The 72,089-nt window shown below is 42.4% G+C and overlaps 1 protein-coding gene, 1 long non-coding RNA gene and 1 pseudogene across 5 annotated transcripts; 1 reads left to right on the forward strand and 2 right to left on the reverse strand.

Annotated features, from left to right (window-relative positions):
- Positions 1-716: 716 nt before the first annotated feature.
- On the reverse strand, positions 717-13,029 carry LOC118668644. Its single transcript, XR_004971690.1, has 4 exons — positions 12,904-13,029; positions 2,634-2,708; positions 1,481-1,563; positions 717-805 (listed from the first exon to the last, which is right to left on the reverse strand). It is a non-coding gene; the product is annotated as an uncharacterized LOC118668644 (long non-coding RNA).
- Positions 13,030-19,720: 6,691 nt separating this feature from the next.
- On the forward strand, positions 19,721-20,136 carry LOC118667908 (annotated as a pseudogene).
- A 3,473-nt stretch (positions 20,137-23,609) lies between these two features.
- Positions 23,610-35,403, reverse strand: KBTBD8 (kelch repeat and BTB domain containing 8). 4 transcript variants are annotated; one of them, XR_004971448.1, is made up of 6 exons: positions 35,315-35,403; positions 34,503-34,713; positions 29,775-30,931; positions 26,700-26,938; positions 24,578-24,673; positions 23,610-23,895 (listed from the first exon to the last, which is right to left on the reverse strand). XR_004971448.1 is itself a non-coding variant. In XM_036331616.1 (5 exons), the coding sequence occupies exons 1-5, from the start codon at positions 35,328-35,330 to the stop codon at positions 24,632-24,634; spliced, it is 1,665 nt and encodes a 554-aa protein (XP_036187509.1). In that variant the 5' UTR covers positions 35,331-35,403; the 3' UTR covers positions 23,610-24,631. The 4 variants fall into 4 exon arrangements, 3 of the variants coding, with proteins under 3 accessions (XP_036187509.1, XP_036187508.1, XP_036187507.1); XM_036331616.1 differs by having other exon boundaries at positions 23,610-24,673; XM_036331615.1 differs by having other exon boundaries at positions 23,610-26,938; positions 29,817-30,931.
- Between the last annotated feature and the right edge of the window lie 36,686 nt (positions 35,404-72,089).

Here is a 72,089-nt window from a genome sequence, read left to right on the forward strand (position 1 = left end):
AGAGTTAGGAAATGTGAAAAGTGATGGGCATAGTGATAATCAAGACATGGAAATGCATTGAGCTCATGGTAATGGTGTCAATAGAGATAGAAACATAAACATGTGTTTTCTCCTCAAAGGAACTGAGGAGGGGTGTGTGTGACCCAGGCACAGGTCAATTCACCTTTTCTTCCCATTTACAAGACACTGGGCCTATAATCAATCACTATTTTTAGGAGAAGTGATTAAATGGATGGGAATCTGCAAAAAGCACATGGTTTACAGGATTGTTCATCACAGAGGTTATTGTAACCAGAGAAACATATTGTCTTCATTATGGATCATAAGAAAACTTGCTCATTTCCATTGAATTTTTTGGCTGTGATGCAATATTACTTATGTTTTTGCAAGATGACACAAATGGTATCTTGGTGAACATTTTTGGAAAGGGTTCCTCACTGGTGAAAAAAGGCAAAGCTTTTCTCTGGGTGACTCTAAATCATGCTAGATTTCCTTCCACAAATTTTTGTTGCTATCAATTTGGCCTGTAGATATTTCTGGGAACATCAGCATCACATAAGAAATCACTGTATTTCTGTAGGGCATGTGAAAGCCTGGGGGGATAAGTCATATTTCTGAAAAGAGAGGTCGTAAGTGTCATGGGATGTTGCAAAGGGACTGCAACCTTTAACAACTTCAGAAGCCCTGCGTTGGAGCCTTAAATGACACCTCTTCGCTCAGGATGTGCTAGCCTTTTATTTCCAGTTGAAATGGCAGCATGGCCAGTGCTTCATGGTCCTGAGAGTGGATGGTCACGCTTGGCCTTCTGTGGCAGGAGAGAGTTAATAAAATAAACACATACACTTTGTAAAAATGATATTGTGACTGGTGAAGACCAATGAAATAAGCCATCCTTTCTTTTCTCTCTTAAACTTTTTAACAAACTTTCCACAATGATGCTCCTTTGACCTTAGTAAGACAGGTAGGTGTAATTCACAGTAAGTGGGTAAGCACAATTTTCTGATCATGTGAGACTCAGTATAAAGAAACAAGTACATAATTTCAGCCATAATTACCGAATGGTCATGGGGCTGACAAACAACACATGCTTAAATCTTTTAGTGGCACCCCGTGACTCCCAGAATAAATCCCAAATTCCTTCCAGTAGCTTTGTGATCTAAACGCAGTCTAAGCCTCCAGGTTTAGCTCTAACAGCGTTTCTTAGCCAAGGCACTTCTGACTTTGGGGCCAGATAAATCTTTGTTGTAGGACTGCCCTGTGCATTGTGGGATGTTTAACAGAACCCTAGGCCTCTTCCCCACACTCAGTTGTGGCAACCAGAAGTATCTCTAGGCACTGACAATGTTTCCTGGGGTCCCAACTCCCCCCTGGTTGAGAACCACCAGTTATAGTATTTTACAGCCTTCGACTTGACCCTCCCGCCATAACGAACTCTCAGTTTCAGAGCACACACTGTTCTTTCTCCTCTGTGCTTCCTTACCTGCCATGCCCTGGATGAGAGCAATACTCTCCCCTCCTTTATGCTCAGTGCGCTCCATCCTTCCTCAGGGCTAACTGAAAATTCTGCGGAGATAGGTAAACTTCCGTCATTTCCACTCTCACAGCGTGACCTGTTGTGTAGAAGAGCTGAACATTTGCTTGTCTGCATCTCATTAAGACATAAGTTGCAAAAGGTCAGGGATCATTACTGAGTTCTTCACCAGTGTGTCCCCATTGCCTGGCACGTATTATGTGCACAATAAACAGTTGTTGAAAAAAACTAACATTTGATCCCAAGAAAACATTAGTAAAAACAAATCCAGTGTTACTTTAAAAACAAAAAACAAACAAACAAACAAACAAAACATTTCCTTGTATGGTTACTATGATTTTAAAAAATAACCTTGGAGAAAACCTAGTATAACATGTCAAAACACATCACAGTTTCAACTTAATTCTTCCCATGCTTTTGACCTTTATAAATCTTCTTAGCATAATTCATTTTATATTTAAAACCTATATTTTATCACAGTTTGGCAGATTCTGTTTGCTGCCTATTAGTACAGTAAAGGTCACGTCATGAGATGAAGCCTGGTGGCAGAAAACACAGTAATTTACCAACGGGAAACAGGAAAAGTGGCTTCATTTCTTATGTTGTCCTACAACTTTTTCCTTGGGGTTGATTTTTAAGTTATTATTCAAACTTGAAAAATTATGTTTGGGATGAATTCTGGAAAGTACACAAAAGAGAAAAAATACTTAGAAGTTCAACTCTAAAACCATTGTCATTTTACACAATTAAATAGTAGAGAGGTGCTTAAAATGCCTTGGTGTCAAGGGATTTAAAAAGCTGCAGAGTAAAAGCTACTACTTAAATAGGTACAGACCCCATAGGCTATCTATGTGTTTTTACTTTGTTCCTTAATACTAGCATTTTTTTCTAACGATAAAGGAAAATTATTTCTGACACTATTTTATGTCAGATAAATAATTGTTTGATGTGCAACAAACTGGATACAAGCTACAGTCCATTCTTGATAGTTCTGTGCGGGACCCAGGGCCATGCTTACAGTAATTATCTAGGAGGCACTGGTTCTCATTTCAAGGACTTCTCTATTAGAAACAAAGCAAAGCCACCCATCAAAATGACTTACGAGTGTGCACCTTCTGAACCATCCAAGGAGGGAAGCAATGACTGAAGCACAGCACTGGCTTGGAGAACTACTAATCTGGCAAAGGATAAAAGACATGTACACAAAGAATTATACTTTAGAAAGAGCAACACAGGCATTAAAAATAAGCAAAATGCCACGTGAATTTGAAGACAAGAGACAATATCATTCTGTGTGTCTGAGTCTCATGCTGACTGTGTGTGTGTGTGTGTGTGTGTGTGTGTGTGTGTGTGTGTGTGAGTGTGTGTGTGTGCTTATGTCTGTGCCTCTGGGTATTTATAAGAGGGTTGTTTCAGAAAGCAGGCATTCTAGATTAAATAACGTGTTTAAAGCAATATTTATATCAGGCATATTTTGGTAACAGTGAGCAGAGAATATATTTGGAGGTAAGGACTAGAATATTTGGTGCCATACATGTCACAGTAAAGAATGTGTCTTCACCTTGGTTGACAGTCTTCACCACATTTGAACAATACATTTCTCTATTACACTAGTATTGAGTCATTCAATAATTGGTGGTGGTGAGGTGGGTGTGTGAGGGAGGGGAGAAAAGGAGGAGATGGGGGCATTCACTAATGAGGAGCCACTAGACATGTTTATATCAGAATACTATAACTCCAGCAATATTGAATAAATCACCTGATTCTAAGGAACAACAATATATATTCAAATTTCGGCTCTCAAACGTTTCCCATCTCAAACAATTTGGTTCTTAACTAAGTTGTTCATGGGAAAAAATGTCTGTCTTTGAACAAAACTTTGGTTCTCAACCTGACAACCCTTTCATGCTAATAGGTCGGCATGACAAAAAGCTTCTCTCAGGCCACAAAGAAAAGAAAGAGAGAATGCAGTCAGTTTACCTACCACTAAACCTCGGTTGTTAACATCTCAGGAAATTTTGCTGTGAATATATGTTTAGTGCTTTTTGCTTTTGTTGCTGGTGAAATGGATGATTAGCACAATTTTAAAACATAAAGAGGCCATCACAAGTGCTAATGTTGATAAGGATGTGAAAGAAACAATGATCACAGGCCATTGAAAAGTTAGAAAAACTGCTATTGATTTGGATAAGCAAAAGGCAGTTAACCCGAGACAGCACTTCAGAGGCAGTGATATCTGAAAAAGCCAAGATGCGCATGCCAACTATCTAAAAAGACACCCCTGGAATGAGTGCTGAAAGTGATTCCTTTGGGGTCTGGAACTAATTAATTCATTTTACAGTATTTCTAGTGGAAAAAAATGATTTGTGTGTTGTTTTTTTTAACAAATCACTTCTCAAACAGCCTTGCAGAACGAAGTAAGTTTGAGAACTGAGGTTCCACTATACATGTTAGTGTCTCCAAAGATAGGGACCCCAGTAATCTGTAGTAAGGTCTTTGGCCAAATACTAATTTATGTATATGTAGGTGAAACCTAAGAGGGTGAATAAAGAATTCCTGGAGCTCACACACAGCTGAGAATCTCAACTGCAACCACATGGTCTTCAGCTGAGCTTTCAGATGAGACCACAGCCCTGGTCAACACATGATTGTAGCTTGAGGACAGAGCTGGAAACAGTGGCACCCAGATAAGTCAGACTCCTGACCATCAGAAACTATGAGAATAAATATTTATTGTTTTAAGCTGTTAAGATTGTCACATAGTAGGAGATGACTCCTATTGGCATAGATAAGCTCCTATTACTCCTATACTCACATGGTATTTTAATTACTTGTACAATCATTTCCTTCTCAATATTATTGATTCCCTCAGGCAGGAATCACTGTGTTTCTCAGTGCCTAGCTCATGACTGACATATCACTCACATGATACTGATAGTAGAACTAAACTTAATTGAACTATTTATCAAATGACCATCACAGTGTTATATGAAGTGGAGATAGACTGTCCTGGTTAAAATTTTCCCACTTCATTCACCCACTGTGCGATCTTTAAAAAGAATCTTAATCTTCCTACAAGTCTGTTTCCTTATCTGTAATGAGAATGATAATAGTACCTACCCCATGGGGTTGTTGTAAAGCTTAGATGAATTAATGTTTTAAGGCCTTAGAACAGTACTTACCACACGATTAGTGTTCAATGAATCTTATGTATTATTTCTTATATATTCCTGAGATCAATTGAATGAAGGAACTCAGGATGTGTAATTTGTAATGACATCAAATGTATGTGGATTGCAGTGCTCTAAAAAGCAGTGATATATTTTTAAATTCTAATTCCCTTCCACAGACATTTTAAAACACCCAACTGTGTAACCAGGTACTGCACTAGGGGTTGAGAGAAGAGATATGGGTAGGTCACAGTCACTGCCCATAAAAAGGTCTTGTCATTGTCCTCAAAGAGGTTACAGAGATGAACACAGAACCCAGCAAGTGGTATGTTGGAGCATTCATAGGGCACTTAACTCAAACTGGAGAACGCTCTTAAGTACAGTGACAATTGAGGTTTTCCTTACATTACAAGCAAAAGTACCCAGTAGAGAAGAGGAGGGAGGGTGCACCAATGCTCAGGCATCAAGGCATGAAAATGTATAGTGGGTTCACAGAAATGCAAGCTGTTCGGTCTGACTGTAACGGAGTGCCTGGGTGGGCGTGGTGACAGCACATTTCTCCATTCCCTATACTCTTTCTGATTCATGCGAAGGAATGGGTGCCTTTCCTGATATTTCTAATTTCCAAAATATAGTTAAAATCCTACATGTTTTAGAATGAAGCAAAATCTTGTTATTTACAAAGAAATAAGAATTAAACTAGCATCATACTTCTTATCCATTAGACCAAATGCTAGAAGATAATGAAGACATGCCTACAAAGTCCTAAGAATAAAGATTATGAATTTTCACACTCAAGGGTAAAGATAAAACAAAACCATTTTCTGATACATGAGGACTGAGAAGTATACTACCCATGAACCTTTATGAACATCACTTGAGCATACCCTAATCTACTTATATAAAAGTCCTGGGTGTAACATCATGGCCAGAACCTCAACCAAGTGGGAAGGGAGTCAGTCCTGCAGGGGTTGTCTTAAAAACAGCTGCACCCTCCCCACTAGCTGTTTCCAGGAGCTGTTTCCTGTAAGGGCAGGGTTTGAGTCAGGAACCCGCCCTCGGAGCACGGAGACATATCTTTATGTGTGCCGCGCCAGCACGGCCAAAGGTGAACCTGAGTGGAGGCGGCTGAAAGGCTTAGAAAAGACAGACAAGAGAATGAAATCTGGGTCTCAGTGGGATGCTGCTTCTCTGAGAGACAGCAATCACACCCACAGCCTTGTCTTTATTTTATAGCAGATGCCATGAGGCAAAGTAAGGGCATGACCAAGATGTTTACAACATTCTCCTGGGTTTCAATCCTACTCAACTACATGCACCTGAACTCTATCAAGCCTACGTCACTCAGGCACGTGGGTCCATGTGTTTGGACCATAGGTTCAAGCTTACAACTATAGCTGCTGGCTATAATTGTGCTGGGAGGGCCCTGCCCTGCAAGCTGGGACTTGCACGTGGCAATGAGAGGACTGTGCCCTCACATCAGTCCAAGGCTTGAACCTGTCCAAAACACTGTAGCAGCTCCCCACAATAAAGTTTTAATACATTATATTAGAGGTTATGGTGGTACTGTTTTACCCACGGCGTCTATAGGAATTGCTGCAAATTTACTTCTCAGTGGAAGAACCTTTTATTCTCAATATAAATGACCAATTCCATTAAATGAAACTTCAATTTCTAGACGCGATATAAACAGTGAAGTTGCTAAAACTATTAAAAAGGCCCAACTTCTCATTATTGATGAATGGATCATGGCATCCAGTCATGCTATAAACACCATAGACAGATTACTAAGAGAAATTATGAATTTGAATGTAGTATTTGGTGGGAAAGTTCTTCTTGGAGGGGATTTTCGACAATGTCTCAGTATTGTACCGCATGGTATGCAGTTGGCCATAGTACAAACGAGTTTAAAGTACTATAATGTTTGGGGATGTTTCAATAAATTGTCTCTTAAAACAAATATGAGATCAGAGGATTCTGCTTATAGTGAATAGTTAGTAAAACTTGGAGATGGCAAACTTGATAGCAGTTTTCATTTAGGAATGGATATTATTGAAATCCCCTGTGAAATGATTTGTAATGAATCTATTATTGGAGCTACCTTTAGAAATAGTATATCTATAGATAATATTAAAAATATATCTAAATATGAAATTCTTTGTCCAAAAACATGAGCATATTCAAAAATTAAATGAAGAAATTTTGGATATACTCGGAGATTTTCACACATATTTGAGTGATTGATTCCATTGATTCAACAGATGATGCTGAAAAGGAAAATTTTGCCATTGAATTTCTTAATAGCATTACTCCTTTGGGAATGCTGTGTCATAAATTAAAATTGAAAGTAGGTGCAATTATCATGCTATTGAGAAATCTCAATAGTAAATGGGGTCTTTGTAATGGTACCAGATTTATTATCAGAAGATTACGACCTAACATTATCGAACCTGAAGTATTAACAGGATCTACAGAGAGAGAGGTTGTTCTGATTCCAAGAATTGATTTTTCCCTGTCTGACACTGGCCTCCCATTTAAATTAATTTGACGACAGTTTCCAGTGATGCCAGCATTTGCAATGATTATTAATAAATCACAAGGACAAACTCTACACAGAGTAGGAATATTCCTACCTGAACCCGTTTTCCCACATGGTCAGTTATATGTTGCTTTCTCTCAAGTTTGAAGAGCATGTGACGTTACAGTTAAAGTTCTAAATACTTCATCACAAGGGAAATTAGTCAAGCACTCTGAAAGTATTTTCACTCTTAAAGTAGTGAACAGGGAGATATTAGAATAAGTTTAATCACTTTATCAGTCATTGTTTGCATCACTATTGTTTTCATATCATGTTTTTGTTGTTTTCATATCATGTTTTTGTCGTTTTTATATCATGCCTCTGTTGTTACATCCTTTTGTTACTATTTACTAATAAATTTATATATTATTTTCATATACATTTTACTAATTTCCTTTCATCTCTCACATTTCTATTATAGAGAAAGGGCAAATAGCAATATTAAAATATCTCCGCTAATTAATTCCCTTTTTATTTTTTATTTTTTTTTAAATATATATTTTATTGATTTTTTACAGAGAGGAAGGGAGAGAGATAGAGAGTTAGAAACATCGATGAGAGAGAAACATCGATCAGCTGCCTCCTGCACATCTCCTACTGGGGATGTGCCCGCAACCCAGGTACATGCCCTTGACCGGAATCGAACCTGGGACCTTTCAGTCCGCAGGCCGACGCTCTATCCACTGAGCCAAACCGGTTTCGGCTAATTCCCTTTTTAAAAAAATATATTTTATTGATTTTTTACAGAGAGGAAGGGAGAGGGATAGAGAGTTAGAAACATCAATGAGAGAGAAACATCCATCAGCTGCCTCCTGCACACTCCCCACTGGGGATGTGCCCATAACCAAGGTACATGCCCTTGACCCGACTTGAACCCGGGACCCTTGAGTCCACAGGCCAATGCTCTATCCACTGAGCCAAACTGGTTAGGGCAATTAATTCCCTTTTAATGTGCATGAATTTTGTGCACAGGGCTACTAGTATAACATAAAACAACACAAAAAAAGAGAAAACTTTCTGATAAAAAAACAAAACAGTATATAAACCATGCATACATTTCTCTTGATCATCCTTAGCCATCACCAAAATGATGGTTAAAAGATTTTATTTATACATGCAAACACAGTATATATATGGTATATATATATGCCATAACATATAATAATAAAGAAAATAGGATAGGGAACATAAAGACATCTGACCTATGACTTACCAATGATAGTGATATCATTGTAATTAGCTAGTTATTAATAACTAGAGGCTCAGTGCATGAAATTCGTGCATAGGCGGGGGGGTGTCCCTCAGCCGGCCTGTGCCCTCTCACAATCCGGGACCCCTTGGGTAACCAGTGATCAAGGCCTATCGGGGCTTTCCTTCCCTCGGCTGCCAGCAGCTGGCCTCGCCCCAACCACTGCCACTGCTTGCCATCTGTACGGTGCTGCCTCTTGCTCCCCCACCACTGGTCGCCTCCCTCTGTGGGGGACAGGGGTGTGATCGCTTGGCTGGCCTGGGCCTCCCTCTGCAGGGCAATCACTGGCTGGCCCCACACACCCATCACAGCATCTCTGGCCAGTGGCCTGGGCCTCCCTCTGTGGGGCGATCGATTGTGGGAGGCCCTGCCCACCTGGCCAGGGCTCTGCGATTGATCGCTGCGCGAAGTGAGGCCGTGCCCATCTGCTGCAGGCCACTGGTTGTGTGGCCTGGGTATCCCCCTGTGGGGCGATCGTGGGGCGATGGCGGGGCTCCCTGACGAATCACATCGCACCTGCCTTGGCTGGCCTGGCACCAGTGTGTGTCATTGCGTGGTCGTCCAGAAGGTTGTTCTGCTGTTCCGTCGTTTGGTCAATTTGCATATCATTGCAATTGCAATTTGCATTGCAATTTTATTATTATAGAAAGGAAAAGGAGTAAAGGGAAGGCCAGACATTATAGTCATGTCATTTGGGCAGCTTCACCAGGAAGCTGCAATTTCACACTCCCCAGGGAACACGTGCTCATTCCTTGCAGATCACTAGGGGGGAGGGGGGGGGTTCAGCAAAAGGAAGATGGATGTATGCCCAGTAAATCTGGGATGACATAGGGAAGGTACATGTTTGTCAGCTACACCTGGGAACAGAAATCATTGGCCAGAATGGGCGTGGTCACTGCAAGCATGCCAACATTTGGGAACACATAATCCCCTAAACAAAGGAGTTTGCTCTCTTGTTGCTCTTGGTTCTCTTGTTGCTCTTCGCTTGTGGCTTGCTCTTTGCTTCCTTGCCTTGGTCCCTATGACGTACGGCCATGTGGGCCCCACATGCAGTGGACTGATGGACTGCAGCAGGACACAAGCTAAGCCAGCCTGATCCTGGACTGGACCCGTATCCAACATGGAAAGGAAACTCTGGGCCCTGGCTCTGATTTTAGTTCTACTGAAACCCCAGCTACTCTTCTATGACTGGACTAAGGAAAACCCCGGTGTGTAATTCCATGGAAATAAACCTTTCACCATATCTCATCCTCCCATGGGGCCTCTGTAAATGCTTATTCCAGTGGTACCCCAAGAACCCCACTTCCACAAGCAACCAGGGGAGATAGCCCCTCTCCTATCCTGTGACAACAGCACTGCAAACTAGACATAGCAGTATCTTCAATATGATAAGGAAATTATTTTCAACATAGAATTTTTGTTCTCAGTAAAATTATTGATCAAATGCCAAAGTAAAATGAGGACACCTGCAGATGAACAGGGGTTTAATAAAATTTACATCCAAGTGTTCTTTTTTAAAGAAAACTATTAGAGAATGTGCTCATGTAAAATCAGGCAGAGGTCAAGAAAAATGAAACAGTAAACCCAAAACAGTGGAGTAGAAAAAGAGAACTTTGGGGACAGAATATGGGGAACTCTGGGATGCTGGAGGTCTCCAGGAAAGAAGAGCAGGAGAGGAAGAGAGAGAGAGAGAGAGAGAGAGAGAGAGAGAGAGAGAGAGAGAGAGAGAGAGAGAGAGAGAGAGAAGGGCATTTAGAAAAATAACTTAAGTATGTGTATTTAAATTGGGGTAATATTTTTTCTTTGTTCATTCAGGAATTTTTCCCTAGACCCTTGAATTTAACTGTCTCCTACAGGTGGTTAGAATTTTTTAGAGAATAAATGCAGGAAAAAAATAGTTTATGGCATGCAAATTAGGATTATGCAGCAAGAAAATAATCTTGCAAGTCCAGCTTCTCTCTTAAAGGATAGTCCTCCATTCCTGTACGGGTCACTTCACTCGACCAGGTGCCAGGCTTACCCACCCAGAACAGAAGTCTCTGTTGGACAGGACTCCAGGGGGCGGGAGATGTGACAAGTACAGTGGAAGGAAAGGAACTGAGTGGTCAAGAGGACTGTCAATAGTCTCTTCTGGAAGCGGAGGGGCTGTGATAGCCATGTAGCAGAGGAGCCGGGGCTGCCCCACACCAACGGGGCACAGAGGCCTTGACTGGCAGGACAGCCTGGTCCAGCAGAGATAAACCTGGGTGTGTTCGTCCAAGAAATGAAAGGCTCCTGAAAGGGAATTGTTACACTTATTGGGTCAAACTTCGCTTTAAATGCATGTGGACATTTTATTAATTTCCCCCCACTCCCCAGTGAGTAGGGACCCAGAAGGGTAAGTCCCAAGGCCTGACTGGGTATAAATAAATATTCCCTATATATGTAAGTCACGGTACTAAAATTTTGCTACCTGCTTCATGCTGGATACATGTCCTTTAGTTGCCAAGATGGTTTCCTACCTGTGATTAAAATATATTCCTTTCCTCCCCCTCCCCATCTCCATTCATTTCACCTCCCCCACCACCACGTTAGAAAACAGATGGAGTCAGTGCAAGTGCACCTTGCTTGAGTGAAATGAAAATCTAACTTCTCCAGAGAGGTTTGCTGTTTAGGAGAAGTGTATGAAAACTCAACACTGATAAGTATCCCCCTCTGCACCCCACCCCACTCTACCCACCCCTCCCGTTTCAGGGGGCAATGCTTCCGCCCAGGGCTCAGCTCATGCCCCCAAACAAAAGACAACCTTCAGAAACGCTGGTGCAACAGGCTGCAAGAGTAGCAGATAAGCAATGACCTCATCATGCATATTGCACATGTGTAGGAAAACACCAGCTCTTTCCATCTGTCCATCTTTATCTGCAGCAAATTGATTTCACAACTTGTACACATGTGAAATGCCAAGCCCCATGGAAAAATGTTTGCCAATCCTGCTAAGCCTCAAAGTATCTTTCCAAACAATGGGAAACTGTGGAGTCAGAAAGTCCCAGGGTGGAAAAACAAGCTCGTGGTGAGGAGAGGGGCATCCGTGCCTCCTCGCGATGCAATGAAGGCCTCAGTGGGCCAGGCACCACCCTGCTGGGCAGGCATACCCTCAACAGCAAACGCAGACCCAGGCCCTGCCCTGGGGGCTGCCAGTGCCTGTCAGGGTGGTGGCGAGGAGTTGGGGGGGGGGCGGCGGAGGAGGACCGGGTGCACGCCAGGTGCACAGGTGTAAGCGACTTCAGGCAACATTCATTCACCGACAGAGTGCCTCTGAGCCATCCAGTTGGTTAGAGAATGAGGGGTTCTGATTCCTTAAATCATGCGGCTATTCTATATGAATAAGCAGTTTTTAGAGTCAGAATATAAGATTTCAGTGAAGTAGTGAACAGAAGGTGCTCCCGAGTTCTCAGGAATCATTTCAGGGCCGCGGGTCATTTGAGCACCAGTTTCCCCTCATGACGTGGCCTCGCTCCTTTCTCGGTTCAGTTCCTGGTTCTCCCAGGACCTCTGCTCTTGGCTCCTTAGAAAGGCGCCCCCCTCCCGCGCCTCGCGTGGGCCTCCAGCTTGGCTTCCCCCGCCCTCTCTGCACACTCCCTCGTGAGCACACACACAGGCCTCGGCTCGGAGCTCGGATCGCATCGGGAAGGCTGCCAAGCCCACATCTTGCCTGACCCGTCACCTTCATTGCGTTTCCTGCCCCACGCCCGGCCGGCCGGCTGCTTCTCTGCGTGGCCATCATACCTAGTGATCCCACCGGCTCGGAGCTCAGCTCTTCCAACTGTGAGCTCACTCTCTCTACCTCCCACCGGCTTCCTTCCCATCTGCCTTGTCCTGGCCCCAGCGCGCTCTGCTTCTGCATAAACCACAGGCGTCCTCCTGGGTCCCCACTCGCTCCAGAAGGAATGGAACGCGTCCACTGTCCTTACAGCTACATTGGATCCCAGAAGTTTAACGTCCCCTTTCAGTTTGTTTCCTCGGCATAAAAATGGAGATAGTGACAATTGGCTGCAGGACCGAGACTTGGGTCCAAAAACATAGCATATACAAAAGCATGTTGGAAAGTAGAAAGCCATGCAAAAACAGGATGTTAGCCAGTAGCTCATAAACGTTAATATCTTTTTCATGTGCGAGGTTATTGACATATATACATACAAATATGATAAACAGGATTTTGTCATGCTGAACAGCAAATCGTATTTGTACAGCTGAGTACCCAGGAAAGTATGATAGTATTTACTTTTGGAACAGTGAAATGGAGGGTGAAGAGAAGATTTTAACCATCTCCCAGAAACCTTCAACACACACACACACACACACACACACACACACACACACACACAGATGCACCTACCAGCTGTATGTCACGTTCATGTATGACTGTAAACGTGTACAGCCACATGCCGGAACTGATTCCGGCTATAGTCCTACAAGTGTTTATAAACTGTGGGCTACAATCGTCCCAGGCCTAAATGCCCCAGTCACATACTGCACCACACTTGGGGATGGACCCGGTCCTCCCACCTTGTGTGTGTGCTCTGATTAGTTCAACTGCTCTGCCTGTGGCTCCTGCCGTCACCACACCCACCACATACTTTCGAGAACACGGGATATTCCAGTCTTTATCACAAACCAGATGCTTTGGGTCAGGGGTGGGAACCAGATCTGGCTCTCAACAGAATTTCTTATGGCTTGTGGGGCAAAGTAGCAAGACGTTGCAGAAACTGTTAACATTTGCACTCTTGCAAAAACGTGAGGCCACAAAAAGTGTTCCTATTTCTCTCTGACTCACTGTTTTTCTTTTTTCACTCTGCTCCTGTTTGTAGGGGTGTTTTCCTCAGTCCAGACTCTGCCTGTAGGTTTTTGTGTGTCCATGTCTTTGTGGTTTTCATCACTTTTGGGTGGGATGGGGGTTCTGCAGAATTCTCAGCTGGGAATAGTCTAGAAATGGGACAGGGCCTCTTTGCATGGCTGTTTCTCATTTCCTGTTTTTACTGAGGAGGTATTGAGTGCTCTGAGTTTTAACTCCATGTCTTCAGCACCCCATGCCTTGGAACTTCCCTCCTCGGGCCTCCCTGGACAAGATGCCTGCACTCTCACCCCCCTGTCCCCCCTCCACACAGACACACCTGGGCCTGCACCTTATTCACAGCAATTGGATTCCTGTCCCTAGCCCCCTGCCCTTCCCTGTCCTCGTCCTGTCCCCGCTGCACACCCGCTCTCTGGGTCTCCCTGAAGTTCTCTCCTGGGTGCTGCTCTCCAGGGCTCCCTTCTTCCCAATAACTGCTCCGTTCCCTTCCCTCTGCCCTTCAGCAGGATTTCTCAGATTCTCCTCTTAGCTACTTTTTCTTCTCATTGAGCCCGTGTATCCATTCACTCAAATTCAACCCAAACTCCCAGTTCCGTTGCTAATTTTGACTAAACTCTTTTTTTTATTATATTTTATTGATTTTTTACAGAGAGTAAGGGAGAGAGATAGTTAAAAACATCGATGAGAAACATCGATCAGCTGCCTCCTGCACACCTCCTACTGGGGATGTGCCCGCAACCCAGTGACATGCCCTTGACCGGAATCGAACCTGGGACCTTTCAGTCTGCAGGCTGACGCTCTATCCATTGAGCCAAACCGGTTTCAGCTTGACTAAACTCTTATCAGAGAGCACCATGGGTTTCTTGCCATCTGAGATGCTCTGAGATTCCCAGGAAAAGCTCCGTGCTCCGTGCTCCTCCTGGCTCCTGAGCTTCAAAATGCAGCTGTGGCGCCTGGCTCATGGTAGGTCTTGACACCCTAATCTAAGTGTCGGTATGAGATGTTTTGAACTTATCCTTTTATCCTTAAAGGATCTTTGTAATCACATATTTCAGGAACTGAGTTATGTGACCTAAACTCTATTAGAACTTTATCTCTAAGTAGAGGACAAGATAAACTCTAAGGGCAGACCCTTTTCAGTCCTTAAAAACAAGCCAAGAAACTCCCCCCCAAAACCCTGATATTTATTTTGCACACAGAGGTTAAAAGCTTCATATAATGGCTTTAAGTATAGTTTAATTTCAATCCTCTAGAAACACACAATGCAGAAAGGAAAGTGAGAACCGTGTGACTATAAAACTGTGACAATTGCTTTCATGCATGGATTATGAGCACAGTCTCATTAATGAGAGTTCACATGGTGACTGTCCGCTTCAGCATATAGCTTATATTAGCTATTAAGGAAATATTGTTCCTCTAAGGCTGTTTTCAGTATATCTAAGACAGCAGTATAGTTAGTAATAATACTAACAGTGAATACTTATAGTGTTCATATTATAAGTATTATAGTGTTCATATTATAAGTATTATAGTGTTCATATTATAAGTATCACATTGATAGTTTTTCATGCTTGAGTCTCATGAAAACTCTATAAAGTGGAATATATTAGTAGCCCTACTTTATATATGAGAAACGGAAACTCTGAGAGTTTAAGTAATCTGCTTATAGTCACCAAAAACACTATAATTCCTGTTCATAAGACCTCTATAAAACACTTAGAAAATATATCACACATTTTCTATTAGTTAATATTTATGTCTAGGTTTTTTTTTCACCAAATCATATAGTTGTACACATATTTATAGAAGAGGAAAGAAAGGAAGAAAATTATCTATTAAATCCCATTTCTTTCTAACAAAACAAACAATGGAAAACATTCTGTATATACATGGTAAGGATCATTTTAAATGATTATATCCATCATAATGTTCAATATGGTTTTCATATATATAAAAATATATCTCAAGGTGTTGGATTTCAATTAAATTATATATAATTTTAATTTGGTCCTAGAAAGCTAGGTTATTGGTTCAGTAATCATTGAACTACATGTTAAATAATTCCATGACCATATAAAATTACAAACAAAAAATACTTAAATATGATTAAGGTTTGAACATGTTTTATAAAGTGAGACTCTTTAACTTATTCTTTATTGTGAAATATATCATACATATAAAAGAGGGCAAAAATATTTACTAATAAGTAAAGAATAATTCATTCACTTAGTAAACAAACATATATTTTTGAAACTTCATATAGGGACTTCCAGACTCAGCACTGAAATGTAAAGAACTCAGAAGTTGTCATTCCAAACTGTGTGTCAACACAAGAAACATTCAGACCTGTGAAGAATTTTTGTGAGTTTGTTTGAGCCAAACTCGGTAATTGCCGGGAAGCAAAATATCAATAGATTAAGACAATGGTCCGGAGAATGGCAGTTTTGCACCTTGTTTTATACATTACAATCAAAAGAGAAGACCTAAGTGTGTTACCTGAAATCCATTGGCGATGGATTACGGAGTCAGGAGAAAGCAAAGCAGGGAAGCCTCTGGGATTGGATAAAAAGTAAAATGATAGACACTTACCTCTTTTACACAGGTAGGTATAGGGTAGTTAACAGTCAGCAATTAACTCAATAACAATGAGGGGATGTGTGCTCTCCACAGGGGTGCCTGTGCTTTGAGGGTTCTGATAAAAGGAAATTATTATCCTGACATTCCAAAGGTATGTTATCTTAGTGCACAAAGATGACAGACAGGCTCAGTTAAGGTGAAAATTGACCTTTGTCAGGGAAAATTTCTAGCCTAGAACATGACTACACACCATAAACTGCCTTTAGTGACAAAGTTTTCATTTCAGACCATCCTTTGTGGTTACTTTAGTTGTCTGAGTTTGCAAGGCTGCCACGCACACCTTCCCTGAGCTTGTGAGGTTTAATATGTGGCCTCTTTTCATCCACATTTGCAACAAGGAAATGCTGCTCAGACTGAGTCAGTGACTTTTCTTGGACCATCAGAGAAATTGGGTTGCAGGTCGGTGACCCTGAACTCGAATCCAGGTGAGTCCTGGTGCTGCCAGTGAAAATCTGCTTGCTTGGACCGGAAGTCCCAAGAGCCATAGATTGGTAAGGACACTTAAATGGTAATTGTGATGAATTTCTGAAAGCTGAGCTTGGACAACACGAGAGAGAGAAGCTCCTGGGAGCCACCATCTCGGAGGAACCACTCCCTCTGTATGGGCTTTACCTACAGCAAGCCTACTCGACTCTCATGGTGAAGGGCTGAGAGTGCCTCTGGTGGGGGGGGTGGGGAGTGGTAATAATTGTGAAATATGCCCAGAGCCTGTTGCATCACAAAGGTCTACTGTCCAGGAGAAAATACTTTGACAGAACTTGATAAATGGCTGGAAGAAGAGCTAGCCTTCCTGTCTCACCTAAAAGGAAAAGGAAGAAACAGTCAATAGGGGTCAAGCGTCAAGAAAATGAGTTAGAAATGCTACAGCGAGGAGGGGAGATGGGGCGAAGGGAGAAAAGCTATTCCGCTGGAGCTATGTCTGTGAGTCACAGGCCCTGACACAGGCCCACAGAAACACTGAGACTTAATCAGAACACTGACAGTGCGCTACCTCACTCATACCAACCAGTGTAATGTCAATGTAAAAACACTCAAACCGGTAAAGAACTTTTGTGAGTTTATTTGAGCCAAACTGTGGAGAATTGCTGGAAGCAGAAACTCAATGGACTGGGAGAGTGCTCCGGAGAATGGCGGTTTTTCACCTTGTTTTATACATTACAATCAAAGGAGGAGACATAAGTGGGTCACATGAAATCCATTGGCGATAGATTAGGGAGGCGGGAGAAAGCAAAGTAGGGGGGTGACCTCTGGGATTGAATAAAAAGTAAAATGAGCCAAAGCCGGTTTGGCTCAGCGGATGGAGCGTCGGCCTGCGGACTGAAGGGTCCCAGGTTCGATTCCGGTCAAGGGCATGTACCTGGGTTGCGGGCACTTCCCCAGTGGGGGATGTGCAGGAGGCAGCTGATCGATGTTTCTCTCTCATCGATGTTTCTCTCTCATCGATGTTTCTAGCTCTCTATCTCTCTCCCTTCCTCTCTGTGGAAAATCAATAAAATATATTTAAAAAAAAAAAAAGTAAAATGATAGACACATACTTCTTTTACTTAGTTGGGTGCAGAATAGTTAACAGTCAACGATTAACATGACAACAATAACAATGAAGGAATTTACGGTCTCTGTCCCGGCGCCCAGGTACATATGGTTGCACCCCGAGGGATCCGGAAAAAGGGAAGTTACAAGTTACTCAGACATTTCAGAGGTACTAGTATGTTATCTTAGATGCAAAAAGACAATCGGCTCAGTTAAGGTAAAGATTGACCTTGTCAATGAAGATACGGGCCTAGGACATGACTACCCACCATAACTGCTTTTAGTTAAAGTTTAATTTCAGACCATCCTTTGTAGTTACTTTAAGTCTTTGAATCTGCAAAACTGCCACGCAGGCCTTCCCTGAGCTTGTCAGGTTAGCATGTAGCCCCTTTCGTCCATAATACCAATAGGGCTGACGTAAGGTTACGATAGCTGAAGAAGCTGTAAGACACAGCCTCAGAGTCTCTGAGTACTTAGAGAAGCCCAAAGGAAAGAGGGGAGAAAAAACAAGGGTGCTAGAGGACTCTGACACCTCTGGTACCAAGAAGCACAGCCATCAGTAAATACAGCCCAAACTCCTAGCCATGTTAACATCACTCCTCACATGGAGGGTCTACTCACCTCAGTTCTTAGATGCACCATGTCTGGTGTTCAACAAAAGTTATGGCACTCTAAAAGGCAAGGGAAACATAGTCTGAAGAGAAAAGTCAAGCATCAGAATAAGACTCAGATATGTCAGAGATCTTGGAATTGTCTGAGTGGGAATTTTAAACTAATCCTGATTAACATGTAAGGGCTCTAATGGAAAGGGCAGACAAATGGAAGAACAGATGGGTGATTAAGCAGAGAAATAGAAATTCTAAGAAAGAATCAAAAGGAAATACTAGAAGTCAAAAATACAGTACAAGAAATGAAAAATGTCTTCAATGGACTCATCAGTAGCCTAGACACGCCTGAGGAAAGAATTCATGAATTTTAATATATGTCAGTAGAAACTTTGAAAACTGATATGAAAAGAGAAAAATATAATGAAAACAATGGGACAAAATATCCAAGAACTGTGGAAAATTACAAAAGATTTAACATATACAGGAGAAAAAAAAGAGAGAGAGAAGGAAGCAGAAGAAATATTTGAATAATAGTGACTGATAATTTTTTGAAATTAATGACAGACACCAAACTGCAGACATAGGAAGCTCGGAGAACACCAAGCAGTATAAATAACAACAAACTTTACATAGGCATATCATATTTGAGCTGAAGAAAACCAAAGAGAAAAAGAAAATAAAAAAATAAGCCTTACAAAGGAGCAAGAATTACATCATAATTCTCTGTAGAAGCTATGCAAACAAAAAGAGAGTGGAATAAAATATTTAAAAGGTTTAACTAAAAGCCCCACCAACTTAGAATTCCAGATCCAGTAAAATTATCCTTAAAAATGAAGCAGAAATCTGAAGGAATTCATCACTGCAGACCTACCCTGTAAGCAAGGTTAAACGAAGTTCTCCAGAAACTGGCAAAATGATATAGGTCAGCAACTTAGAGCTACATAAAGAAATAAACAGTGTCAGAAAAGGCAATAGATGACGGCAAAACAAAATATTTTAATTTTTGTATTAATTGATCTAACAGCGGTTCTCAACCTGTGGGTCGCGAACAGTGAAAATACATCCTGCATATCAGATATTTACATGACGATTATTAACAGTAGCAAAATTACAGTTATGAAGTAGCAATAAAAATAATTTTATGGTTGGGGGCCACCACAACATGAGGCACTGTATTGAAGAGTCGCGGCATCAGGAAGGAAAGACTTTAAAAATAGTCAAAATATATTGAGTGGTTAGAGCATAAGGATAAGTGAACTGAGTAATAATGTCATAAAGCAGGGCTCCTCAAACTACGGCCCGCGGGCCACATGCAAATACAAATATTGTATTTGTTCCCGTTTTGGTTTTTTACTTCAAAATAAGATATGTGCAGTGTGCATGGGAATTTGTTCATAGTTTTTTTTTAAACTATAGTCCGGCCCTCCAACGGTCTGAGGGGCAGTGAACTGGCCCCCTGTTTAAAAAGTTTGAGGACCCCTGTCATAAGGGATGAAAAGAAAGGATTGGGAACTCTGTTGTAAGATACCTGCACTGCACATGAAGGTGACCTTAGTTTAAAATATATATATTGTAGGCAGAACAAAATGCCCGAGTTTTATTGTGATGACTACAATACATACCTCACTTGTGACTCTCGATCTATGAGAAAGACACACTGCAGTGGTCGGAAACAAAGAGAATGTAAAAGGCTACTATCAGAAATGGATGGACGAGCAGGCTCAGAGCTTGATTGACGAAACAACTGTAGCAAGGAAAGATACCTTCTACTCCATTCCACTCTCCTCCTGCAGGAGCACTGATCCCACCTCCCCCAGTTTTCTGGGTCGTCCTCACCCTGGTATAATGCCAGCACTCCAGGGGGGTGGGGGGTGGGGCTCCCATGATGCCAATGACTGCCCCTCCTCCTCCTGGAATGAGGCTGCACATGCCAATGATGAAACCTCCCACCCGCCCCATGAAGGTGCCCACTGGCCCTGGAATAACTCGACCAGGCAGATAGGGAGGGGGAAGCCTCTTTCTACAGGTTTTGCTTATGAGGAGAATGTATGGACCAGCCTACTACACACCTTGGCCAATGGTATAGTCTGTTGTTCCTAAGCTACAAGCCTATGCAGCGATGTAACTTAACAAAACAATATCAGGTTAAATCAAGCGTAAGAGAAAATAATAAAACCCAGAGACAAGGTAACCACGAGATTCATGAGGCTGCTGCTGGTATAATGGCATACTGTTTTACAGCAAACCTTTTTTATAAGTAAAAAGAGTACATTCTAAAATAAAAATACTAGTATAGCAAATGTATAAGCCAGTAACATAATCTTTTATCATTATCAAGTATTAAGTACTGTACATTATTGTGTGTACTATACTTTTATATGTCTGGCATCACAGGCTTACACCAGCATCACCACAAACATGTGAGTGATATGTTGTGCTGTGATATTAAATGGCTCTGTCACTAGGTGGTAGGAATTGTTTTCAGCTCCATTATAACCTTACTAGAGGCCCAGCCTGCACTCTCAGCCCGGCCTGCACCCTTTTGCAGTCTGGGAGCCCTCAGGGGATGTCCGACAGTCGAACATCCTTAGCGCGTTCATGGAGGTGGGAGAGGCTGCCACCACCGCTGCTGCACTTGCCAGCCATAAGCCTGGCTTCTGGCTGAGTGGCTCTCCCCGCTGTGGGAGCACACTGACCACCAGGGAGCAGCTCCTGCGTTGAGCATCTGCCCCCTGGTGGTCAGTGCATGTCATAGTGACTCGTCATTCTGCCATTTTGTTGACTTGCATATTAGCCTTTTATTATATAGGATGGGAATACCATTGTATAAACGGCCCATTGTTGACTGAAAAGTTATTATGTGGTGCATGACTACACTCTAGTATTTCACAAGCCTTTTCTTTTTGTTTCTCTTCAACTTATTTGAGGGACAGAACTCATAATTAGCATGATGGTGGGGTGTAAGTGGGTCAACAAAGAGAAAGTATTTTCCTACCTCATCTACTCCCTCATTGAGAATTAATCAGCTAAACTACAGTAGATATCCATATATATAATAGCCCAAGTGTCCCTCCGACCATCCTACCGGTAGCTATGACATGCACTGACCAGGGGGCAGGCGCTCAACGCAGAAGCTGCCATGACACGCACTGGCCATTTAAAAAGAAACAGCACCGCACACCTGGCACCGACAAGCCAACACTCAGCTTCCCCCAAGTGGGACACAGGCCCCGCCACCACCCTAGAGCGACACCCACCAAATCGCAGCCAATGCTGCGAAGACCCCATGGCACAAAATGTGGCCCACAGCTCAGTCCAGCCAGGAAACGGTGGTTGTGAGTGCTGAGTAATGATGTCACATAGCAACGCCCAGCTTCCTCTCCCTAGCTAGCCACTAGCCGCCTTGGAGCTTCTTCAGCCCAGGAACACGACTTGCTTTATAGCCAGGTGCAAACATTTTACACTTTAACCAAATGTCTGTAAAGCATTTTCACGTGCCTCATCTCAGTTGATCCTCACAGAAGTCCTGGAGTAGATAGACTGGTAGAATCCCATTTTCTTTTCATTAGCCCGAAAATGGAGATTTAGAAAGTTTAGAAACTTGACTCAACTGAAAAGAAGTAAAAAATGGTGGAACTTGAAAATGACTTCAGGTTTTCTCACTGTGCAGAATATAGTCAAACACTGCTACAGTTAAGTATTTTACCCTTTGTTCTCCCTGTGTGATCTACATAATAATCTGCTTCATGTTGATATTTACTGCTGTGTTACTGACAATTACCTGAAAGAGAAGTTGAGATGCTTCACTGGGCTAGAAAAAATTTAGCTAAATCAGAAAGCAGGTCTAATTAAACAAGTTTATTCTATATCTATAAAAGGCTATGTTGACTCACACTTGTGCGTTACATATAGAGCTCTCGCTGGCGCCAATAGCATGTGTGTGTTGCCATCTGTCATTGTCAATTATAAATTTATTTGACACTTCTATTATAGAGAAAGGGTGAATAGCGATAAAGTATTTCTTCTAATTAATTTCCTTTCAATGTGCACGAATCCATATACCGGGACACTAGTTTTAAATAATAGTGTAGGAGAAAAGTTGAGACTCAAAAAAAAGTAATCATTAAACACAAGATACAACACATCTACCTTTCCTATCAATTTTGTTTGGAACTAATGTAGCATGTAGGAACTAGGTTAGGGTGGAAGTGAAAACCCTGATTCTTATCCCAGGTGAGCCCCTTTGGCAATTCACTTGGTCTTTGTGTTTCCTGTCCGATAAAATAGATACTACCAATCCTACCATTTTTCAGGTTGCTTTAAGACTTATCTGAAAATTCATTTCTTGTTATAAACATTTGTTGACTGCCTCGTATACAGTAGGCATTGATCGGAGGTACATAATGAATAAAACCAATTCCTAGTCTGCATGGAGCTTCCACCTCCGTGGGGGAAGATATATGAAAAAGAAAGCAATAAAAAACAGGTGGTATGGATGGGGGGTTGAGTCTGAAGAAAGGTGTTTTTTTTTACATAAAGTGGTCAGGGAAGCCTCTATGGAATTTCAATAGGCTTGAATAAAGTAAATGAGTTGGAAAGGCTTGGCATGTTGGAGGAACAGCAGTGTGACCTGGTGGAATGGCAATGAGGTCCAAGAGGTGGGGTTGGAGGTGTAAATCATGTAAGAAAAGAGTCCGGCTCTCATACAAAGGCAGATGGGAAGCCATTGGAGGGGTTTGAGCAGGAGGAACATAACTGATTTACAGTTCAACAGGGTCACTCTGGCTACTGTGTAGAGAACAGAATAGCTTACTGGGGGTCAAAGGTGACAAAGGGCCGAGACCGGTTTGGCTCAGTGGATAGAGTGTCGGCCTGCGGACTGAAGGGTCCCGGGTTCGATTCCGGTCAAGGGCATGTACCTGGGTTGCGGGCATATCCCCAGTGGGGGATGTGCAGGAGGCAGCTGATCGATGTTTCTCTCTCATCGATGTTTCTAACTCTCTATCTCTCTCCCTTCCTCTCTGTAGAAAATCAATAAAATATATTTAAAAAAAAAAAAAAAAAAAAAGGTGACAAAGGGAGACTAGCGAATTTATTCAGGTCGATAAGGCAGGCTAGTTTAGGCTACTGTGACAGTGGTGCAAGTGGTAACTGATCAGAATCTGGGTATATTTTAAAGGAAGAGGCAATAGGCTTTTCTCATGGATTGGATATGAAATATAAGAGAGAGGAGTGGAATAATAAGAGGTTAGGCCAGAACAAATGGAACAAAGCGGTTACCAATATAAGTAAGCTTGCTTTAGAATTTAAAGAGCATTATATAATGTGATATTAACTAGCTCATTTTGCACCAGAAGCCAAATATTTGATAGATTAAAATCTCATTTTAGTCCACCATGACATAAGGTATTTCCTGATTTTCACCAAATATTCATTCTGCAAATTCATTAATCAGAGGTCATTTTACAATGGAAGTTTTCAATCAGAAAAAAAGTTTTATTATAAGAAACAATGCCATCATGTAAAAATGCAAAAAACTGTGCAATTTTGGCAAAATGTTTAAAAATATCTACACATTTGCCCCCAAAGGACTACAGTACTTACTACATACCTGAGCACTGAACATTGAATGACATTTAAACTGCTTCACACAGGGAATCTGATTCCTTGCGGATCACTTCCACTTTTTTTCATGCACCAATGAGATGAGCTTGATCTTATGCATCAACTTTGCAGGATAACAGAAAACAAAGGTGGGAAACTAAAAAATACAATTAAAACTTTCCTATAATATAGTTATACCAAGTCCAGTTTTTAATGTCTAAAAACTATATAGGAAAGTGCTACATACGTTCTTCAAATGTAAAAACAAAGTTAAAGTGGGACGGGCATATTTTAGACCTTTATTTTATTTAATTCTTCGGTCCCATTGTGCATTTTACTTATATTCTTAACATACTATGCAAATGTACCTTCACTATCTAAACATATATTCACACATATTACTCATCTTAGTTTTCTTAGTCATCTTCGTTTCATATCCAAATCATTTAAAAAGTGGCAAAGTATCCTAGTTATATAACTTAAACAAATAGTTATTCATACAAAATTCAACATATATTCTATTTTCGTAGCAAATTCTAAACCTTGGCTTTGACACACTATACTTAGATCACACTCCCAACATAAATTTTTATAGTAAAAGTATCAACTGTTGTGCAGATCAACAGAAAAAAAATCTATTGTGGGACCACAGCATGTTGTATTCCTATTGGTCACACGGCACATGTAAATTACTAACTCAGCGTTCTATGTCATATTTTCAAGTAACGTATTTTTCCTAAATAAATACAGAAGATTGTCAAAAAGCATCAGGAAATCTTAGCTACTCAACAAAGCTTTCAAAATAAATTACATGAACATCTCTTGCAAAAGTTAATTACTTCTGTTTTTTCTTCTCCTTTGCACTGCAACACTTTAAAGATGCTTGAAAAAACTCACAGAAATAGTCCCCAAACAGCATAAAGATGAAGGAAAAACTGGGAAGAAAAAAAGGTTATTGGTTGACAAAGTTTATAAAGAGATTATATATACATTCTCAAGGCCAGTAAGAAAAAGAACCACATATCTAGCTTTACAAGGCTAGATTTTAAAATGTTAATTCTATAAATCCTGTCTACTTTGAATTCTTCTTCAGAAAACATTTCCTACAGTAGAGGTCTAAGTTTGGAAAGTTTCTGAAAAACGAGGTATGTGATGCAAAGAGGCAATGTTTTAAAATTGTTTCACAGTATCACATCACAATTTGTACAAGAGTTTCTAATACAAACCATGCCAATTTGTTTTCTTTAAGAAAATCAAAATATTCTAGTTGATGACAGACTCTGCACTATACCTGTATCCTTTACTGATTATTCTAGGCATAGTAAAAAATAAGTTACTGATCCAAATATCTACCTAAGGTATTATGAATGAGTTGGTTTGTCCTTTATGAGAATATTCCTAACTGATTGTTAGAAATTCATCTGTTAAATATGAAACATGATTTAGTACCTATAATGCTATGGTCCTATTCACTCACTCTTTTCCTTCTGAATCACCTTCAGCTAGAGCAAAGTTTTCAATGTAAAAATATTTATCACTGTTAAGTGCAAAACTTAAAAAGAAAATGAGGTTTTAATTGTCACATGTAACTTAAAAGCCATTAAATTCAACCACTGCAGGAGTTTTGTTTCTGTAAAACAGAATTTTAAAAGTAGGTATAAAACTTCACATTATGCTCTGTGCAGAAATAAGTTACCTTTCATTGTACCGATTAAGACTAGACAAGTAGAGGATGGAAAAGGAGGTCAGGTAACAATGGCCTGTGTTAGTGCAAACTATGTTCAATCTTCTCACTATTCTAAGACTGAGTTAGACCAATAACTGGCCATATCTTGCTATCATGTAAGTAGAGAATCTTGTGAAATCACAAGAATTCAACAGTAAAGTATGATGGCCATAGAACTCGTACCAACTTGAAAGGTAGGCATAGGCTCAGACAATTGAAATCTATCTAGCTAAACACACGAATGAACTTATTATGCTAGCACCAGCCACCTGTGAATGTGAACCCTTCTCAGGATTTTTTAAATAAGACAGTGTTAGCACGTGAAAAAATTATCAACAGAAAACAGCTACTTTAAAACTTCAGCTTAATTTAAAGCTATATGGGAAATAATATGATGAAATAATTAGACTGAAAGTTCTTTCTGAGATGATTTGTTTTTCCCTTCGATTTACTCTAATAACAGAACACATTTAAACCTCAGTACACTTGAAAGCTGTATATATATATATATATATATATATATATATATATATATATATATATATATGTATATTAAAAATGAGAATCTAAGTTTAGTGCTTCTCTGTGTTGGAGAGGTCACAGCTAAAGTCCTAGTGATATTGCCTCAGAGTTTTACCCGTATTTAAAATAAAAGTCACATCACACACTATTTTGGATGACTCTAACCAATAATACCTAATTGCTCTTATAAGACTGCATAGTTATTAATTCATCTGGTATCTCAGAGACTATCACGAAATTCTAGAATGAAAATGATTGTTTTTATACCAGAAAAAGAAAGCTGATAATTGCACTTTGTTACCTTTTGCTACTGAAATGAAAACATCATAAAGATGAAAAGACATCCCTCCCTACACTGTAATCTTTCAGAGCACTCACTCCGTGCACAAACCCTCAGCTTTCTTAAATACTGACAGCACTTCTTATACCATTGAAAGACTAAGTTTCCTCAAGCAGTAGATGTCAGTGAGCTACCTAAGGCCGGCTACTCAAAGTACTTTCTGAAGACACTGAGGATAGAGTTTAGCAACAGCACATTCAAAATGCCGGCCAAGGTCCCAGAGCCGATCTGGGGTCTCATATACTTTCATCCACTGGTCAGTGATATCATCATATTGATAAAGAGAATTTTTTCTGCTGGTTCTGAAGACATGTTCCTCAACGGTCACTTGAGTAGCTCGAACAAATAAATGAAGTTTATTCTGGAAAAGTACCAGTTTAAGGTATGGATTGATGGATTCATCACATGGAAAGTCCTTCTTACGAGTCCATTTATTTAGCTCAATGTCATAGGCTTCTACAGTAAACATGCGTTGATGATTTCCACAGGTTCCAGCTATGTAGTAGATAGAGTCTTTGTATACAGCTGCTAAGCCCTGGATTCTAGGCACAGTCATAGGGGTTAAAAAACCCCAGTAGTCTTTTTGAGGCTCATAGAAGAGGAAAAATTCTCCTAAAAAAAGAAAAAGAAAAAGAGAAAACAAGATTATGTACATTTACCTGTCTCTTTTGGGTTGCATGTTGAAGACTAAAAAACTATTTTTCAAATATTTCACTTTCTAAAATATTGCTTTTATAATCTCCAGAAATACATTATTTATAAAATAGCCTAAAACTTCTTTGTTCCAAGGCACAAGATAACACAGAATATTATAGTCAGCCTGAATTGGGAGTGTTCATAATGGGGAGAGGTGAGGAGTGATTTTGGCTTGATGGCAGAACAATAGTTAAGACCCTGGTTTGGACCTGGCCAAGTAGCAAAGGTTAGAGTGTTGTCCCCATACGCCAAGGTTGTGGGTTCAATCTCTGGTCAGGGCACATACAAGAAGCAAACAATGAATGCAGAAATGAGTGGAACAACAAATCAGTGTTTCTCTCTCTCTCTCTCTTTCTCTCTCTCACCCTCCCTCCCGCTCCCTGCTCCCTTTCCTCTCTTCCTTCCTCTTTCTAAAATCAATAAATAAAAACTTTGAAAGACCAAAATACATGTAAAGATCATCTAAAAAACTAAAAAAAAAAAAAGACCTTGTTTCCATTTATTCTATCCAATTATATATTTCAGAAAATTTATTTTAAGCCAGTTCTACATAAGCATTATTACTAACTCGAGGCCTGTGCAAGAGCAGGCCTTCCTTCCCCGGCTGCCAGCACTGGCTTCCCTCGCAGCCTCGGCTTCCTCCAAAAGGACATCTGGTCTAATTAGCATATTATGCTTTGATTATTATAGATGGTTAGCCGGTGAGGTCAAAGTATATATACAGCTTGATCAAGAATAAGCCACTATAAATTTATTTGCTCCTTATTTATTTAATTAGAAGATAGTACATGAAATTGTTCAGGTTTGTGTCTATGGTGCACTTATGTGTTCCTTTTAATATCGCCATAATGCAAAGACAAATATTCAAGAGGTGAAAACATGCTTTACATGATAGAAAACACACACATAGTTTATAGAGGTGACTTTGAGTCTGTTTCAATTCTATTTTAACAGTAAAAGGGTGTGCTGAGTCAGACTGCTAATATTAAAATGTCTGAAAGAATTCAACTAGTGAAGACTTATAGGAGTTTAGCTAATTATAACATTTCTATAAAATCCTCGATATAAAAATCTGAACCCTTATGAACAGATTAAATACCTACATAAGCTTCTGACTACTCATGTCAAGTTTATTTATATAAAGAGGCTTTTAGATTAGAAATACCTACTTCTAAATTGAGCTTCTCCTTGAAAACTGTTTTGAACTAGGTTTACTCTGATCTACAAATTTAGCTGTCTGCTTAATAGTGATGCTGTAATTTCAATTTTTCTTAAAATAGCTTGTTAAACTCCCTGCCTTCACTTGCACATCACCTGCCCTTAAATAATGAACTTCTAACAGGATTCTTAGTAAAGAATATAGGAATTAAAACTTTCTAACGTGTACTACCCCTCTATAAATTTCTTATGGAAAGCAAAGATGATACATAAAAGGAAGTTGACTTTTACAATCAAAAATCCACTTTAATAAATTAAAAGCAATGATAGGCAGGTAAGAAAATCCTCAGAGCCTCAGATTCCTCTTACATAAAATATAATCTTGGATCAAACAATGTTCATTCCAGCTCTGAAATTCTATTAATTCAATGCTACTTTGCTTTAGTATTTATATTAATATACAACCTTTGCCTTCCAATTGAGTGTCTTACAATTAATTCTATATTCATCAACTAACTGGTTAGCCAGTAAGACCAAAATACATGTAAAGAGAGCTTCATCATATTGGATGCTACAACCTATACAACCACACTCAATAGATTATACATCCATTCTTATATTCCAGTCTTCGGCAAGACCAACAAACCTTAATCATGCCTGTGTTTCTCAACTAAAATAAGGCACTAGAGAGCACTACTCCTGGAGAATTAACTTTTACTGAACTTTAAATATATAAGTTCAAGCTTTGCTAGGAAAATGTAAGTCAAATAAAGGATTAGAGCAAAGAACATAACTTAAAGAAAACAAGAGGATAAGAACTAAAAACTCATGTGTATCTACAAAAAAGTTGCCCCTTTTTCCTTGTTTTATTAAAGTTATAAGTACAGAAAACATTCATATGTAAGCAATTAAGAAACACAGAAGAGAGATAAGGATGATGGTATTATTGACATTGCATTCAACATTCAAACAACTAAAATGTGTAAATCCAAACATAAGGAAAACATTAGTAATCTCAAATCAGAACCTTGGAACAAATGTCTTATTTATTCTCACCTAGTCTCTTTTTCTACTTCTCCTATATCATTTAAAATCTTTTAAAAAGCTACGTATATTGAATATTCCCTCTTATTTATAATGTTAAAGGTAAGAAAAAGGTGACATCTCAACGTTTCCAGTGGAAAAAAAACTGAAAACAACATATCAGGGAAGGTAAAATAAACTGCACTGAAATTAAAATTGGAAGGCTGTAATTTAAAACTTTGTAACCTTTGCAATCATAAAGCTTACACAAAATTCTTGGGTGATTGATTACTATATCCTTAGTGAATGCTTTGTTCTTTCTCTTCTAAACTAATCTTTAAGTTCCATAAGAAAAATAGTTGCTACATCTCCTGATTATATATTATTGAAGAGCAAAAAAAGGTCATGTATCAACCTTGCTTTCTTGTTTCAAGTCTTAAAAACAGCTCTTAGAAATAGTCCTCAAAAATACTACACTACTACTTATTAAAGAATGCTTTCAAAAATACTTATTCCACATGATGTCAAAACACAACAAGAACGTAAGTACAACACAATTTGACAACTTTACCTGCTACCCTTTCGTGGAGAACTAAGCCACTTAGGCACCTACCCTGTAGAACATAGATCTTCTCTCTGTGTTCCACGGCACTATGGAACTCCATTGCAACAGGCATTGCGCAAACAGCTGTCCAACAGTTTTCTCTGCCGTCATAGCACTCCACAGATTTTAGTGAGTTTCTCCCGTCACCTTCATAAACGCGCCCTCCAATGGCGTACATCTTACCACAGCAGTACACCAGCTTGCAGCCTATTCTGGCTCGCAGCAAGGGTGGTTTGGATAGCCACCTATTGGTGGAATGGTCATACATCCAGAAATCATTTTCTGCCTTATGGTCAATGGATACTTCGCTGCTGCTTGGCCGGTATCCTCCTGCGATGTAAATGTCATTATCTGGTGATATAAGAATCCCAACTTCTCTTAGATCATTTGGTGGCTTGCATAATTTAAACACTCTTCCTGTGACTATATCTAGACAAGGCACTGTTTGCTTCTTTCCTGAGTGTTTGTGGGCAGCATCAAAACATATGATCATTTCAGATGCAGTCATTCCAAGTCTTTGTGTACAGCCATTAGTATGGGATGGGCCCTTCTCTACATAGCTTTTGGCTATAGCCTGTGCAAACTGAGGTGGAATTTTCTCTATAAAGGTATCCTCCATTAGAGGAAAACGTATGCATTTGGCAAAAATTTCTGGAAGGTGCACTTCTCTTTCATTCTGTTCATATTCAAACCACCTTACAATGCTTTCATAAACATGCTCTTCTCGGTCCACGTTTAAATCATCACTGTCTAGTATACTTATAAGTTGGTCTTTTGTCAATTGGAGAAACTCCTGTTCTTTGGTGACACACAGAAACTTTTTACGAATGTATTCTTTTGATCGATATCCGAGTTCCTGATGACCATAATGATCAGCAAAGATGAAGACCCCAATAGAATTTTGTGGGTCCAAATGACTGATCATATACTTAGCGCACTGGTCTTGGATGGACGGAATCTGGAAGATGCTAGCTGCAGTAAACAAGGCTTGAACATTGGCCTCTGTCAGAACAACTCTGGAGGTGTAGGCATACTTCAACACTAACTCCATTGATTCAGCTTCAACACCGACTATTCGAACTTCTTTTTGAGAACTTTCTGTAAGGCCACTAGTGAACATGGATCTACGAAGGAAAAAATACTTAATATTATATGTGCTCCATAAATAAAAATTATGGTGGCAAATATTTAGCAGTATAAATTTACCACAGACATAACCCTTGAAACTGAAAAATATTTCCCAATGTGTTTACTGATATTCTGAATGGGGATTAAAGTTGCTCATCTAGCAGAAAAATGTAGTCTGACTAATCTCGAAAAATCTTACCGGGATCAGTCCACTCTATGCCAGCTCTGAGACAAAATATTCCAGGACACCTTCTATTCCTTAGAGCTCTTACCCAGGATTCTGGTCAAGTTGCATTAGGAACTTGAGATCTTAAATCCCCAGGCCAGTCAGAAAGTTTATAGGGTGTTAATGTGATGCATTAGCATATAGAGACTGTCTAGCAAAACTTCTCATGTCCCAGGGGAAATTTACAAGGCAACTCATTCCCAAAATATATCTTTAAAATTTTCATCTTAGAAAAACAAATCACTCTTCATAAGTTCTTATTTTCTACCTACTTGTATTTAAAACTATCTTGTGCATGCTTCCTTATTCATAATAAGGAATATACAGAGCATGACTTACCGTTGGACATTTTGAAAACCTTCTCTTAAAAAAATATAAGTAATATTCTCATAGTTGCCACATTTTACCTATTATATCTGTGTGTGAATAAAGATTATGGTATGCTGATAATAATGTCTACTTCTAAAGGGAATTTAGGAATTAACTGATTCTTGGAGATAATGGTTTTTAAACCCAAAACTTTTGCCTTTGAGGCCAAGCTTTTTTTTTTTTTTTTTTTTTTTTTTTTTTTTTTTTTTTTATATCTGTGCATTTATGGGCCTTTCTTGGCCTAAACATTAAATAGCCAAAGCTTGGCTCTTTAAGTATTAGTTATTTACAAACATTATTTGTATTTCTTTTCTTCCTTTAAGGTTTCTTTCAAAGCTGCTCTTAAAATTAAAATATAAAAATCAAATCCAAAGCTCTTTTAAAAGCCTTTTCAAAAAGGGACTGCGTGCCCTAGAATGCTGACTAGATGTCTATTGAAAAAAACTAACCTAACATTGGTGATCAAGTTAACTATACAGACCCATTCACCTCCCATTTTATTTTCAAGTGTCATGCTAAGGAAAATATTCTTAAATAGGGGGATTTCCAGTCCTTTGGGTCTCCATCAAATGAATTTAAAAATGCAATCTGAGAAATCCTGGAGGTATACAAGGTATCACAAGGACCCAGCTTGCCGCCTGGGTTAACCATCTTTGAGTCCTATTTTTACTTCTACAATGTACATGTTAAGTTTAATATCACACAGGTTTTTTTTGATGACTGAAAACTAGATGTTCCCATGTATGAGCTGGTTTTCAATTCAGGTGCTGAAAAACTCAGCGACACAGTTACCAATTAAAGAGAAAAATAACGCCCTTCATTAGGCACAGATGAGCTCCCAAAGGAGCGCACTGGTCCAAGGCCCTTGATCATGGGAACCACTGCTGACCTGACAGGCGGGTCTCCCAGCAGGAGCGGTGTGACACGTGATGAGCGCTCCTCGGTTCTAACAGGTGCTTTACGTAAACTCTGTGTAAAGCAGAAGCACTTCAGTCACACAAAACCCTGAGCAGCAAAGCCTTTGTAATCATAGAATTTTAATTCTGAGAAGTCACTGGGATCGTGAAACAGCCATGCCAGATTCCAAGCTATTCTAATGCTTCCACCAGTGATGCAAGACTTAGAAACCATTAAGTATGACTTTCCAGATTTCACCGCAACTGCACTGTGCCAAGAAACTTCTGTACAAAAACGACAAGCAAGAGAAAAAAACCTAATCCTTAAGTGTTCTAGCCAAATATCTTCATTTGAATTCAGAGATCTAATTTCTTAGAAATTAAGAAAATGTATTATAGCATACTTCTTTTAAAGTGATTTGTCTAGGTCTTCAAAACTAATTTTAATTAATTATGACATTCAATGATATAGGACAGTATAACATTTCAGTAAGGCACAGACATTTTCACTTTGAAGTTCAATGTTTTGTTTTGTTTTTAACTATTTAAATCTTATGTAATAAAAATTTCTGAAGGGCAACTTTAAAGAGGACCCATACTCTTAAAAGCCATACAGAGACTAAGAAGCCTGGCTCTGGAATCAAATCCAACCTCTGCCACTTCCTAGACGATTTAGACAGGCCACTTAACCTGCACCCTCACCTCAGTTTTATCAAATGTAGATTGGGAATAACAACGATGCAGAGACAGAGTTTTAAACATGATATAAAGCAATATATGCAAAGTAAGCTTAGCCCAGAGCTTGATAAGTATTTAATTATGACATATATTTTAATATTTTTATGCATAAATACCCTAACCATAATCTAATGGATACTCCGGATAAGTGAATCTCACCAGTAATTTCCATTACCAACCCAAACTTCATAATTTTTGTGTGTGTCTTTTTTTTCCCTTTCCAGCTCACTGCCTCGTGACAGTTAATACTTAATAGTCCAATGACCTACCCAAGCAAGTCTAAATAGTTACATCACAAGCATGAGGGGGAAGTGACTATATTTAACTGTGTTCTGAGAAACAGGAACCATAAACTACCATGTGGAACACTACACTGCTATGTGCCCTATAAAGGTAAGCACCTTCAAAAGGAAAGAGTGTGGCTGAGAAAATTACTTCCTGTTCACTCATGCACATTATTGGACATTGAATGGATTTAAAAAAAAAAAAAAAAAGAGCATTTGAAACAAAAGAACTTAAACTCAAGCAGGAAGCTGCCTTTATCACTGATCTTTTCTTAGAATATGAAATTATATTTTAGACTCCAGTTTTAAAATTTAAATTTTCAAAGTTTTATACAAAGATGGATATAAATGAAAATGAGAACTTAGCTTTGAAATGCTTCGAAATCTTAGAAATAATTATTTGGGGCATAAGGTACACAGAAAACTATATTTCACTTATTTTTATTTCACTGCTTTTATCCCCAAGGCAGTAAAACAATCTATTAATAGTAGTTTCTTTTCACAAGAACAGGCTATTATGTTTTAAACTCTAAAAGAGTTACATGCACTAAAGGAATATGCAACATGAATAAATGTTTGGAACGAATTCTAGACGGGCACTGCCCAATACCATTTCCAGGGATGGAAATGCCGGATCGGGGCTGTGCAGGTGGCAGCCACTGCCTCCAGGTGGCTACTGAGCACTATTTAAAGTGGACAGTGTGCCTGAGGAACTGAAGTGTTTAATTGTGTTTGATTTTAAATAAAGTTTCGATGCCACATGTGGCTAATGGCTGCCATACTGGGCAGCACAATTCTAGATTTTCTGGTCATTTACCTGAAACAAACAAACAGAAACATACTAACTTAAAACAAACAAACACCTGCATTCTAGAAGAATCCCACAAGTCAAAAACAAGAAAGAAAAAGAAGAAAATAGGGACTGTTATCCTTTTCCAGGAAACAACCTCCTGGGTGTCATTTCCGTGCAGCGCGTCCATACGGTATCCGCGGCCGGTGCGGGAGGGGGCGGTGGGCGGGGCCGGGCCCCTCGCCGTCCCCGCCGCCTTCATACCTGAAGTAGGGGCTGATGGCAGCGAGGACGTTTCTGTGGCAGGAAAATGCTTTCCCGCGATCCACTTCCACCACAATGTCTGTCAACTGGCCTTCCTCGTACATGGTTCTGAGCTGCTTAAGAACACTGCACGCGTGAGCGGGGTCCACGGCTTCGCCGGCGGCGTCTGCGGACGGCGTCCCGGGCGGAGGCGGGGAAGGCTTATTTCCATCTAGGAGAGAAAGCGGACAACCACGGGAGTTCGCGGCCGCGGGCGGCGGCGTGGGGCGTGGGGTGTGTGTGTGTGTGTGTGTGTGTGTGTGTGTGAGTGACTGTGCGTTCGCCGGCTTGGCGTGTTTTATTCCCGCACGGAAACCCCTGTGTGCACACATGTCCACCACCCAACGGGGCCGCGAGGCTGCCCCCGGGCGAGGCGAGCTGCGAGGCGGGTTCCCGCGCCCGTCCGCGCGCCTCGGAGCCCGGCGAGCCCGCAGCCCGCGCTCGCGGAGGGGCCGCGCGGACCGAACGGCCGGACCGTCCCGGCCGAGCGCCGCGGGCACGCGCCTCCCGAGGGACGCGCGAGGGACGGCGGCCGCCAGGACCGCTTCAACCGCCTCCCGGGAGGTCGGACCGGCGTCGGGTACCCGGCCTCCCCATCCTCGTCCGACCGCACCGCCCACCGCCCTCCTCGCCATCCATCTCCTTCCCTCATCCCTCTTCACCTCTCCATCTTTCTCTCCGGCCCCGCATCGCCACCTGCACAGCTCCCAGCCCGAGCCTGGCCCCGGCCCGCCTCCCCCGCAACACACCTCCCTAGCCACGATACGACCCACCTGCCGACGCGGCCATTTCTCCACGGGGCCCCGCTCCAGCTATTTAAAGAGGAAATGTCATTTCGCTTCTCTCGCTCCCGGGTTCCGGCTCTTCTATGCTTCCCCTAGCCAATAGGGTGGCCTATGCATCCGGCTCCGCCCCTCGCTTCCGAATTCCGGGCGTTGATTGGTTAGAATACGCGCAAGGCGCCTCGGGAAATGTAGTTTTATTGCCCCCGCTCCCGCGTGGTCCGGGTCGGGTGGAGACCAAAGCCGGGGATTCCTATTGGTCGGTTCTGGAGGAGGTGGAGTGCGGAGAGGCAGCCAGCCTGTGTCCTTGGGGCGCGCAGTGCCTGCCAGGAGAGGTAGTCCTCCAGCCGAGAGAGCTGTCATTCTGAGGGGCTGGGGCAGGGGAAGCTCTTAAAGGGCAAATTTCCCCATTTTAGGCCTCTCCCAGGGCCCCAGCTCATTTTTTGTTTTTTAATCTTGTTCTTCATTCCCTAAACCTCCTGCCAATGACTAGCTTCCGGTATGAAAGCAGGCTGTGAAACCAGAAAAATTGGGAAATGGACAAGAGCGATGTTGTCCAAAAGATGCGAAGGAAATCTGACACCTCACCCTGCAGAAAAATATCAGGAGGCCCCAAAGCAGCCCACCTCTGATGAGTCACCTGTGACACCCGATTGAAACAGCATCTCCTTGGCCCAGTGCGCTGGTTTCATCAGATTCGCTTGGTTACCAGGCTGCTTGGGATCCTAACTTCCACTCACACCGTGCTTTCCTGGGACACCCAGAGAACACCTGTTCCACCTAAAGAGCACGTGGAAGAGTTAGGATACTAGGTGGGATGTCCTCTGAAGAAATATTGGAGCCAGGGAGGATTTCTAATATGGGGCCTTAGAGGGGACCCTGTAATTCTTGAGTACTTAGCTTCCTCACCTGTGCATTGGGAATAACACTTCCTGTTCTTTCTGCTTCCTAGGCTGCAAGCTTTTTGAAAGGAAGTAGAAATTTTACTGTTGACATGTTTTGATTTACTTGTCTTGTGTTTCTGGTATCTAAAAGGGTGGCTGGTACATTATAGGTACTTAATATTTCAAAAATAAATGTCAGGCACAAATGAACTAACATTGCAAATGCTCTTTCTAGCCCTTGGAAATGTAACGAAGTATTATTAGAGAATTGGGAAGAAATTTCTAGTAGAGATGGAGTTAGTCCATGCTTGTAGTTTTTCTAACACAGAAAAGATTAAACAGTTGAACTTGATGAAGCATCTTGGAATTTAAGTTGTCATGAAGAAAGAGATAAAATGATGAAAAACAATCCAGTTCTTTCCCTTTGATCTGCTAAAAAAATGTAGAGTTACGTTTAGAAAAATATAATTCCTTGTGAGTTAACAAGAATTGGTGTTTCCTGGGGCCGGATGTATGGCTGTCGATAAGCACTTATAACTCCCCTTAATGAGCACCCTGCCTGCACAGTGCTGCATGGGTGAAATCAATAAATTGATTTAGCTTTTGTTACTCATAACTTTAAATTCCCTTTTCTATGAGTTGCTCTCAAACTTATGGAAATAGTGGTGGGTTCACTCACAATATTGATGGTATTAAGAAAAAAAAATGGCATTAGTCGTTAGGGTTGCCAGATTTAGCAAATAAAAGGACATGCTTGTTAACATAGGAAACATTCAATCTTGTAAAGAATTTTTGTGAGTTTATTTGAGCAAAACTGTTGACAATTGCTGGGAAGCAAAACCTCAGCGGATTGAAGTAATGCTCCAGAGAGTGGCAGTTTTGCGCCTTGTTTTATGCATTATAATCAAAAGAGGAGACTAAGTGGGTTACATGAAATCCATTGGTGATGGATGAGGGAGGTGGGAGGAAGCAAAGCAGGGAAACCTCTGGGATTGTATAAAAAGATGACAGACACTTACTTCTTTTATTTAGGTGGGTGTGTGATAATTAACAGTCAACAATTAATAACAATAAGGAGATCTGTGGATCTGCAGAGTGGTGCCTCTGCTTTGAGGGGTCCAGAAAAAGGGAAATTACTTTGACATTCCAACGATATGTTATCCTAGATCAGTGATGGTGAACCTAATGACACGCGTGTCAGAGGTGACACGCGAACTCATTTTTTTGGTTGATTTTTCTTTGTTAAATGGCATTTAAATATATAAAATAAATATCAAAAATATAAGTCTTTGTTTTACTATGGTTGCAAATATCAAAAAATTTCTCTGTGTGACACGGCACCAGAGTTAAGTTAGGGTTTTTCAAAATGCTGACACGCCGAGCTCAAAAGGTTCACCATCACTGGCCTAGATGCAAAAAGACAATAGGCAGGCTCAGTTAAGGTAGAGATTGACATTTGTCAGGGAAGATACTGGCCTAGGACATGACTACCCACCTTAAACTGCTTTTTCGCTTTAAAAAATTTTAATTTCAGTCCATCCTTTGAGGTTACTTTGGGCCTCTCAGTTTGCAAGGCTGCCAGGCAGGCCTTCCCTGAGTTAGTCAGGTTAGCAAGTGGCCCACACTTATTTGGGACATGCTTAAAGTAAATTATCATTTGTTATTGAAATGAAAATTTAACTTGGTGGTCTTATTTTATCTTGCAACCTATTCAAGCCTGTAAAAAATAGAGGTTTTCTTTTGTGTTTTGATTTTGTTGTAGCTATGTACCTCAGCCTAAGAAACTTGGCCAGTTTTCTTTTTAATTCTCCCATAGTTAATAAAGAGACTTGCAAATATTGTTTAGTTAACTAAAAGTTTTCTGATTTTTTTGACTGACAAAAATTTCTGAAGTTGGGGGTGGACAGAATACAAAAAACAACAACAATTAAAATATAAATAGAAAAAAAGCAATGTTGTAATTGCAAGGCTGCTGTTAATGTGGCACTGTAAATGACTCTTTCTACCATCAGATGGAATTGCATGATAAAGACTTCTTCATGATTAGAAATGCATTTTTAAAAAACAGAATAAGTAGAAAAATATGGAAATTGCGCCAATAGTTTCAGGGTTAATACTAAATAGCCAAAGGCGACAGCTTTGTTTTTTTAAAAGATCTAATTTGAAATTTAATAAAAACCTGTCAATCAAGGAAGGCAGCAACAAAAGTAAACCAGTTTTCTTCTTAAAGTATTAAGTACTATACTGTCCTCTGAAGTAACTTTCTCATTTATTTAGAGTTTAAAGTAAAATTTAGTAAGGATGAAAATTGAAAAAGCAAACCAGAACATTTGAAGGATTATATTTAGCTCAAATTAGACATTTAGAGCTTTATTCTTTTAACATTTATTATCTAGGAACCAGAAGCAACGAAGATTGCTATAATCATGGTTGTTTAAGAGTACAAAAGTCTTTACATTTGAATTCTAGCACAGATGAAGGATTATGAAAGCAGCAACTTTGGAAAATGAGAAAATTGCCTAGTGGCCTTTTTGGGTTATTTTTTCTGCTTCCACGTTAAGATAATAACTTTTATCAGTTATGCCCAGGCTACTGTGGGAAATAATACCACACAACACAAGAATGATAGCAACTCTGGAGAAGAAGGTGTAAAAGAAAATAGGACTTCACTTCTGCAAATTGATTTTGTCGTTTTCCAATTTCCCTGTTCGGTCCTGGCATAGGCTGTGAAATTGACTAGAGCTATAGAAAATGAAAGTAATGAGAGAATACCTGTGACTCTTACCTTTTAGCAAGTGACATCCTTATATGTTTATCTTTCTCAGACTACAGCTACAACAAAATCTGACACTTTTCCTTGCTGAAGACTTTGGTATTGCCTGGATTAATGCCTAAAATAAAGCAACAAAATTTGTATTAATATAAATTCAATATAACGCCACATACTTAAAAATTGTTTTAATATCTAGAACCTTGTGTAGTTCATATGATTTAGTTTCTTTTAAATACAAAACTCTAAATAGATATTAACATCAGCCTTACTGATTAGACATTACTGACCTTTGTTGTATTTTAATTTTTATTCCCTTTGAGGTGATGTAAAAATTCAACATGGAAATAACTAGAAGATGGCGCTTTGGGAATAACTGAATTGGATCATACTGGATATTAAAACACATTAATTTATCTTTTAAGTATTTGAAAATGAGCATATATGTGAAAAAAGAGACTGTAAAACTAGTGGCAGGGATATTAGATTCTCAAAAATATGTATTACCCTACACCCAACCTGTATTCTGGGCGGACATTGTACAAAGTTCTAGTTTTAATACTAAAAACAATAGGTGCGGATGATAGGTAGATATAAATAGAGACTGAATGTTTGTATCTCTTCAAAATTCGTGTTGAAGTCTTATCGCTATTGGTTTTAAGAGGTGGGGCCTTTGGGAAGTGATCAGGTTTGAGAGTGGAGCCCTCATGCGTGGAATTGGTGCTCTTATTATAAAGGGACTGCAGAGAGCTTCCACCCGGGAGGACACAGTGAGACAACCAGGAAGTGGCCTTCCCTGGAAACGGAATCTCCCAATGCCTTGAGCTTGGACTCCCTCATCCCCGGAACTATAAGAAATAAAACTTCTGTTGCGTCTGTTGCAGCAGATGAGACTTTGCAGAGGTGGTTAAACTAGGGACTGTGAGACGGGGAAAGCATCCTGGATTATGTAGGTGGAGCCAATGCAATCACAAGGGTCCTTGCAAGAGGAGAAAAAAAGGTCAAAGTCAGAAAAAGGAGATGTGATGATGGAAGTGGAGTGTGCCCTCACTTTTGGTTTCAGAATTTCTAACATCCAGGATTACAAGATAATTTGTGTTGTTTAAAACCACAAAGCTTGTGGTAATTTGTGAATTAATAATGTTAGTGTCACTGAAGGAGGAACACACAAGGCCAAAAGTGATAAGGGATTATAAATTTACTAGAGGCCTGGTGCATGATATTCGTGCATGGGGTGGGGGGTAGGGGGGTGGGGGGGTAGGGAGAGGGGGTCTTGGATAGCAAGAGGATACAGCGCAGGATTGGGCCTAAACTGGCAGTCTGATATCCCTCTCACAATCTGGGACCTCTGGCTCCTAACGGCTCTCCTGCCTGCCTGCCTGATCGCCCCTAACCACTCTATCTGCCTGCCTCATCACCCCTAACCACTCACTTGCCTGCCTGATCTCCCCTAACTGCTCACCTGCCTGCCTGATGCCCCTAACCACTCACCTGCCTGCCTCATCGCCCCTAACTGCCTCTGCCTGCCTGCCTGATCTCCCCTAACTGCTCGCCTGCCTGCCTGCCTCATCACCCCTAACCACCTCTGCCTCGGCCCCGCCACCGCAGCTTCATCTGGAAGGACGTCCAGAATGACGTCTGAAGGTCATTGGGCTGCCCGGTCTAATTAGCATTTTATGCTTTTATTATTATAGATTGGGTCATCTGGAGACCAGCTGTAGGCCATTGCGTGTGGGGTCCGAGTGACCACAGGCCATGAGGCTGCTAAGGCCACGTGTGGGCTTGTGCACGGGCCAGTGTGGGCTCCAGAGCAAGTGAGAAACAGAAGCGCAAAAGCAAACAAGCAAGAGACAGAACTCCTTTGTCTGCAGATTTTAACTTCTCAAAATTGTGCACGTTTTCAGTGGCTCTACCCCCACAGCCAGTTATCTTTTTCCCAGGCTAGACTGACAGACCGGCACCTTCCCTACGTCACCCCAACTTCACGGTGCATGCGCGCAGCTTCCCCATTGTTTGGCCCCTTTCCCCCAGTGATGTGCAGGGCATGGACCCGTGGTTCCAGGTGATGACCGTGCTCTCAGTGTCTGGCCTCCCCTTTGCTCTCTTCCTCTTATTAATATCAGCTAGCTGATTCTGATGATAGCACGCAGAGGTGAGTCTACGGGGCTTGGAAAAGCCTCCTCAGTACCTGAAGAGATGTAAGAAGGAGTATGGTTGTCATTCTCCTCAATGTAACCTGGAAGATCAAGTGTTCTGCTTCATGCCTTAAAAATACAGTTAAAGAAAACCCTGGAGAATATTTAATATACACGAACAATTCTATTAAAGATTAATATTTTATTTTACACAACAACCCTGTAACAAGAAAGTTATTGTTATAAACTACTGATAATTGCATTAAATGCATTTTGTTCAAATTTATGTTGACTGCGTAGACCTAAATAATTTTAATTCTATAAACTTTGGTTTTCTTAAAGCTAAGAAGAAATAGTACAGGGTGCACGTATTTTATTCTTTGTTTTCTGTGAGTTTTGTTATGTTGAATGTAAAATCTAGATTTCCCTAAGGCAACAAAAACATTATTCTTTTTAGGAGTTTTCCATTTTGAGGAAATTGAATGAGCATTGAGAATAGATGAGGCAGTTGATAACAAAGTTCAATATACACTTATTCTCAATATAGATAACTTCTTCATTAACTAAGAAAATGCCTTTAACCTTTGTTTTGAAGTGTTTGTATGTGTGTGTGTGTGTGTTTTAATATATTGTTTATTGGCCTCAGAATGAAGGAAGAAGGAAAGAGAGACAGAAACATCAATGATGAGAGAGAATTATTGATCGGCTGCCTCTTGCATGTCCCACATTGGAGATCGAGCCTGCAACCCGGGGTTATGCCCTGAATGGAAATCGAACCTGACCTCCTGGATCATAGGTCAATGCTCAACCATTGTGCCATGCCAACGGGCTGAAGTGTTTGTTTGTTTGTTTGTTTGTTTGTTGTTTTATTAAATAGCTTCTTAACTTTGATAGAGGAAAAGATTTTTCACTGTCAAATTTTTGTTATTCAGTATTATGTGGATGGAAAATTAAGGTGAAGGAATGAAAATAAGGGAGGAAGAGGGAGTGATTGGAATACCTATTAATTGCCAGGCCTTTCCAGGCATTAACAGGATTAGGAGAATTCTCTGTGGTGGGTCCCTATTTTGCTAACAAGAAGACAAATGTGGTAACAAGTTTATTGCTCAGCATGATCTTCTTTCAGGCTTGCCTGGTTCCAGAGCTTGAGAGCTTCCTATTGCACCGTCCTGCATGCGGGAATTAGATTTCGTGCAAATATCATGTCCCTCTGTCCTGACCATGAGCCTGTGCGGTCTGGAGAGCAGAGGTGAGTCTGCGTTCTCTGCTCTGCTCTCTGCCCCAGCACACTCCCCGCATCCTCAACAAGTGCTCAAGAAGTAGGAATTAGTGAAAAACCAGGGAAACAAGAAACTAGAAACATAAATAGACATTTCACTTTATTTCAAAACACACATTTTTAGGCTGTCAATCTTTCTTTGCTATAGAGGATGATTGTAGAAGTTTGGTGTCAAGCTCAAGTCTGATTTATACTAGAGGCCCGGTACATGAATTCATGCACAGGTGGGGTCCCTCAGGGTGACTTGCGGGGATCAGGCCCCAGCTCACAGCCCCACAGCCCCGCAGCTCTGCCTGGCACCCTGCCTTAGCCTGGCGCCGTCCCCTCACCTGCTCCACCATCCCGCCTGCTGGGCCATCAATCAGGGCCAGGCCCCCTGCCCAGCTCCCTCAGTACCTGGGAGCCGGGTGGCAGCCCCGCCCCCTGCCACTGCCATTGGTCATTATCTGTGGGATGATCAGGCCCCCGCTAGCACCCACCTTGGCCTGGCGCCACCCATTCACCCGTTCCACCATCCCACCGCGGTCCCACTCTCATCAGGGCCCATCGGGACCAGCAGCACCTCCACTGCTGCCCACTGCCAGTGCTGCATCGCCGACGCCCGCCACATTCTGCACAGCCCCCTGGTGGTCAGTGCCCGTCATAGCAAACGGTCAAACTTCCAGTCTAACTCCCAAGGGGACAATTTGCATATTAGGCTTTTATTATATAAGATTGAGAGGAATGTGTGACTGGTTTTTTAAAATATTTAAAATAATTATCTTACTTTTAGGTTCTGGATTCTAAAGCAGAGACCGGAAAGCGTGTTACAAACATCCCTCATTAAAAAGGTTACAAATGAGACCTGTTGAACCACAGTCTGCTCTGACTGGGTCTCATCCATGATTTGCAGCCCCAGGTTTCCCCCAAAGGGAGCATTAATTACCTGGTAATGGTTTTGATGGTGTTGCCTCTGGAACCAAGGGTCTTGTTTGGTCTCAGGGAGCAAAATCATTGACTGGAGGCCACTTGTCACCCTGAACACACTTGCGTTATCACCACGGCCCCTGTGCCAAGCCTCAGAGGGAGAGCTGTGCGCCACAAACAAAGGGTCCTGAACTCTGGATAAAACACTTTCTCTCACTGCACATTCGCTGTATGGTAACTAGCTCAGGGACTTTGTTTCTCGGAAAAAAAAAAAAAAAATGCCTGTTTTGTATTTGGTTACTTTTAAGAAGATTCTTAAAAATCAACTGATTAAATATATGCAAGAGGAAAATAATCGTCCTGTACATTCTTACTCTTTAATGAAGGGCAAAGTAACTGCAAATTGTCACCTTGAGGTTCTTTCCTAAATAGATCATGTTTTGTGGTCAACAGCATCCCCGTTTTCTAACTGCGGGACCGCTGTTCATAAACTTCTGATATTGACTATTCTGCTTTTTCTGAGAATTGGTGGCTTTTATTTCATGCTTACTGCAATCGTTGGAAAGACAGGGTATTGAATGTTGAATAGTGTATCTTTATAATAATTACTACTTTAGTGTTTCCGCTTCTCAGTGCTGTAGTATTCATACAACATACACAAGGAAAGCAGAAGGAAATTTCTTTATATACCATGACTCATGAAGGGTTGAGGTGTAAACGGATTTCCCTCCAGCCCTCAGAAGGAAATAATTTTATCCCATCTCTCAAGTGAGATTTTATTACTACTGTATACTTTGAGTTTCTAATACACAGTTGTTAATATATTTTATTTCATTTTTTCTTTTAATTTTAAATTAGAACACTGAAAATAATAATTTTGACCCTAATTGTGTTACTTTCTGCTAATTCTTATTAATCTCCATCACCATAAAATAATATATAATCACTGTAATCCACTTTTAAAAATTATTATTTGCGCTTATGGGTCTTAGAGAAGTCAGCTCCGATCTCAAGTGATTAATTCCTTCTTTTAGTCTTTTGTTTCCATAAGTCTCTTCTCTTTGTTTTATCATATCTTATCCTTTTCCTTATGTGAAAAAAAAATTCATCTTTTTTGCTTAGCTTTCTCACCTTCAGGAATTCTGTATTCTGGGTCAATTTGGAGAAATAGAGTTTATATCTCAGAACCATAAGGCATGATGTACTTCTGTCACTATTTTGAATATTATTTTCATTAAATGTTATTTTTTCACTGAATTTTTTAATATATAATTTTTTATTGATTTAAGAGAGTTAGGGAGAGGGAGAGATAGAAACATCAATGATGAGAGAGAATCATTGGTCGGCTGCCTTCTGCACACCCCACACTGGGGATTGAACCCGCAACCCTGACCAGGAATCAAACCATGACCTCCTGGTTCATAGGTCAATGCTCAACCACTGAGCCACGCTGGCCAAGCTTCACTGACATTTTAATAAATCTTTTATTCCCAGTATGTACATACGGCACATCCCGTTACTTGTCATGATTATGTTGTTTATGGTTAGAACTTTTCCTACCCGGCAAAACATGTTTTCTCCATCCCTTTTCTCCTTCCCTTATCAAATACTGATAGAGCATCTTATACTTCTCACCCTGTGCAAGAGCTGAGGATGAAAAAGGAGTAGTATGCTTTCAGTGCTGACTTACCTACAACCCTGCAATTAGAAATTACAGACTGGTGCAAACGCAGGTAACAAGGGTGCCATGTGATAAAACTGTGATAGTGAGGCATTGAGCAGTGTGGGGTCTGAGGGAGAAGAGGGACCCACCCTGTTCCTGTAGCCGTGGAAGAATTCCGGGAGGTGGGAATCGGGCTCGGCTCCGAGGCAGCAGAGGGCCCTGCCAGGTGGAGGAGGTGGGACCGGTCACAGGTCAGAAGGGCGTCTGCAGGGGTGGCTCTGCGCCTTGGGGGCCACACTGTGTCAGAAAGACGGGCCCCACTCAGCCACGGCTCCACCACTCACTGCTCTCAAACTGAGGCAGTAGAGGGGTGACACTGGACCCCATTTGACTAACAGAACTCCATCTTGGGGGCCTGACTCCTTGCTTTCAATAAAATTCCATAGTTGAAATTCACCTAACCACATCCTTAAAGGAAAGAATGCATACTGATAACATCTTTCTTAGCATCATATTCTGCAAAATCATTGTTTTTTCACTTAAATGGTAACTAGAATATTTATGCAAGCCTTATCTCACAGGTTCACCCACCCTGGGAACACCTTGTGATCACCCTGGGATCAACCACCGCCAGATGACAATGGTGGGGCAACAGACCTCACCCTCATTCCCAAGCCCAGCCCACCCAGGGCCTCTGTGACTGTCCACCAGACCCTAAGGGCGGGCTTTCCTTTCCTGGTTGACCCTCTTGTGCACAGCTCTTTCCAGTAAACTATCTGCTTGATCTTGAGCTGAGTTCAGTGCTCATCTCTATGCTCAAGAACCTGGCATTCAAGGTCCCTTAACGAAACCTTGGGTGAACCACGTCATGTGTCTGAGCCTCTATCTCCTTATCCGTTGTGCGCATTCAGTGAGAGACATGCCAAATGCAGGGCCCAGTGAGTAACACATCATCGATGCTCCTTCATTGTCGTTTCTCCTATTACTCAGGCGTTCAGGCATGAGCAGGAGCTCTGCGAAGCTGAAATATAGGCAGTTGTTGGTGAGGAAGGACCCAAGGTAAGGCCAGAAGGAGGCTGGCGGCAGGACCGCAAACACTTTTTTATTTGGTGTTTGTGCTTTAAAGTCAGCGTGAGTTTACGAAGGGGATCTCGAGGTTCTCTGGAAGATGGTCGGAAGGAAAGCACTGTGTGCCTTCCCATCGATCTGGAATCCACCGGGAATCCGTTTGGGCTGCAGGCCACGGCCGGTGAGAGGAGGAGGGAGGCTGCCTGTGTGCAGGTGGCAGTCGCCTGAGGCATGGTCCATGCCAAGACGCAGGGCTTGGGTGGAGAAGCGCTGGGGAAGGGACAACTGCCGAGTAAGGCGCGGGGACAGCCATGCCAGGCTTGCCCCTTGCTCCTGGCCCTTGCAAGCCCAGTAGCTTTAGAGAGCGACTCCTAGCCTCAGCAAGGAAAGCTGGAGCCACATTCGTTTTAAGAATTTTAAAAAACATGGCTTTATGTTTTTTCACTCTAAATAACATAATATGATGCACACATGTTCTAACAGATTGGAAAAAAAAATGATTTCACCCATTGGCTCCCTCTACTGGTACCTACCATAGCCTGCCTCTTTATGAGAGGTCATTCCACACACACATTCTGCACCAGCCAGGGCCCCCACAGGAAGCAGGTGGCACATTGGAATTGGAGTAACTCAAGGAAGGTTTAATAAAGGGACTATTTGTAAATGTGTGGGCAGGGTGGAAGGGAACCACAAGGAAGAGTGCAAGTGCAGTCCCCTGAGGCTGTTACCACTTTAAGAAACATAAAAAACTTGACTTGGTGTATTTCAGAGTTGTAAAAGAATGTACTGAAAAATTCCTGCAGGTTCTATTTCTATGATACGAGACATGAAGGATTAACTTCAGATGTGTATTAAGAATGTTTAAAAAATGGATCTATCTCCTTTTTCATAAGTAGGTTGAGGCCCATGTTAATTTAGTTCAATTTATTAACTAGATTGTTAATAAACGCTGTGATGGACGTTTCCCCGGTGAGGTAGACCTGGTGTTTTATCCTGTGTTAATGGTTTCTCTGGGTTTTGGTCGAGGAGCATATAATGTAGAATGATTTAAGATAAGGGTTAATAAATGTGACCTAAATGTAGCTGCTCAGGCCCTTCGCGTGCGCCACGTGCGCCAAACGCTTCTTCCAGGCCTCGGACCTGCGCGTGCACGAGCGCATCCACGCGGAGGCGAGGCCCTTCCGCTGCGGCCGCTGCGACCGCGCCTTCAGCCACCCGACCAACCTGCGCGCGCACGAGCGCATCCACACGGGCGCCAAGCCCTACGCGTGCGCCCAGTGCGCGAGGACCTACCGCCAGTCCTCCACCTACCACCGCCACCTGCGGATGCACCAGAGGAAGGCCTCGGAATCTGGGGACTCCACACCCCGGGCCTCCACATCCAGGGACTCCACGGCCCTGGCCTCCACATCCAGGGACTCCACACCCCTGGCCTCCACATCCAGGGACTCCATGCGCGGAGCTTTCTCCCTGTAATGTGTGTGTGTAGATAGATTTATATTATTTTATTTATTGTATTTTATATTTTTATTGATTTCAGGGAGGAAAGGAGAGGGAGAGAGAGAAACGTCAATGACGAGAAAGAGTCATTGATCACCTGCCTCCTGCATGGCCCCCCAACCGGGGATGAGGCCCACAGTCCCCGGGGAATGTGCCCAAAAAAGTGGTTGACACGTTTCCAATGACCAATAAAGTTGTTGAATAAAAAAAAAAATAAAAAAAAATAAATAAATGTAGCTGCTCAGTTTGAGATTTAGGAAGATTTAGTAGGAAATGACGACACATTGGTGAAACATTTAAGAGGGAGGAGGAGGAGAAGCCAAGGCATTTATTTTTTTCCTTCTTCCTTGCTATTTCTGTTTTCCTTATTCCAAATCCTACCTAAGAAATGTAAATCTCTACAAAATCCCTATTTTGCCTTTATATCTCCTGTACCCCAGTGGACTTCCCTCTCATTTTTATGAGGTAATTTGCCCTTTAGAACCACTTTTTCCTCATTTTGTTTTGTTTTATTTTTATCCTCTTCCCTAGATGGCTTCATCTGTAAGGTACTGTCTTCAGTTCTATCTCCATTGATCTTCCTCTTTCATTACATGTGATGTATTTGGGGATGATCATGATAATTAAGTGCTGAAACAGCCATTGATTTAGCCCTGGAAGGCAAAGAGAACAGGAGCAAAATGCTTAACTCGATTTCAACTCCCGAGTCTCTGTGTGGATGAGTAAGTGCAGGCGTGACACTTCGGGGGCCTGTGAGTGTGAGCACTGCCCTGCCAGGCAGAGCGCTGGGCACGAGCGGGCGAGACCATCGCCTCCGGGGTGCGCAGTGTGCTCCGGGGGCATCACTCCTGAATGCAGCCCTCTGGCCTTGTGGGTGCCAGGACCAGCTGCGTCAATAAATTGCTTCGACCTTTCCCCTGGGACTTCCTTCATCTGTTATAAGAGAGATGTTTGCAGAATCTGCTGTGTGGACAAAATGATATTTTATGCCCTTTTAAAGATCACAAAATGAATTCACAGTTAGCATAGCATACAATACCTTTTAAGAAGCCTGCATTTCACATTCTTGTTTACTTAAACTACTTGACTTTAAGACTAAGCTTTTAAAGCACGAAAAATTGAATAGACACATACCCAAAGGTACTTCCACATGGATGTACAATGCAGCATTGTTTATAGGAAGAAAGAATAGAAAACAGCCGAAGTGTACATCAGTAGAAGATTGATATTCGTTCATAATTCAAACAGAAAAATGTTATGTACTAAAATACGTCTTATGCTGCCTTATAAGTATATCCAAGATTTTATATATATGTATATAATGAGAAAAGAAAAAGTAGTAGACCAGTTAATCCTATATAATAAAAGGCTAATATGCAAATTGACTAAACAATATAACGGCCAGTCGCTATGATGTGCACTGACCACCAGGGGGCACACACTCAGTGTGGTAGCTGCCCCCTGGAGGTTAGTGTGCTCCCACAGGGGGAGCGCCACTCAGCCAGAAGCCAGGCTCATGGCTGGCAAGCACAGCAGTGGTGGTGGGAGCCTCTTCCGCCTCCGTGGCAACGCTAAGAACGTCCAACTGATGGCTTAGGCCCACTCCATCCCCTGAGGGCTCCTGGACTGTGAGAGGGCGCAGGCTGGCTGAGCTACCCCTCCCCCCCAGTGCACAATTTTCGTGCACCGGGCTTCTAGTATAGTATAAAAAAGAAAATGCCTGTGCTTATGTATGTTTCTGTGTGCTTACAGGTGGGAATAGGGGTGGGTGGGGACATTGAGGTCCCTAGAGCTGCCTGAATTTTCATTAGATGCATGTATTACTTTGTTGTTTGCAAGTGTGTAATGAAAGCTTCTTTGCTAGTTCCTTGATTACAAATGAAATTTTAATGAAAACAATTTTAAGAATCCAGTAGCTCTATGTTTTCCCTTTCTTTCCATTTTCTTCCCTCTCCTACCAGTCCAGGCTGCAGTCAAGCAGGTAGGGCACAGCAAGGTAGGCCTTGTGTAGAGCAAAGGCCTGGTGGGTGGTGGGACCTGCAAGGTGAAGAGGCTGCCAAGTGAGTGTGGGCAGGCTTGGGGAGCAGGGCCTGGACAGTGTGAAGGTGGCATCCATGGATGGGCAAGGCCTGCACATGGTGTGAAGCCCAGGTGGGGTGAGGACAGATTCTGGCCAAAAGCCAGCCTGTGGGCTGAGCCCACACAGAAGAGGACATGGTCCCATGGGAATGGGGCGGCTTATTGGTGCGGCTGAGGAAGGTATGGCACCCGGGGTGATCTGGCACAGCTGTTAGAGCCCACGCTGGTGAAAAGGCTGCCAGGCAAGAGTGTGGCCCGGAGGGAAAGTCAGAGCCCCCGCAGGGTGAGGAGACGATACAGGGAGAGAGTGGGTGGCCATGGAAATTAGGGGTGCAGAGGGACATTGCCCAAATGAGTATATGGAAGCCCGGTTTCTCACTCTCTGAAAAGGAAAATACAAATCTGGAAATGGAGAAGACTAGAATGAATCCTGTGGTGTTGGAGTAAAATTCAATATATTGGTATGGATTTATTGATTTCAATATATAGATAGATATAAATCCATCTATAGAGAGAAATCCATCTATATAGTTAGATGCAAATATACACATCCCAACATATAGATGGATGCAAATGTATGTACATATATGTGTACACACTCATATTGATACACCTGTGATTTCTGTGCAGGTGTTCATGTTCATGCTCCCTGGCTCTGTCCACTGAGAAGTCTGGCAAGCAGCAGCACCCCAGTACACCCAGCACAGCCAGCACCCACATCCTGGCTGCTTCATACCAATCTCCACGGAAACCAACCGGGGCTTCTTACAGAAGGCTGACTCCAAGGCTGGGCAGGTGAAGTGGAAGGTGAACCTGGCGTAGCTTGTGCCGGAAACAAGGAAGTGCTCAACGAATGGTGGGGCCTGTTGGTTCGAAGGGGCTCTGGTGACCAAATCTGGGGTAAAGTGAACCTCAAAGTAAAAAGGACAGTGAAAATTATAACCCATTGTCTAACACAGGAAACCCTACCTCATGCTGCTCTAAGTAAATGAATGCATAAATTGGAAGTTTAATGAAGAATCAGATATTCGATGATTTCAAAGTACCTCCTCCAAATGGTTATGTTCCAAATTAAAACAGAGCAACTTTACAGCAGAGGCTGCCTTATCCAAGCGGCCAAGGTCGACAGCATCGGTAATGAGGTGAACAGACAGCTGATGGGTGTAATGAAAACAGCACAACATGCTGGATCCTGCCAGAGCTCAGAGCCGAGTCCACCCGCGAGGAAACGTCAGACAAACACAAAGCAAGGGGGAGTCATCTTCAGCGGTGGCCAAGTCCAGCAAAGTGTTTAAAATGCGGGGGCACCGTTCCAGACTGAGAGACACTAAAGCGTCATTGTGGCTAGCTAGACCGACCATTTCATTCTTAACTGGATCATTTTGCTATAATGATCATTAGCGTAACTGGCGGAACTTGAATAGGGTTTGGGGATTAGATGGTAGTAATATGTCAATACTAATTTTCTAATTTTGTATATGTATTATGATCATATAGGAGAATGTCCTATGTCCTTATTTGTGGGAAATGCACTCTGAGGCCTTGGGTATGGGACCAGCGATTTATTCCCAAATGGCTAAAGAGAATAAAGTTCCTTACACTGTACTTGCAGCTCTTGTAAGTTTGGGATAGTTTTAAAATAAAAGCGCATAATGTGTAATATTGGATCAAAATGTATTTCTTACACAAATACTGCATGATATCACTTATATATATAGCTCTAAAAAAGGCCAAATAATATGAATAGAGACTCAAATGGTGGCTTTAAGGGGTGGGAGGTGGGAAAATGAGATGTTGGTCAAAAGGTACAAACTTCCAGTTAAAATATGAATAGTTTTGGGATCTAATATACAGCATGGTGATTATAGTTAATGATACCCTAGAATATATTTGAAAATTGCTAAGATAGTAGGTCTTAAATGTTCTCACCACGAAAAAGAAATGCTAGTTATGTGGTGTGATACAAGTGTTAGCTAATACTATGGTGGTCATCATTTTGCAATATACACGAATATCAAGACACGTGGTACATCTTAACATGCACAATGTCATATCAATTATATCTCAATAAAGCTGAGGACATGTATTTCTTATTCTTGTAAGCTTTGGAATTATTCATTAAATTGTACTTTATGTAAATCTTCATAAGTGAAAACATAGGCCAAAAGAAATATTCTGTTATGTGTCTTTTGTTATTTTAATTATAGTAATGATTGAAGCCTGGAAAAGTAAATGCTACAGGTTGACTTCACACACAAAAATTGCCCAAGACTGTTAAAACAAGACTGTAATAGACTAACTCAGTTTTGGGAAATGCTCCTGGTAAGTGGTTTACCTGTATGCACAGCACTGCATTCTTTTACAGAACAACTTCCTCTATAACTAAATATCTTAGGGTCAAATACACCTCCAGATGTGAGGCTGGGCAATTTCAAGAAAGCTTCCTTCCTGACCACATCTGCCAAGGACGCTGCTGGTTTACCCACCTCGGCCTGACACTCTGGCTTGTGCCCCCACCCCACCCAGATTCACACAACTGAGATGATAGAATTGTTCCTGCTACACGTGAGAGCAGGCAGAATATTTTCCTTGTATTGAATTTACGTCATTGAGTAGCTTGAGCATAAAAATGAATAGGACATAATCTCATCCTAAATCGTGCCCAGTCTTCGCTGACAATGTCAGCTAGAGGTTTGCCTTGAGTAGAGTCACACAAATATAAATATCTCCCGTGATCCACAGGCAAGCCAAGGCCACCCAGACCCTTAGGTGCTGCACCCTGCAGAGCGCGCTTCCCGGCTCACCTCCCACAACTTTCAACTCAGCGTCAGCACAGTTTGCGGGACCTGTTAGCAGGTTCAGATGTCACTGAAGGCAGAGTTTGTAGAAAGTCTCTTTATAGAATCATGAGCTAATTACTTACAATCAGCAAATCACTTGCTGAAATCGTAATTTCACATGTATCTGAGTGAGACTTAGATCAAAAGAAATGAAAATTAATCACTATATTGATATCACTTAAGTCTTAAAGTCTAATCACATAACACATTTTGCAGCATAGCGATTAGTTTAGGTCCTAACACAACACGTTCTCTAGAACAAGTGAGCGCTGTAAACAGCACCCCTCTGAGGCCGGCGGGGCTGACCTTACCGAGCACACAATGTAGCTTCTAACCGAGGTCGCCCCCTGTGGGCGGGGCAGGGAAGCCACCCCAGGCCGCGCTGGAGGACAGCGGAGCGCTGGTTCCCACCTCAGGTCAAGGTGGAGCCAGATTCCCATGCACAGTCTGTGCTCATTGAAATTATCTCCAGCATCAGTGAGGAGGAGGCTTGTTTAAAAATAAACAGAAGAATGCAAATCAGACAAGAATATGGTGCTTGAAGCTTTAAATAAACATTTCACACTTTTGTTTCAATTTAAGGAAAGCAGAATTTTACTTCCCGTGTGTGCGTGTCTGTGTGTGCTCACCTCCATACAGAATTAGAGAGTGGTTTCATGCATGCAGACCCACTAGAAGAGGCATGGATGCCCTAGCCAGTTTGGCTCAGTGGATAGACCATCGGCCTGCGGACTGAAGGGTCCCGGGTTCAGTTCTGGTCAAGGGCATGTACCTTGGTTGCAGGCACATCCCCAGTAGGGAGTGTGCGGGAGGCAGCTGATCGATGTTTCTCTCTCATCGATGTTTCTAGCTCTCTATCCCTCTCCCTTCCTCTCTGTAAAAAATCAATAAAATATATTTTTTTAAAAAGAAGAGGCATGGAATCACTTTATTATTCTCCATCTTTTTACATGTTGTTGTTTTTTTTTAACAGCTTAACATTCTCAGTAGATTTTTAGAAATTTACACAGTGATTTTAGTTCCTATTTAGGACATTTTCACACATATATCACCATACATTTCCATACCCTTAACATTTTATTTTTTAATATTCTTATAAACTTTATTAATCCTTGCTTTCTGCTGGAGGGAGAGGAAATCTGAGGAGGCAGGAATGCCCCTGTTTTGTGTGGCGATCTTTACAATCACTACCTCCGTCAGCAGCTGCCATCGGACATCCTGGCAGGTCTGCTTCTGCAGGTTCTCCCTGAGCGACGTGTGTCAGCTGCAGACAATGAGGCCATTTCTGTGTAAATATAGTCAGCATGTGATGGCGGTGAGGAAACTCCTAGATGAAGTGATTTCTGTGGTTCCTTGATTAACTCTATGAAACCATGACCATGTGCACTGACATCCCACATTTGGAAATCATTCAGATTCAGCTGCAGGCCTTTCTGAAGGGTGCCCGAGACGCTATGCCCGAGACACTCCGGACACACGTTTTGACACACGTATGTGTCCACTTAACATTCCACAGTCAGTTCCTGCGTATCTGCTGTGCTCCTGACACTGCTCTCGGCCTGTCTTGCCACCGCAGCAGCGATCTGAGAAGACAAGGTCCCCTGGCCTCACCCTAACGGGGAGACAAGGACAGCCGTGCAAACAAATGCTGCTATTTCCTGTGGCGGCAGAAGAAGGGAAGGAAGAGGGCTGCTTTTGCTGGGAGGTGGGAGGTCTTTCTGAACGGGCACCTGCTGAAACAGTTGATCTGAAGGAGACAGCTGAGTGAAGATCAGAAGGTGAGCGATACAGGGACATCAAGGGCAGGCGCAGGTCCGAAGGAGGGGGTGAGTCCCAATGTTAAGGTATGTGAGGACTGGGGAGGGCGGGCTGGAGCGGAGGGGGCTAGGAGTCATGACAACAGCGTGGTAGACCCTGAGTGCCATTGGATAGGGTTCATAGGGTTGCCAGATTTAGCCAATAAAAATACAGGACACTAACTTAAACTTGAATTTCAAAGAAACAATGACAAATTGAGTAGAGGTATGTCCCATGCAATCGTTGGTATTTTCTCGTTTATCTGGCAGCCCTGTCCCTGTTGTCCCAAGCAGAACACTTTTGCTGTTGACAGCTAATCCAGGGCAACAGGTGGAACCGGGCCTGCCTCAGGCGAACCAGGGTGTGGTCCTCGAACTTACAGAGCCTGATACCACCACCGAGGAAGCGATGGCTTAGAACCCCACGCAGTTAGGTTATTTTAGTGCCATTTCTCTCAGGCAGCTTCTCGATTGACCTTAGCTGTGCCTGAATTCGGGGATAACTGACCTAAGAGATCAGGGATGGGTAAACTTTTCCCTGGGAACGACAGCTCAAGATGGGCCGCGGTCTCCTGGTGGGCTGTGTTGAGAAGGATTCTGAGCTGCCTCTGAGCTCAGCGTGAAGGAGCCTGGTTTGGTGCAGAAAGGTTCCTGAGGTGGAGAGGGGCTGCTGAGACTGGCCTTGCACATGCTTGCCCTCTGCGACTCCCACTTTAATCTTTCTGCCTTCCAAGTAGAAAGGATTGTTCCTTGCCACACTTTAGGTGACATATTAATTTAATGTCTTTGTCCCTGTCTTTGATGGACTGCACATTAATATGCCTACTGTGCCTGTTACACACAGAACATAATATGATTTTCAAGACAAAGAATAGATTGCTTTGTTTCTTAGCTCTTTCAAATCTTTTCTTCTCTTGCAATGTGGCAAATCCTAGAGACACCATCCAGAATCTTATCAAGATGGCTGAGGAAAGGTCTTCCCCCTGTGAGACTGGTATGATGAAAGTGAAGCCAATTTCAAACAAACACAATTATTAAATTTGTGGCCCAGATCGCTTAGCTTCCCCATGCTGACATTTACTATCTGTAGAATCATAGCAAGCTACAACACCACAGCAGTTGATTGGACTTACTTAGTGAATAACACTTGATGAAAAGAAAATTAGGTGGTAATCAGACCCTTGAGAAATTAGAAATAGCCTCCTAGGCTTCCACCTGAAAGGGCAAGGGCTACGCCCTCCATCTTACTCTGGATCCTCCATATTTAGGCAGCAGCCCTCAGCCATGTGCTCGGCAAGGAGCTTCTTCCTGGAAGCCCAAGCCTCTGCTCTTTAAACTAACCAATGACAATCAAGGGACGTGCGCGCCATAGATATGACCACATCCTGTGTAACAAGACACCGACTTGCGCCCGGCCAATCAGCAGGGCCCACAGTCCTCTCTCCTCCCCTTACTCCAACCCCCCTATTAAACCCCACTTCCCACGGGGCTCTGGCGCTCTCTCAGCCGCTTGCCGCTGCGTCGGCGAGTGTGGCTGACGGGGGCCCAAACTAGTTTGAATAAAGACTCTCTGCTTTTGCATTGGACTCGGCTGGCTCCCTGGTGGTCTATTGGGGATCTTGAAATCTGGGCATAACACCACCTACTCACCATGTACTGAATACTATAGTACAGTGATCAGCAAACTCATTAGTCAGCAGAGCCAAATATCAACAGTACAACGACTGAAATTTCTTTTGAGAACCAAATTTTTTAAACTTAAACTATATAGGTAGGTACATTGTTATTAACTTAATTAGGGTACTCCTGAGGCTTAGGAAGAGCCACACTTAAGGGGCCAAAGAGCCGCATGTGGCTCTCGAGCCACAGTTTGCCGACCACGGCTATAGTAGGTTCCAAAGCCCCCACATACTGAATCAAATAGTGGAACAGTCCAGCTTGAGAGATGTTAAAACCTGAGTCATAATAAACTTTGATTCAGAGAAAAAAAGCTTGTCTTCAAGTTTAATAGAAAGGCTTAGCAGAGCCATTATAAACAATACTCATTATCCAGGCCAGGGACACTGAGCCTTGCCCTTTACACACATAAGACTCAAGTGTCTGATCTCAAACCGAGTGCACAGAAACGGATTCATTTCCGTGGAGCCTGGAGCGGATGCACTAGCCTACCTTCCTCAGGGCCCTGGCTTTGTTTTCTGTGACAATAGGTAGTGAACTCTGAGCCCCACATTGTGTTATTGTGTTAGGACAGTGGTCGGCAAACTCATTAGTCAACAGAGCCAAATATCAACAGTACTTCTTCAAAATAGACTCGCCCAGGCAGAAAACCGACTTCTGCGCATGGGCCACAAGTTTCAATCGCACTGTACGTGTGCATCCACACTTGGTATTTTGTGGAAGAGCCACACTCAAGGGGCCAAAGAGCCACATGTGGCTCGCGAGCCGTAGTTTGCCAACCACTGTGTTAGGATAAAAGAGAAGAGGTCTCATGCAACAGACTTTTGTTGAGGTGAATAAATTCTGGAAATGTCACCCCCAAGTCACCTCTACACACAGCCTCGGGTTCCCAACTGCAGCAGAACAGCAACACGACACCTCTGCACCCTTCCAGTGCGTGACAGGGCGTGAAGAATATTCTGTCAGGAGACCAGGACATTAAAATGTTCCCATTCGGGCAAATAACAGGTAACAGCCACCCAGGAAGACTTCCCTGATTCTCCCCCTTATTCCGCCTTAAAGTTCCATAATATTTCTTGCCTCCTTCTCTTTACTGTCGGGAGAGGTACGGTATAGTGAACAGCATAAGCTTTGGAACCAGCCCCACCTCCAATAGGTCAAGTTACCTCTCCTCTCTGAGTCTTAGTCCCTTTGTCTGTAGAAAGGCTTTATGTGAGGGTCCAGGGTTAAAAGGTAGTTGCCGCATAAACAACAGTTTTTGACTATTAATTAGACTAAGAGGCCTTAGAGGTCCCGGCTTAGTGAACATCCCCCTCCGGATACCTCCCGCCTCATCACAGGCACAGAGGAGATTGTATCTTTTGAATGAGCTTTGTGTGGCTCAGATGTCGTTCCACGTAGCTAGTTGTTCTTCCTCTGAAAGTTCTCTTTGCAACATGCTTCAGAGTTTCTGATCCCCCCCAGGCAGCTTCTTGAGTTCTTACTCTTTGGTACCCATTGCCTCTGATGCACTGCAAGCACACAGCACCGACTGCCCAGCGAGAGGGAGGAGTGTGGATTGGGGAGCTGGAGCGCTGGAGGAGGAGCCTGAGAGCTTAAAATGCCCAAGCGCTGAAGGGGAGTTATTTCTGTAGCAGTTTACTGTCTGTGCTCCTTGTACCTTTGCACTTGCATGACTCGTTTATCCATTTATCAAACATTTTCTGACATTCAGTGTGTAAGGTAGCATGCTAGGGATGCAGAGAAGAACCAGAGAAAGAGGGAGGGATAAATAGAGAAATTACCCAAGGACATAACGTGTCCCAGGGAAGGTAAAACAGGGATACATGGAATAGATTATACATTCAGATGATGTTATTCCTACTAGGAAACCTTTACTGGGTTCTGGGGCCTTCTCACTTCAAGTCAGCTCCTTACTCTAAACTCCTGGTTCCAAATGGTTTCTGCCTTAAACTCCCCTTCCTCGCTGCAGTCCATTCTAGCCCGTTCAGCTCCCTCTGCTCCTGAAACATGGCCTCTTTGCCTTTCATCTTCTGTCTGGAAACTGGCTTCCCCCTTCATCTCTAGCTCACATATTCTTCTCCAGATCCTTTCAAAGTCAGCTCAAAGCTACTTCTTTCTTAGAGCCTTCCCTAGGTTCTCCAGCCCCAACCACGTTTTCTTTCCTTTAAATGCTTTAAGCACTATCTATTTGTGCTGCTAATGGAAATGAAAGAAAAGACATTAACTTTTATAAACTGAGCCCTAGCCAGTTTTGCTCAGTGGTTAGAGCACTGGCCCATGGATTGAAGGGTTGCAGGTTCCATTCCAATCAAAGGCACATACCTCAATTGCAGGCTCTAGCCGGGCCCTTGGTCGGCGCGTGCAGGAGGCAGCCATTGATGTGTCTCTCTCACATTGATGTTTCTCTCTGTGTGTCTCTCTCCCTCTCCCTTCCACTTTCTCTAAAAGTCAATGGAGAAAATATCCTTGGGAGAGGATTAACCAACAAGAATTTTTTAAATATACTGAAATTAATGGGAAGCTTAAGTCAATAATCAAAAAGAAAGTAGGACTGAGTTTAGGGTGCTGTGGTGGCTTTGACAAGATGCCTGGCTGAGGACTCTGTGCTGGAGTTCAGGAAAGGCCTTGCCAGGGGTGTGGGTTAGGGTCTCATATGGAGAGGTGAAAATGGAAATGTGAATGGGCTGACAAGAAAGAGAAAAAGCAGGAGACTGAGCAAAGAGACTTGAAGGGCACCTGCGTCTACAGGCTGAAAGAGGAGAGGAACTCGTGAAAGGAACTGAGAGGAGCTCTTGGAGGCAGAAGAGAAAACAGCAGCATGTGGAGAAGTCAACGGAGGAATCAAGGAGAAGTCAGGAGAAGAGGATGACAGTAAGCAGGAAAGATGGCATACCATCTACTCTCTGGGCAGTCAATCATCTGGCGTCCTCGAGGCTGAGCAATATGCAAATTTATATTGTCATATGACAGTACAAGCACCCTTGGATCGATTGTGGTGCCAACACCACCTTCAGCCATAGTGAAGGAAGAGCAAGTGTTGGTTGGAATGAGCCCGTAAAGGCAGATCACTCTAGAATGTTATAGGTACAAATTAATATTTCTTGGAGAAAACATTTTGGAGTTTCTTAAAGGAAGTCATCAATGCTAAATGGGGAAAAATTAGCATGATATGAGATTCATTCATGAATTCTTTACCTATGCTAGGTGTCTAGCGAGCACACGTGAACTCGTTCCAGATTTAGTGGAGAGGATGTTACTAATAATACGGGTAGTATGTACAAGATATAGTTAAAGTTGACTGCAAATTACTGTTCAAAGTCAAGCTGTCACAAGATTGAAAAGAAGAAAATGTTGATAGACGGGAAAGAAACCCTGTCCCAGATGAAACATCTGATTGACGAGTGTTACATTGGAATTATACGAGTCGACTGAATGAGTCATCTATTCAGAAAGCTGCTGAAAGTCCTGCCAGCAACAGTCCTGATCTGAACATTTAATTGTTTGCTCTTGTAACTTTTCTGTGAGATAATTGTCTGTAGAAGCATAAAGACTGACATCATTGCAAGTCAAAAACCAGCTTTGTCCAGAGGTTTATAGTTTCTCAGATGAGAGAGGGCAGCCTCCTTCCAGACTAACTAGCAGAGCCTGCTGAGGTGAGACTGAGACAGATGCAAAGTCCAGAGGCACATGGAGCAGAACAGGCACTGGACTGGGAGATGGAGATTTACAGGATGCTGCCTGGGCCAGCCACTGACCAGCACAAAGAAGAGGGACCAGATGCTAAAACAGTAGTGATACACATGAAAAAGTGGTCAAGATCCCTAATTATTAGGGAAATGCAAACCAAACCAACAAGGACATACCAGCTCTCACTTAATCAGATGGCTACTACAAAAAAATAATTAATTAAAAAACAGCAGAAAATGACAAGTGTTGGTGAGGGTGTGAAGTGTGAACACTTGTGCACTGTTGGTGGGAATGTGAAATGGCTCAGCCACTGTGGAAAGCAATGTGGTGGTTCCTTCTCAAAAGATCAAAGCTAGAAGGACCATAGGATTCAGGAATTTCACTTCTGTCTATTGGCAAGTGAATGGATAAAAATATGCATGGAATGGAATAGAATCACCATGAGAAGAAAGGAAGTTCTGATACATCAGTGAACCTTGAGGACGTTATGTTAAGTGAAATAAGCCAGTTACAAAAATACAAGTTCTGCTGTGATTCCACTTACATGAGGTGCATAGTGTAGTCACAGTCACACAGATGGGAAGTAGAATGCTGGTTGCCAGAGGGGAGAATGGAAAGGCAGCTGTTGTGTAACCAGTATAGAGTTTCAGTTTTTCAAGACCAAAAGAGTTCTGGCCATGATAGGGGGTATAGCTCAGTGGTAGAGCATTTGACTGCAAAAGAGTTCTGGCCATGATTGAACAGCAATGTGAATGTACTTAATTCTACTGAACTGCACAGTTAAAACAGTGAAGGTGGTGATTTTATATGATGTCTATTTTACCACAATTTTAAAAATTAAATGATGATAATACATGTATTTGTTCATTTGATAAATACTTGAGTGCCCCCTGAGGCCCAGGAATACAATGACTGATGTTGGGGAGCACAATAACTGAGCATACAAAAATTCTTACCCTACTGGGGTTGACCGCCTAGGGAAGGAACACAAACAAAATAAAACATATTCGATGGAGAAAATGCTCTGGGGAAAAGTGTCAGATGCCAGAATTTGGGGTAAACTGGGAAGACCTTACCTCAAAGGTAACATCTCAGTAGTGACCTGACAGTGAAGGGGGAGGGACCTCCGGGGGGGGGGGGGATGGCTCCCACAGAAGGAAGGCACAGTAACAGCACAGTGGGAGCCTGTCCATGGGTATAGGGAGCACAGGAGGTCAGTGTGGCTGGAACGGAGTGAGGGTGGAGGGGCGGGCTAGGGGGTGAGCAGACCAGCAGAAGACCAGGCAGTAACGTGGAGGGGAGATGTCAGTGGCTTGGACTAAGGTGGGAACAGTGGAGGAGCAAGAAAGGGTCATTTTCAAGTAGAGCTAACAGGGTTTGTTGAGGGATTCGGTGAAAGAGTGTGCCAAAAAGGGAGGAATCAAGTATGACTCCAACACAGTGGTTCTCAACCAGGGGTTATTTTGCCCCCACAGGATGTATGTCAGTGTCTAGAGACAGATTTGGTTGTCACAGTGGGGGAGGGAGAATGATTGCTATTGGCATCTAGTGGGTAGAGGCCAGGGATGCTGCTAAAGATACTACAAGGCTCAGCACAGCCCCACAATTAAGAATTATCTGGTCCAAAATGTCCAAACTGAGAAATCCTGCTAAGGTGTTTGGCCTAACTAATTAGGATAAACAGCATAGAAAGCCAGTCTAAGGTGATTTATTTGAGGTCAGTCTCAGAACTGGAAGCACAAGACAGCAATCACAACACTAGCTAATATTTGTTAACACACGCACCACCTTGGGGACTGGGAGCAGCACACTGGGCTTCAGGTCTTCACAACAGTGATCTGAAGACTGTGTTCACATGCCCCATATATAGATGGGAACATCGGTGGTTTGATCACTTGTAGAACTGAGAGGGACTTGCATTAAACCAAGACCTGTTGGACATTCTGTATCTTCTGGAAATTTGTCCATTTTCTCCAGATTGTGCAGATTGTTAGAATATAGCTGTTCATAGTATTTTCTTACAATCCTTTGTATTTCTGTGGTGTCAGTTGTTACTTCCTCTCTTTGATTTCTGATTCTATTTATTTGGATCCTCTCTCTTTTTTTTCTTGATGAGTCTGGCTAAAGGTTCATCAGTATTGTTTATCTTCTCAAAGAACCAGCTCTTGGTTTCATTAATGTTTTGTATATATAAAAAATAAATAAATAAATAAATAAATAAATAAATAAATAAATAAATAAATATATGTGTATATATATATATATATATCCTATCAAATAATAGACAAACATGGTAATTGACCATACCTTCGCTATGCCTCCCATTGGCTAATCAGCATGATATGCAAATTAACTGCCAACAAAAATGGTGGCTAATTTGCATACATAGGCACGAAGCAGTGGAGAAGACTGAAGGCGGCTCCGGCCGGAGCAGCAGACAAGGCTGAAGGCGGCTCCTACCGGAGCGAAGGCCTGGGTCCTGGGTGCCAGAGGAAAACCGGTACCAGAGGGAAACTGGTGCCGGCAGCCAGGGGAAGGGAAAGCCTATTGCATGAATCTCTTCATGCAACAGGCCTCTAATATATATATATATATATATATAAATGCTCTATGTCACTTATTTTCACTCTGATGTTTAGTTATTTCCCTCCTTTTATTTACTCTGGGCTTTTCTTGTTCTCTTTCTAATTCTTTAAGTTGTAGGATTAGATCGTTTTTCTTGTTCTTTGAGGTAGGCCTGTAGTGCTACAAACTCCCCCCTCAGAACTGCTTTTGCTGTGTCCCAGAGATTTGGGGTTGTTGTGTGTTCATTTTCATTAGTTTCCGTGAATTTTTTTTTATGTCTTCTGTGATCTCATTGGTAACCAATTCATTGTTTAATCATGGTCTATTTAGCCTCCATGTTTTTTAATGTTTTTGAGTGTTTTTATTGTAGTTGATTTCTAGTTTCATGCCACTGTGATCCAAGAAGATGCTTGAAATAATTTTAATCTTCTTGAACTTGTAGAGACTTAATCTGTGTCCTAACATATGGCCTATCTTTGAGAATGACCTCTGTGCACTTGAGAAGAATGTATATTCTGTGGCTTTGGGGTGAAATGTTCTGCAAATGTCAATTAATTCCATCTGATCTAATGTGTTGTTTAGGATCACTGTTTCCATGTTGATTTTTTGTCTTAAACTCAGAGAGTTCCAATCCAACTATGTCAGTGGGGTGTTAAAATCTCCTACTATGATTGCTTTGCTGTTGATCTCTACCTTAAAGTCCTCTAGAAGTTTTTATTTATTTATTTATTTATTTATTTATTTATTTATTTATTTATTTATTTATTTTCCACCCTCACTCCCCACCCACTGTCCTCATCCATAGGTGCACGATTTTTGTCCAGTCTCTTCCCGCATCTCCCACACCCCTTTCCCCCCCAAGAATAGTCAGTCCATTCACTTTCTATGTCCCTGATTCTATTATAATCACCAGTTCATTCTGTTCATCAGATTATTTATTCACTTGATTCTTAGATTCACTTGTTGATAGATGCATATTTGTTGTTCATAATTTGTATCTTTACCTTGTTCTTCCTCTTCCTCTTCTTAAAGGATACCTTTCAGCATTTCATATAATCCTGGTTTGGTGGTGATGAACTCCTTTAGCTTTTCCTTATCTGTGAAGCTCTTTATCTGACCTTCAATTCTGAATGATAGCTTTGCTGGATAAAGTAATCTTGGTTGTAGGTTCTTGGTATTCATCACTTTGAATATTTCTTGCCACTCCCTTCTGGCCTGCAAAGTTTCTGTTGAGAAATCAGCTGACAGTCGTATGGGTATTCCCTTGTAGGTAACTGAGTTTCTTTCTCTTGCTGTTTTTAAGATTCTCTCTTTATCTTTTACTCTTGGCATTTTAATTATGATGTGTCTTGGTGTGGTCCTCTTTGGATTCCTTTTGTTTGGGGTTCTCCGTGCTTCTTGGACCTGTAAGTCCATTTCTTTCACCAGGTGGGGGAAGTTTTCTGTCATTATTTCTTCAAATAGGTTTCCAATATCTTGCTCTCTCTCATCTTCTGGCACCCCTATAATTCTGATGTTGGTACGCTTGAAGCTGTCCCAGAGGCTCCTTACACTATCCTCACATTTTTGGATTCTTTTTTCATTTTGCTTTTCCGGTTGGGTGTTTTTTGCTTCCTCGCATTTCAAATCGTTGACTTGATTCTTGCGCTCCTCTGGTCTGCTGTCGGGAGTCTGTATAATATTCGTTATTTCAGTCCGTGTATGCTTAATTTCTAGTTGGTTCCCCAATATAACATCGAGGGTCTCATTAGTTTTCTTGTAGATCTCATTAAGTTTATCGGCGGCTTCTAAACAGTTCTTGAGAGACCTTAAAAGTGTGGTTCTGAACTCTATATCTTCCATTGACAATTTTGTCCTGTTTCTTTGTCTCCGCATTTTGTTATGCTTCCTTGGTGCATCCCCTAGTGGTCTTTGTTCGCAGTCTTATAGTTAAACCTTGATTGTTGTAGCTAATACCAGGGAGGGTTTGACCTCCAGGCCAAGTGGCTATGAGAATCAGCTGTGTCTGCGGTGAGAGAACTTCTGTCCTCTAGGGAGGTGATAATCTAGCCTTTGCCTGAGGCTATCCGGCAAATGCCTCTGTGCAGGGCTTGGGCGGGGCGGGTCGCACAGGATCAACAGGGTGGGCTGGAGAGAGCAGTTATGGCGGCTCTCAGTCCTGTCCCCAGGGGCTCTGCCTCTCTGAGTCCCAGCACCCACTGCAAAGCTCGGAGAGAAAGCTGCACTCGCTCTGACCGAAGCCAGACAGTCCCGCTTCTCCCGTTGGAGTCTGGGTCCCTAAAGAATCGCCCGTATCTGGAGCTCAGAGTCTGCGACTCCCTCCCGATTGAAAACAACAACAGCGCCCTCCTCCGCCAGCCCGCTCCGCGCACTCCGCACCTCAGAATTTGACTTCAGCACTGCGCCTCCTCTGAGTGTCCGTATGCGTTTCTCTTTCCTCCTAGTTGTAGGACTTCCACTCAGCCAGCGTTCCTGTGGTTCTAGGTGATGTCCGTTCCATTTTTTAGTTTCACTTTTGAAGTAGTTGTTCAAGGCAGCAAACTCCAGCATTAACCTATGCCGCCGTCTTGGTTCTCCTGTAGAAGTTTTTTTTTTTTTTTTTTTTTTTTTTTTTTAAATATATTTAGGTGCTCCTAGGTCACGTGCATATATGTTTACCAGGTTTATATCTTCTCATTGTATCGACCCCTGTAGTAACCTTCTTTGTCTCTTGTTATGGCTTTCATTTTGAAGCCTGTTTTGTCAGATATGGTATCGCTACCCCAGCTTTTTTTTTATTATTACCATTTGCATGGGAAATTTTTTTCCATCCCTTCACTTCATCCTGTGTTAATCTTTTGTTCTGAGGTGGGTCTCTTGTAGACAGCATTTATATGGGTCATGTTTTCTTATCCATTCAGCTACCCTATGTCTTTTGATTGGAGCATTTAATCCATTTACATTTAAGGTTACTGTTGATAGGTACTTACTTATTGCCATTTTTGTTCTTTATGCTTGTGTATCTCTCTTTCTATTTCTTCTTTTTTTAATTCCACTCTCTTTAGCATTTCTTGCAGTCCTGTTTTGGTGGTGATAAACTCTTTCAGCCTTTTTTTTTTTTTTTTTTGCCTGTGAAGCTCCTGATTTCACCTCCAATTTTGAATGATAGCCTTGCTGGATAGAGTAGTCTTGGATTCAGACCCTTGATTTTCAGTATTTTGTATACTTCATGCTACACCCTTCTGGCCTGAAGTGTTTCTATTGAGAAATCAGCTGACATTCTAATGGGAGCTCCCTTGTAGGTAACTTTCTGTTTCTCTCTTGCTGCCTTTAAGATCCTCTCTTTGTCTTTAATGCTTGCCATTTTAATTAGGTGTGGATCTTTTTGGGTTCATCTTGATTGGGACTCTTTGAGTTTCCTGAACTTGAATGACTTTTTCCTTGCATACATGCATACATACATACACACACATACTGTACATACATGCATAATTATATATTTTAAAATATATTTTTTCCCTAGCTGGTTTGACTCAATGGATAAAGTGTTGGCCTGCGGACTGAAGGGTCCCAGGATTGATTCTGGTCAAGGGCAAGCATGCCAGAGAACATGGTTAGCTGTCTAGAACAGGAAGATGCCTGGGTTGTGGGCTCGATCCCCAGTAGGGGCGTGCAGGAGGCAGCCAATCAATGATTCTCTCTCATCATTGATGTTTCTCTCTCTCTCTCTCTCTCTCTCTCTCTCTCTCTCTCTCTCTCTCTCTCTCCCTTACTCTCTAAAATTAATACAATATATATTTTAAATATATATATATATATATATATATATATATATATATATATATATATTTTCAAAGCATGAGTCTAGCAACATATGAAAACAATCTGTTTCCCTGGCCAGCATTCCTCAGTGGTTAGAGCGTCAGCCTGCACACCAAAGGGTCTCGGCTTCAATTGCTGGTCAAGGCCACATACCTCGGTTGCAGGTTTGATCCCTGACTCCAGTCAGGTCACATGCAGGGAGTAACCAATTAATGTGTCCCTCTCACATTAATGTTTCTCTCTCTCTCTCTCTCTCTCTCTCTCTCTCTCTCTCTCTCTCTCTCTTCCTCTCTCCCCCCCCCCCACCTTACCCCCTTCCACTCTGTCTAAAAAAAAATCAATGGAAAAAACATCCTTGGGTGAGGATTAACACAAATAAATAACTAAGTAAATAAATAAATAAAACAGTCTGCACTGATTTGCCACAACCAAGATGCCAGAGAACATGGTTAGCTGTCTAGAACAGGAAGAACGCTGAGAGATCCCTTCCATTAATACTCAGGCCAGATGGCAAGCTCCTCGACAGCCTGGAAATACATTAGGGAATAATATTAATCCTCCAAAAACCGTTTGTCCCCGATGTCAGAAAGGATTCCATTGGGCAAAGGAATGTAGATCAAAATACCATAAAAATGGTCGGCCTTTAAACTCTACAAATAGCTCCCAAGGAGGTTATATCCCATCACCTCAATTGGGAAACTTGAGAAGGGGCCAGCCCCAGGCCCCTTCAATAATAGGGGCATCAACCTTCAACCCCTCTGCAAATTTCGATCAGTCAGTGACCTCTTCAGGGCAACCCCAGGCAGTGCAGGATTGGACCTCCACTCAACCACCCATGCAGTACTAACCCCAGACTCGCCAGTAGCAGCCATTCCTACAGGAGTGTCTGGGCCACTGCCTGAGGGAACTGTAGGTTTAATATTAGGACGGAGCTCCACCTCGTTACAGGGGATCTTAGTCATCCCAGGAGTTGTTGATGCAGACTACACAGGAGAAATACAGATTTTACTTTCCCCACCCACCACAACTATACAGATTCAGCCCAACCAGAGAATTGCCCAATTAATCCTGTTACCAATACATAAAATAGGGACAGCTGTTACCCAGGAAGCTAGAGGGGCCGGAGGCTTTGGATCTAGTGATGCAGCATTTTGGATACAAGAAATCCATGCTACTAGACCTACAAAAATTTTACAAATTCAGGGAAAACCAATTGAAGGTCTATTGGATACAGGAGCAGATGTTTCCTGCATAGCAGGGAAGGATTGGCCCTCTTCATGGCCCACGCACACCACCTCCACTTCCCTAGTAGGACTAGGCAAGGCATTTAATGTAAAAAAGAGTTCTCAGATTTTAACTTGGGCTGATGAAGATCAACATTCAGGAACATTCTGTCCCTATGTAATTACGACTCTCCCCTTTACATTATGGGGAAGAGATATCTTATCTCAAATGGGAGTTCTATTATATAGCCCCAGCGGTGTTTGATTTACTCCTGTTACAAAATATTACAAGAAAATGAGTTTAAATATTCCTCTCCTCATCATGTTCTACAACATACTCTATTTGTAATTAATATACTAAATGTAGATTCTGAGGGAAATTCCCCGATGTACAGGCATTGGAACCCTGATTTAACTAAACCTAAAGCCCTTGTCAAATGGAGAGACTTGCTTACAGGAGCCTGGAAGGGACCTGATGTACTTTTAACCCAGGGGAGAGGATATGCTTGTATATTTCCACAGGACGCAGACTCACCTGTGTGGATTCCAGACCGTCTGGTCCGACCTTATGTCTCACTGCCCTCCATCTCTGCCTCACCATAGCACACCTGACCAGTGCCCGTCTGCAGCAGATGTGCAGCCCTGAGCTGGAACAATCTGTCCATTGGGAGGATCACATGTGCCTCCTTTTTGTCTTTCCACATGTCCCAGCTTTGCCCCACATCTCCTTTCCTTTTTCCTTTTTTTAAAAATCTAACTACTTGTTTGCTGGTTCTTTGGCCTTTCTCCTTCTTTCCTGAACACAGCGTTTTCTAGAATCTCCCTACCCTACTGTTCCAGGAAGGGCACCTCCCTTTTATGCCATGACTAGGGGTGTTTGGTATATGCCCCATACATGGAGTTGTCTTGTGCCAAGAGCCTGACATCCTGGGCTGAGAAAGCCCTGTTCCAGGACTCTCCTTTGTCCTGTATTGGCGCCTCTTACCCTTGTGCCAAGAGGGACCCTCTTCTTACAATCCAATTGCCCATAGCTGTTGCCTGAACTCTCTGTTCATGCTGAGGTTGAATCCTCATGGTGGCTGGTACCATGGATCTGTCTCTGGCCCAATGGCGTAAGCTGGGCCCTCTCTAGAGAAGAAACCTGAGTTACCTATGATCAATGCCAGAGCCCCGCCAGCAGGCGAGGGAATCCAAAGGCAGTTGCTGGGCATGGAGGCCAGAGGGACATAGGCTATCAAGGAGACAAAACTGAACCTCACATCACCCTACTTGGCCCAGAGATGGCTGGTAGTCAACGACGGGTAAGACTCCACAGGGTGGGGCAACCTAAGACAGGCACAGTCGGGGGCCAGTAGGAGAAAACTTGGGGTGCAACAAAGGTGGGGCACAGACCCCCCTCCCCAATGGTGCAGGGGCTTGAACACTCGGCCCTTCTGAGGAAGGTCTCCTGTCCCCATGGCTGCTTCCTGCTTCCCATGCTCAGCTCAGATCGGGACCCAGGTAAAGACAGAGACTGGCTGACAGCAGCTGCCCTCTCACTGCAACAGGACTTGTTTCCCATTTCTACCTTGGACCACAGGGAAAGGGGCAGCTGAAGGAAAGGGCTGTGTCAGGATGCTGCATTCTTCCCTTTCTTCTCCCTCTTTTTTCTAAACACTTCCATGCCTTGTAGTTCTTTTGCTTTCTCTTCTTTTTCTACTACCCTCCATTTTCCATATCAGCTGGATCCAGAGGGCACAGCTTACTCCTCCTCGGACATCGACACCACCATCAACCACGGCCCTGATGGACCCTTTGATGCAGCCCTTCAACTTGCTGACGCTTCGGGAAGCCTGTCGCCAGTGACGCCGCCCGCTAGCCAGACCAACAAAGACAACCAAACCAACAAGTTGAGGACAGCTGAAATCCCTTGACTGAAGAGGCTGGCAACCTTCTACAGGAATGGGGCTCCTTCTGTGCTCCATCCACTATGTTTATAGCTATGCTCACTATCATTGCTTGCCACTCTTCTTCCGAGACTTAAATGGCCCAATCTGAGAGGTGGCCACTGATTTGCATGCGCTATCATTTAAAAAATAAAAAAGGGGGAATTTGCCGGAAGCCGGTCCATCCTTGCTGCTTGACACAGTCGCTGCAGGAAAGAAACATCTGCACAGCATATGTTTCAAGGGACCTGGCGTATATAGCATACTGTTCTTAATATGTTTGCTCCCCTTAGCGCTGTGTGTTTTAACCAAGGTCACCTCTCCAAGGAAGGTTGTTTCCCCAGGTAGGAATTTTTCCCTGAAGTCAGGGAGGGGATGAAACTCCTTAACTAAGTGCCAGGCGGGTAGTTAATCACTACAAACAATCATGCTTAAGCTACATAATCTTTACTCCCTGGAATGGAGATAAGAAACGCCCTAACCTTTGTAATAGAAATTGACAGGATTAAAATCAACTGGTATAAATACGGATGTAACAAAACAATAAACAGCAGAACTTCGCTGGAGATCCAGACCAGAACTTGGCTGGAGATCCTGGCTGGAGATCCTGGCTAGGCTGCTGATCAACTGAACACTGTCTCCGTGTCCTTCCTTCTTCGCCGACTCCGTCTACACCTTTGGGGACCCTTGGACCTGCTGGGGTTGGACCCCGGCAATCTGGCACCTTGAAACTGGCTTTCCTACTTAGAAAACTGGTGGTGGCGAGATTTCAGACCTCCTCTCAGTATCTGTATTTTTCTGGCCTCCCAGTTACCTCCTAACTCACCAAAGCCCATAGCCACCCGGCAAATTTTAGATTTGAAAGACCTATGACTAAGAGCAAACACAAGTTGATTTTGCAGGGACTCAAACAGTGCATGTGTGTGTGTTGCTATTCATTGACTTGGGCTGGGGGCTCGGGATGGGTGAGGAGCAGAGACAGCCAGCCGGACAGCCATGCCTAATGTGGGGCCGGTCTACGGGCTGCAAGACAGAGGCAGGGGGCCCTTCGCCACGCAGTGACAAAGACTTGGCGTCTGTCCCTCTGAGGTTCCGCTCCTTCCCAGGACTCTGAGACCGAGTTCAGAAAGCAATGAGAGGACATGGCAGGCAAGGCAGGAACTTTGCGTGCGTGGTCTCCCCTTTTGCAGCCTCACCTCTGCTTGCAGACAAGCAACTGTGTGTTCATTATTTCACTCCAATTTTGCTTTTCTATGCATAGTTTGAATTATAGCAACTATGAGCAACACAGGATAGGATTTTAGACTATGAGTTACATTCTAGGACCATCCTAGAGATTTGCTTTTTGCTCTGCCCTCCCACCAGTACCTGGCATGTAGGCGACATTGAAAAAATAAGGCACTGCATTAAATAAGCCCACCTTTTACACTCTGTGTACTTGAGGGCCCAGCTCAAATCTCCCCTCTGCCATAGTGTCTTTGAGGGCCCCTCTCTCAAGACAGGTCTCTCCCTATGAACCCCATCACCCCTTATAGCCTGTGCTGCTCATTCATTCAAAACATTTTTTTCTGGAGCATTAACTATGTGCCCGTTACTGTTCTAGTAGCTGAGGATAGGCAGTGACAGACAAAACACCCTGCCCTCCAGAGCTGATGTTCTCATCTGTCATCGGTTCTTGTGAAATATGCCCCAAAACACTGGTTAAATATTTCTGTGTATAATTAGTCTCTGCAAGTAATTGCAAGTTTTCTTAAAGAAGGTTATAAATTTATATAATTTGTGCTTTTAATACTACCTCTTTAGGGCAGTAGGTGCTCATTAAATGTTTGTTACAGAATTCAGGATCAGAACATTCTCAAATCCTGTCTGTAACGCTCCCAGGAAATCATTGCTGGTGGTGCCCCGTCGGCATGTGTGGTGGTTTTCACTAGAGTTAGCAATTTCAAGTTCCCACAGAGGGTAGGTCCGTGACACAGACAGCATCTTCCTCAGCTTTAGAAAGCATCAGGCCTGGAGCGGAAAAGTTACCCAGAGAGACCGGCATCACTAGCGAATGGAAGGGCTAAGTTTGTGCACATCGTGTATGTTTTTCATCTCTTGTAACCGCTGTAAGCGGGTTCTTCATCTGAGGAGTGGAGGTCCAGCACGTGGGCGGCGATGTTTCTCAACTCACATGAGGTGCTGTACGGGGAGAGCACTGGGTGCTGGGATTCCCATGGCTGCCACACAGGCTTTTAGCACAGTGGAGCCTGTGGTTCTGCGGTGGTTTGGGCAGCTCCTTGCATGGCGGACAGTTGATCTAAGAGCTGCTGTTTTAGAAAAACAGGAAACCATTTGGAAAGCCCAGATCTCAGTTGGATCTGGTTGGCACGCATCTATGAGAGGTCGTTTGGGAGAGGGTTTCGAGGGAGAGCCACCACTACCCTGCAAATGAATTGCCCAGCCTCTTGCAGAGGCTTTAGACAGGGCGCCTTTACCCTGACGAAGCAAAGCTTAAAATGCAAGTCATATATTTATAACAAGGGGAAATAATTCATTGCTGAAATCCTGTAAGGCTTCATTCCTATCTAAGACCAGACCACTCCAAATCCACGCTGTGCGATCAGTCCCATTTGTATAATGGAGAACGTAACTTGGACAAATGACAAAGTCATCTCTGTGTCAGCGTTTTCTACTCTTTAGTTACCTGATACGTATTTTCTGCCAAAAATACAATAACTCTGCCTCAAATGGTGGAAATTGTAAGGTTATCTTTTTTCAGTCCTAAATGGTGTATTTAATGTGGAGTTTTGGCACATGACTATATACAGGGGACATATGCAATTTTCCTTTTTATTAGTACCTTATCCAGTTTTGCTTCAAATATTACCAATGACTAACCTTTTCCCACTTCATCTGACTATGAGGACATATTTACATTTAATTTAGTTCCAAAACTTCTGCCGAATGCTGACCCAGTGTTAGA

Source organism: Myotis myotis, unplaced genomic scaffold (genome assembly GCF_014108235.1).
Source record: "Myotis myotis isolate mMyoMyo1 unplaced genomic scaffold, mMyoMyo1.p scaffold_m19_p_13, whole genome shotgun sequence".
NCBI lineage: Eukaryota > Metazoa > Chordata > Mammalia > Chiroptera > Vespertilionidae > Myotis > Myotis myotis.

Coding starts and splice junctions, on each gene's coding strand:
- KBTBD8 (XM_036331614.1), bottom strand. Junction 30,932..34,502: donor GCCATCAGCCCCTACTTCAG/GTATGAAGGCGG, acceptor TTTCCTTCGTAG/ATCCATGTTCACTAGTGGCC. Junction 26,939..29,774: donor TCTCCACGAAAGGGTAGCAG/GTAAAGTTGTCA, acceptor TTCTTTTTTTAG/GAGAATTTTTCCTCTTCTAT.